We start from the raw sequence: 71,589 nt of genomic DNA, 5'->3' as shown, positions 1-71,589 counted from the left end.
GCTTTTAAATAGAAATATAATGAATATAAAATAATGAAACGCAAGGGGATCCTTTGAAAACTGTGATCACTTTAACAGTCATCAAAGTTATCCTAAGAAGTTCCTTTTAAACCCATGCCGCTGTTTCACAAAACCAGGCACATTTTAATAGTAGCTTAAAAAGGAGTGGAAATTATTCTGGCTGGTTTGCAAACCGCTGCATGTACACATGCAGGCTTGCTGCCAGAGTAGTGTATTTAACAGAGGCAGCGGTGGAGGGTGATATATGACGTAACATTAAACGGAGCTGTAAAGTCTAAAAAAAATACTACTGCTGGATCTGAAATGGTTGCAGCCATGTGGGGCAGGAACTGGCAAGTGTAAGCGTGGCTTGCAACCCTCACTTAAAAGTTAACATAAGAATATGCAATATAATAGCCTGGTTGAACTTTCCTAAATGTTGTGGTATTTATTTTTTTTTAAACCAAAGTTTCCTTGAAGTGAAAGCTGTGGATTCTCAGTGGACGATGACTTTGTGACAACAAATAAGCTTTATTTAGCTTCCCTGATTTCTTTATTTGTTTTAATTACTTTTCTAGAAAAAATAAAGTATTGAGCAGCCTGCCCTTAAAATTATCTCCACGCTGAATTTGCACTGTAAATATTGTACTTTGGGGTTGGAAAAAGAAGAGAGGACTGTCCTGGTTAAATGATGACGAGGACTCAAGACGGAAAGAAATGAACTTTCAGCTGCCTTACCATGGTGTAACCTGAATACAATGGAGGCAAAAAAAAGAAAAGCACAGATGATGTTAGTTTGTTAAACAATGTATGTCAGGTTAGTGATATTTTTGTTTAAAAATGTTTTTACCTGAGTTTACCAGCCAAGTTTCTTTAAGCTGACATATGTAACTGGAACTGAGAAGCGTATCGGTGGGTTACCACCTGTGTTGAGCTGTGCTTTTGCAACAGGAGGGACAGCCTGTGTCGAGACTAGAACAATTAATCATGAGAGTAGTCTGACAAGGTAAAGTAGTCACCAACTATGTCATGCTAAGCTTTGTGCTTAATGATGGCTGCAGGTCAAGTGAAGCATGTGAAGCACGCAGGTCAATTCTGAATCGGACACCAGCTGCTACTGAAAGGGTGTCTTTGCAAGTGTGAACAAGTATTTTGGGGTTTCTTTTCCGAAACATAATCACCCATTGATAATTGCCCCTCCGGAAAACTGATAACTGACACCAAGATTCAGCTTGATACAAAGGCTGCTCAGGAAGGAAAGCGTAACCCACTCCCTGGAGTGTGTTGATAAAGTGCAGAGGCAAAAAAAATCCCCTGTGCATGATAGAAACTAATACCTCTGAAACAGCACTGATGCTGTGGAGTCTATAAACATAGTTTCCTCTGATTCTAGGGGAGAGCAAAAATTTGGTGTTACAGATTTTTTTTTTTTTTTTTTTTTAAACTCATGGGTTAAGTTCTTCCAGAGTGCTTTAGATCTGATATCCATACCAAACTTCACCGGCTCCTTGTCACCTTCATTTGTGATACCACGCGTAGGCAAAGAACAGCCTCTCATAACATAATTCCCTCTGTAACAGTCTCAGTGTTCTGTCTATCTCCAATAAAATTCAGAAGTGCATTTTTCTCATTAAAACCCCCAAATTTCTAGCATGCTTGTCTTTTTTTTATTATTTTCTGATGTCAGTAGAAAGAATAAGGGCAGTTAATGCAAGACATCACAGTCTGTAATTAAGCTAGATCAAGCTTCTTTAATTATTTGAGAAAATAATTTTTGTGCATGCTCACCTAGGTGGTAATTTCATCTAAAACCTGAACTTAAGACTAGGATTGTGAATCATTTTGATCTAAATACTGACCTCGCCTAGCTTAAACTTTTAAGGAATGATTTTTTGAAAGTGCAGCCCTATTGTACAGGCTTTGCAATTCCTCTTCATCCGTTAACAAGTAAGGCAGTCCGACATTCACAGGGCTGGCTACAAGTCTGCATCTTGAAAGATGCTCTCATATTTCATATACTGTCAGGATAAATGCTAGACCATTAATAACGTGATTAGACCACTGTATTTTCATAGACATATTTCAAAGCTCTGTTGTACAAATAAACATCACTGGAAATACACTTCAATTTGATTCTAATTTGCTTGTAAAATGACTATACTTTGAAACAAGAGATTGTTCCAAAACCCCAAATCTGTACTGTGAGTGTATTAGAGAATTAGATGAAATGCATCTTGCACCAAGAGCAAACGGGCCAGCTTGCACCTACTGACCGGGTGCAGGATCCTGACAAGAATAAAATAGTCCTGAGATTCCCTCTGTCTTAAATGGATTTCTCCTCTGATTTCAGATATACACCTTTACCTCAAGGTCAGTGAAGGACACCTTGTAACAGCCTCTGCTTTCATGGCTGTGAACATGAGCCTGCTGAGCTGTATGGTTGGGAAAGGGCAAGTACCAATCATCCCTTTCCCTTCTTCAACCAGAACAAAAATTGTATTTAATTTCTACCACTAAAAATCCATTTTCCAGGGAACTCCATGACACCTGGGCAGCTTCTGTATGATATACGCTGGGAAGACAGAAAGCAGACGCAGTGGCTTTGGTTACACCAGAAGGTTTGCGTTGCATAGAAGGTTAGAGCTTCGGTGTTTCCCAGAGCCTCTTTCCTGGCCCTTGAAAAGACAATTCATATTCCAAATATATGTAACAATTTGACCCACTGGTTTATGGAGAAAGAGGGGTCTAGCATTTAACCTCTGGAAAACCAAAGCTAAAGATTCAGTGATCTCTGTGGCCAGAACAATTATATCTGCATTGTTCAAAAGTCCATTTTTTTGCAACTTTCCATAGAGGCACTTTCAGCTCATTCCAAAATGAAGGTAATTACCAAATAACAGCTTAGAAGACCAGTTTTCCACTGTATTTTTAGACAGAGGAATTGAGAGATCTGTGATTGTGAATACTCGCATTAATGTGGCAGGAAAGACCCCAGTAATGAGGCTGAATCCCATGGTGGTAGGTTTTACATGGGTGGCTCTTCAGCCAAGTAGTCAAACCTGGCAGTGGTGGTAGCACAGAGCAAATGGTTAAATTTGCTTTCTTGACCCAACGGTCAATTATAATTGATGCAAAGCTACGAATGACTTAAAGATGGATTTGACTGAGGTATATTTGCAAACACATGTCCTCTCCTCCTGGAAACAGTGCTGAGATACCTATAAACCAGCAACTGGGGAGCTGGCAGCATTGCCAGTCACACGAAGGGGATGAGCTCACTGCTGAGGCTTCAAATGGAATAAACACAACTCCCTCTTTCAACCCATAGCTGTTCTCCACAATTCCACGTTAGAGGCTAGGCTGCTTATCAAAATAAAAAAATACCTGTAATGCTGAGTAAAATAAAGATTAAGACAAAACTTTGCAGTCTGTACAACTTACGGTTCTTTCACTTAAATTCACAAGCTGCATGTTCTCCTCCTTTCTTTTTTTCCCCCACTTATTGTACCGTTTATCTAACAATTCAGATCTTTAAGAATGCAACCCTAAAAATTTATTTATACAAAACTCCTCTCAGTTCCACTGGAAACATTAACAGCTATACATTTTGTTAAATGAGTAGAAGAAATAGCTAACTATTTTTTGATGTACCCCTATAAATTTGGCTTTTAAAATAAATTACCACTTCAAAACATGTAAATACATCAGCTAAAAGAAGTTCTGGGAATCAGTAATCTACTATCAACTTTATTTTTAGTTTTGCCAGACTTTGAGTTTCATGTCGTTTGGGAAAAAAACAGAAGTTCCTCTCCCTCTCATATACTCAGCGTTACACCGTACAATTTATAGCAACTCCAGATGGAAAAGACTTACCATCATTTGTTTGCTGGCATGAAGATAAATATAGTCCTCATTTCCGGAGAATTAAAAACAACTATTCCTCTAAAGCAATTTAATTTTCTATTCCAATTTATTTTCCCATACGTAGCTGAAAGTAGCAGGAGCTTCTTCTTAAAGAAGGATTAAAATGCTTAGTTTGAACACTTTCAAAATACCCCACAGAATAAAACTGAAAAATTTTATTCAAAAAAACACCGGAAAGTCACACAAAACCATAAAATAATAAGGAAAGTGCAGAAATTATAAGTTACCTGATAAATTTTCGCAAAGTAAAACCAGTATTTTCAGGCCCAATTCTAGACACAGGCTTCACTAATCTGACTTCATGTAGAGTTTTCCTTCTATCAGCATTGGAGGAAGGGAGCCTTTGCTAACATCTGTTTCATTGACAATAAGCATGACCTGTCTCATGGGTAGATCTAACAAGCTGAAATGGTCCCACTGGACATACTGGGGAAAATTATGCAAAGAAGAATTTCCTAAATTAACTCTTACAGAACTTCACATGAGAAACTAGCATATGAAACGTATCATTTGTTTATACTTCGTAAAACAAGGGGCTCTTCGATACTCGTGCCAGCCATCCTTCCTGGTTCAGGAATTCTATCTGCCAACAAAGCACACACATAAATATTCTAACACATCTGGAGATCCAAAGGTGTAAGCGTTATTTTCCACTATTATCAACATTGATACAGACTATCATCACAGGAAATTCAGGCAATTTTACAAATATAATTTTCCATGCAACTGTATGAGGTAAGAGCTTTGCATTACTAAAGATTAGATTTCAGACAACTTCAGTTCAGCTATAGTGAACAAACTAACAGAAACACCAGATTCCACACGGTTTATCAGGATTCCCAGTCTGTATACCAGTTTATTGGAAGAGTCATTCAACTAAATAAATAAGATAATTTCTAATATGAAAAGCAAGTTAGATGTTAAAATATGAGACTTGGAGAGTTGAGTTTATGAATGGACTTGATTACCTTAATATGCAGCCTAATTAAAATAGCTAGATAATTAGGATTTTAAACCCACTGCCTTTAGGTCTCCACTGACATATTCCACAAACACACGCAGAAGGTAATTTCAGACTATAATTACTTAAAGGTTAAAAGCCTTAAAACTGTTATATTTTTGTTTATTTCAAAAAGTAGTGTGCTGTCACGTCTTATGATTAATCCTGAGTTTTGTAACAAATTCTAAACAATTAATCCCCACGTGAAATTATATTGGAGTCAACAGGGCAAGGTGACCCTGCACAGAGGCAATTTCAGAACTAAGGTACAAAGTTATATGTTAAAAAGAATTATTCTATACACTGAATTTGTTTTTAAAAACGGAGAAATTTCTGATAGGAGTAATTATTTTCTAACAAAGAGATCATTTACAGCAGTTTCGGTATTGAAATTTTCCTTCTTCAGCCCCCTCTTCTGGCAGAAGGGAAACAACATTGTCTCAATGAATTAACTGTTAAGAAAAGGTGTTTAGTACTTCCCTCACACTTTCTAGATGTCAATAATATCTTGGGCCTCATATTTTTCAAATTTTTGGATACAAAAGAAGTAGTTGATAGTACTAACACGATTGTACTACATTCTCATGGTAGAAAGTGAAGTAATATGCCAAGCAGACTCTTTGAAGGAAAAAAATGATCCCTTTCATTCTGCAGCTTAGGCAGTGTGAATTATAACCAGTCAAAAAGCAGGCCAGAAAAGGAAAATAAGATTTAGCAGTGCTCCACTATAGAGCAGTAGACTCAGAGCTTAAGCTTCGGCGTCAATGGGATGTGAATTATGTCCTCAGAAAAGCTTTATGCCCATATACAAAATTGACAGCTAAAGAGTTAAAGAACTTTCTACAGAAATTAGGTAAGTTAGAACAGATGAGAAACAGATACACCCAGTATTTAACATACTCTACTGAGAATCTGTTAAATTCTTGTATCACATCGCCAATATAATAAAGACTGTCTCTAGCTGACCCATTCCAGATTTGTAATAGTGTAAGGGAGTACAATTTGACCAGTTTAACTTTTTAGGAAAATCATTAAGCAATTGGTGGATGACCTTTCTGATACTGAGAATTAGGATATTAGTATTTGCTGGTCTTTACCAGTAACTGCAGAGCAGAAAAATAATCAGAACAGCACAGCTGTCCAATTTAAGTGTTTTCAGTTTTTAACAGTCCAAAAGCCTTACAAGAATAAAGCTAAACAATTAGTTATTTTCCCCCTTTCCTCTAGTAACTAACAAGTAGCTACAGCTACCACAAGGTAGCAGGAGCTTCACAGTACCTTGCACTGTTGAGAAATTATATAAATTTGGCTGTCTGCAATTTTTAAAAATGTCTGCTTTATAAATAAAATACATTCCCATATGAGAGAGAAGGTTCTAGTACTGAAACATTTGAAGGCCAGTCAAGCACTTCTGAGGACAATCACATTTGTATGCCATATATGCTGTCCCATTAGCATACCGGCAGAGAGAAGCAGGCCCAAGAGTTGGTGTACGTTAGTCACTTATTTAAACAAAGGCACATATACTGGTTGTTTTAGAAATCATGGCTGGGTCTTATCTTGAGCTGGATATAGTAGGACCCTTCTTAAATGAATTACATGAGCAACAAGTATGGTTTGGTCACACAGCTTAATGGTATTTTTGAGGTATAAAGACCATTTTGCTGAAGAATTCTTCTTACAGAAGAGGTGTAGCTTCAAAGCGTTTCTTGCCTAGAGGAGGTACGCTGTGTCCATCTGCATGTTTATGCTGTTATAAGATACGGATCATATAGAAAATCTAGTCACAAATAAAAGTTCTGCAAAAATTACCCCATACCTACACCCACCTTTTTGATTTCTCTCAGTAGGCGGCTTGCCAAGGTTTTGCTTTGGATAATTTAGCGAAGACACTTTTGGAAGCGTATTCTGGGTACTTTCTTCTCTACCACCATATAAGAAATGAGAGATAATTCCATATAAGAGAGGTCTGCTTAAAAGAAATAACAAAAGCAGTCTATGAAGTCTATGAAATACTGAGCATTAAAAAAATCACCCTTTCCTCAGAACTTCTTAGACCTTCATGTTTACTTCTAGAATATATACAGATGTCTTTAGAGTAATTATTTAAAATACAATATGCCAAGTGTCATTACATAAATAAGCACAGACCTAAACCCACCCTCAACACCAACACTGCCCTAAAAAGCTCACACTAAGACACTAACAACTAAACTCCAGATCCCCTGTAGGTGAAGAACTGTAGCATGCGTAGCACAAGAACACAGATCCACGTTCTCACTCGTGCAGTACAAAGCATCAGACTTTGGCAGGCTATAGCCCAGTCCACCACTGCACATCCCAAACTTGATTCTTCCTAAGCACAAGCTACAGAGAATGCTGAACATGTTTAAACCTGCTTCAGTACCTTAGCTCATTAATGCATTTTATCAGAGCACTGTGAATTTATATCTAATCTCAGGGTACAATAATCTTTTTATTGCTCTACAAAGCAACTCACTGACATGCAAAGAGTATATCTGTTCTCTACTTCTGACTGTAGGGAAGGTGGTTAAGTACTGGTAAAAGACTTCTGTCTGGTGTGCAAGTATACTATCTGGAGAATGCTACAGAGTGGGTGGAATTAAATATTTGAAAATGGCCCCATGTTTGACATTGTGAATTTGAATCCAGCATGTCAGAGCAGGCATGTGATCTAGTCAGATTTCAATTGGTGAGAACATTTGTATGTGACCTAGAGTAACACTAAAGAGAAACATATATGCAGAGCAGAATATACTGTGCATTCCAAAATCGCTCCTTACACTGATTTTCCATTTGCGTCTTCAACTATGTGCAGCTCTTTGGCAAGAAACTGTCTATCCAAGGGCACTTCAGGCTGGCCAGACTCTGGAAAAAGAGATTTCCCCAAAATTCTTAAGACTGGTAAGAAAAACATCACCCATTAACTTTTAAAGACTGCTCAGGAGACTTCAAAAGAGAATGAGAGCATGCACCTCCCTTTTAGACTATTAATATCTAACAGTATATTGTAAATCCAGGGAACTCACTTAAAACATTAGTGCTTCATACTCATCATTTACAATAGCATATTACAGTTTTTATCTTCACTCTAAAGGAATCTAAGAAAAATATTAGAGAAGTCTTACAATATAAAGATAAATTTGTCAGGCAAACCATTCTTTCTCTAAAGAGGTACTGTTATCAAACACATTCCATACATTAACTACTATACAGACTGTCTCCATTCCCTTTTCTTGAGATGAACCTTTGTGACTATAATAGTGAAATTGAAATATACCAAATTATTAAATAGCAAATGTAATTGCTGTGTCTAAGCACAACTACAGAACTTCAAATTTCAAATAGAAGTTAGCAATAGCTGCAAAAATAAGTGAGTGCAGTACAGTATAAATTACATCTACCATTTAGATGTTGTAGTCTAAAATGCTATCAAATATTGGTATTTTAGCACAGCCAGTAAGTAATGCTTAACTGCAGCTGCTAAAAGAAAAGGACCTTCTTTATATTATTTTTTGTTATTTAAGCTGAGGACATCTAACCACATTTCTGATACAGCTTATGTGCACGAACTGCCAGATTTCTGTAATTCAGACTATCAACTACTTCATGTACACATTACTTTCATTTAAATTAGTCCACAAAAAAATTTTGTTCCATTTGCAGGATTTCTATTTTTTCACTTCACCCAAATGCCAATGAGATAAAAATGTGATATATGCTTTAAAAATATTGTTAACCATTTTCCAAAACAAAAGCAGACATTTCAGGAAAGGTATTTTGATTTTGCAGGCTACTAGCAAGTTTTCTTGCTCTTGCATCAACTCCTCTGTCAAAGCACTTACCTCAAGCATAAGGAACAGAGTAAGTTTTCTTGAAAACTAATGATATGACTTGGCTTAATGTTGCAAATAAAGCTGTGGAGACAGTATTTGTGTTTAATTTATTTCCAAGGGAAGACAAGATTGTGCAGCTCAGTACCACTTACTAATTTCACAGTATCAGTGGAAGTACTCAACCAAATGGTGTCTATTAATACAGTGATGACAAGAACAACTCAGTCCCGATACCTGAAGTTAAAACAGATGCTGTGTACTTATATTTGTTATATTCCAGGTATTCACGAATTAGTTCGTTGATTAAGAGATTTTCATGAGACAGTGGTGGCCGTGGTTCACTTTGGTCATCCAGTGCATTAAAAACTTCAGCTCTGATCCTTGCTTTTATTTGTCCAAGAGCACCTCTTTTTTCCAGTGTGTCCTTTAAAACTATTACCATAAAAAGATCTGTTAATATAAAGCCAAACGTATTCAAGCAGCATTTATCATCCACAACACAAACATAATTTCAACATATTCACAGTGAAATAAAGATAAGATATCTGCACCCGTGTATATGCCAGTAGGTAACAGCACTAGGAACGTTACAGATAAAAATTAAGCCTTAAAGATCAATGACAAGGGCCGAGTGCTTGCGTGGAGGCTCAGGGACGTTTCTCCCGCGGTTCCCCAACGGGCGGTGTGAGCAGCCGGCGGCCCCCACGAGTGCCCGGGGCGGCACGAGACCCCGTCGGGCGTACGGGGAAAAGGCAGCTGCCCGTCCTTGCGGGATCCAAGGTGCCTCCGCGCCCCGCCCGCCCGCCCCCCCCCCCCCGGGGGCGCCACACCGACGCGCCAGCAGCCACCCGCACCACCTGCTTTCAGCTCCGCTACCGCCGCCATGGCCCCAACCGCCGCGCCGAGGACCCGGATGCGACAGCCCGGCGGCAGCCGGCGGCCACTGCGCAAGCGCAGCGCTGGGAGGCGAGGGCAGGCGCCTGTCTGCCCCGCCTCTCGGCGCGCGCCAGCCAATCGGGCAGCGCCGGCGGGCGGTGCGTGCAGTTCGAGCGGGGACGGCGCGCTCCCCGCGGCTCGCGGGCGGGGTCGCGCGCTACCTGAGGCGCGGGCGGAGCGCCCCGGCTGAGAGGGCGGACGGGCGGGCGGTGGACCCCGCGTAGGGAGCGGCTCCCCAGCCCGAGGGCGATCCCCCGCGCCGCTAGGATGGCCGCTGGCAAGGTCAAGCCGGGATAAAACAATTCGCACTGCCTACGTGGTGTATATGGAGTAACTGCTCGGTATTCCGCTGGGCCTGCCGTAGTTCAGCCCTGTCAGCTCGGGCAGGGGGGAACGGGCAGCATTTCGGGGTTGCTGCACTTCTCCTCCTCTGTAATTTCAAAGATTGTTAATGTGCGGTGTTTTGGTTTTGTGTTTGTGGGTGGGTTTTTTTGTTTGGTCGGTTTTGGGTTTTTTTTTTTGGCGGTGCGTGTTTTTTTGGTGGGGGGAACACGGAGAATGAGTGAGAGTTTCTCCCTGATGTGTAGAAGAGGAGTTTTGTCCCGAGTCACTGAAAGATGGACTTCTAATCAAATGAATTCACCGAAGATGAGTTTTTAATTAAAAATACTTGCCAAAGTGTGACCGTATACTGGGCGTTTTGCAAGTCTGTGAACATCCCTGGTGTGTCTGGAGGCATGCATGTGTGCTCCGCGTTGCTGGGATGAGTCGACAGTGTTTATTTCGTGAATGATTAAATATTTCCCAAAGGAAATGCAGCCAACATGGATGAGCAAACTGGATTTGTCATGGTCTAAATGGAGCAGCCTGCTTGGGCTTGAAGGAAAATATGAGTCTTAAGCAGTAAACCACTTACGGCCTTGAAGTGTGGGGTGGAGTTTTGTTCTTGTGGGTTGTTTTTTGTTCCCCCTGCTTTTTTACATTTCCTCTCAAAGCAAATATTTATATTCTCAGTTTCCAAAGAATCTCTGGCAGGGGGCAATAAATAAAATTCAGGGAAAAAGACGTCTTTAGAAGTAATGGTGAACTTAATTTCTTCCTTTAACGTGTCAGTAACCTTCAGTGACTCAGCAGCAGCTTACTGTCTCTGTCTATCCTAAGTCTGCTATTCCTGTTGCAACTCCAGTGATGAACAACTAACTGCTTACCTTTAACACGCATGCTGTTTTTCACAGTCAAAACATTTTTCTCTGCATCTTCTCCAAATATCTTACTGCTGTTGTGGGTCACTGTTCTATTACATCAAATTTCCAATTGATAAATTGTTGCTATTTTACACCCTATATTTCCTATCCAGCCTTAATTTGTACCTTACAAAACAAAGTTCAGAGTCCAAAATAGAATTTTGGTGGGTTTTGTTTTTCTTTTGTTTTTTTCCTGATTGCAAGGAAATGCCTTTTTAAATAAGACTGAAGTTTCTATTTTATGTATTAATCTGTGTTTTAAAAGATGCTGTTATAACAATGGTTTGTGAAATCCACATTCAGTGACTGCCTGCTACTGTGAGATCTTGCTTCTGTATCTCTTTGCAGGTTTGCGTTTGTGTCAGTTCTGGTTTTTCACCTCCACAACAAGTATCTTGATTCTGTTACATTTTGCTTCTGGACTCTTCTGCTTCTCTTCACATTTAATTATTAACTCTGCATTTTGCCTGCACTTCGGTTAAAACCCGTGGTGTTGTTGCTTAGAGTTTCTAAGGGAAGGAGATGGAACTAATTGGAAGGGAACTAATTTGAGGTGCAAGTATTTTTATTTGATGAGAAACATTAAACTGGTGCATGACCATTGATACAGGGACAGTTTGAAGTTGAAAAAAACCAGTTGAAGCACTTGGAAAGTTTGAATCCTGAAAGTGTAACTTAAGTTTTGTTAGTCTTTTAGCATACAATAGTATCTGGAGAAAAACATGTATGGGTAAAATTTATTTTTCTTGGCTCTCCTCACTTCGTATTTATTCGCTGCCTTCTTGTTTGGAACAATCCCTGCATATATGATCGCTATATCCTAAATAATTTTCCGCTGTGTCATTTCAACTATAAGTTTATATTCTATTATTGCACATGAAATAGGTGTAAAAGTGTAAGCTCTTAGAGGCTGTATTATCTATCCATTTTTTTTCTGGATTAGTAGCAGTTACTATGTGCTATTAAAAAAGAAGTGCTATTAAAAAAGAAAAGTTTTCCGACTTAACTAGGGGATAGCTTGTATTAATTGCCAGAGCTATTATTATTTATATGTGCTGCAGAGCACCCAGGAGAGAAAAAAAGTATTCCTTGCAGCTGAGGGGCAGTGGAATAACAGATGTTGGAGACTGTGATGTGATTTCTTCAACAGGAGTCACAGTGACCATTGAGGCATTAAAAAACAACCCAGCAAGGTAGTTAGTATGATTTTAAGACAAATGTAGAGAGTAGACAAATCAGGATATAAATATTCTTAATAAAAATAAGGGGAATCAGGCTTCAACATTTAGCTGTTCTCTTCCAATACTGCAAAGATTTTAACATGGTGTGAACTAAGGTATGGGTTAAGCTGACACAAACTTGTATAGCTTCTGATACCCAGTTTGTTTGCTTTAATCTTTGTGATGATTCCACTCAGTTGATCAAGGAATACGTGATCTTGGTGTGTGCTGAACTTCACTGCTGCTGCTCCTCGATCTGACTCCCTGGGAGTGAGAGCGCCAGAGGACAGACCAGAGATGCTGCAGGCAGGCGGGCAGCCTGACCGCAGCTGGTGATGACCTAGCGCAGCTCTGAAACTGCGGTGAAGGCGTGCAGGTGGGTAAAAAGGTGGTACGTGTTTTTGTATGTGCGGTGCTTGCTTTTCATTTATACATCAGACAATGAGACCTCTCTCCTAACAACTTTGTCAGTTACGGTAATTGCTGTGGATGCAAAACAACATTTCAATTTGAGGTTCTTTATGTAACTCATGGGATTAAGGCTTTTGGATATTATTGCAGAGTAGTGTGTAACCACACTGCTCTTCCCTGCAGTGTATGATGTCATTCCTACGTATGTGCCATCCATACTCCAGCTGGTCTATTCTAGGGGGTTAGATAGCCAGCTGAGCACAGATACTGCCTGTGGGTCTAACAAATGCATTTTAAGTGGGATGTGAAGAGTGCCTAGTGGGACACAACCAAACGCAATCATGGGGGCTGTGCAGTAATTTCAATTAGTATGTATTTTGGTGCAAACTTCGTTGTGGATGAAGTCATTTTGGTTGTTTCAGTTTGCACTAGTCAATTTGAACTAGCCCGGGGCTCTGAAACCAGTTTAACCCGATCCACGTTGAAAAGCCAAGTATTTGAAGGTGAGCCGAGGAGACTTTCACTGGGGCCTGCCCCAAGGACGGTGCCCTGGCTCTGTCGCTCGGGGCCCGGGTGCCGGCAGGTCACGGCCGTGCCTCTCCACGGGGGCTGCGTGGGGTGCCTGTGCCCAGGGCCCGGAGCAGCCTCACGGAAGGGGGGATGCCATGATGCTCGCCAGTGGCTCTGGTCGAGCCCGGCGGGCGGGTGCGGTCCGTGGCCGGCGGCGCGGCTGAGAGTGCGGGACCCGGAGGGCCGCGAGGGGCAGCTGACCCGGGCAGGGAGGGGGCCGGGGCGGGGGGGGCAACGCTTCAGCCCGGTTACCCTGACGGGGGCGCGGGGCGTTCGCGTGGAGCGAAGGCGTGGGCCGGGCTCATCTCGCCCGGACGTGGGCGGTGGGCGCCCCGCGGGCCGCCGCCGCCGGGGTGCGCCGGGCCGCCCGCCCCCGCCGGGGCGGGGCTGCGGCGGCGCCGGGTCTCGACATCCCCGTGACCGCGGAGCCAATCAGGGCGCCGTGCAGGCGCTGCTGGCCGTCCCCGCCCGGGCAGGGAGAGGTGCGGAGGGGGAAGCGCCGCGCTGCCGCGGGAGCCCGCGGTCGCCTCGCCGCGCCCCATGGGGGTCGAGAGCTTCTGCAGCGCGGACGCCTCCGAGCCCTTCTGGGTGAGCGGCGGGTGGGGCTGCGGCGGCTGCCGGTGTCGGCGCCGAGGGATGGCGGGGAGCCGGGTGGGACGCGGATGGGTGCGGGCCCTGGCCCCCGGGAGGAGCCCGAGGGGGCCGCGCCTGGCGGCGGGGGAGCGGGAGCCTGACGGCTGCGGCGCGCCCTGGCCGTGCGTGCGGGAGCAGCGGGACGAAGCGGTCGCGGGCGGGGTGGAGGGGCAGGGCCGCGGCCCGGGGCTGGATGGTCTCCGGCTGGGTGCGATGTCCCCGCGCCCGGGTCGCGGAGCGGGAGCTGGTGGGCCTCGTATGCGGGATTTCCCGCAGAGAGACGCTTGGGGAGGGGAACTGGTGAGTGGGTGCTTGCCTGCGGGGCTGCGAACGGGTTCCCGAGTGACCGGAGCGGTTTCTGCCCACCGTGTTTGGCCACTCATCTGCGTTACTCACGGGTGTGCGGGTAATAACAGTAACGGTGACTGCCTGCTGCCGTGCCGAAGAGCGGTGTGCTGTCCTGTGAAGGCGGCCAGAGATCCGCTTTCTGCCGGCTAACAGCTGTATCGCACGTTGGCGTAGCAGTATTTTCGCTCTTAAGAGGGGCGAACACAGCCCGCGGTGGGTGAACCGCAAACCAGCTGTGCAAGGGTGAGTGATGTGGAAACGTTACAGTGTGGGTCGTGCTCAGCCGAGACACAGGGCTCCTCTGCAGAGCCGCGCAGGTGCTGGCAGCAGTGAGGCCCCTGGGAGGCCAGGGGTAGTGAAAATCCTCCGAAGGAGGAAACAGGTTGTATGGAGGAGGAGGTTCTGTGGGGGAAGGGAGGAGAGCTGGAAGTTAGGCGAGGAAAAAAAAAAAGGGGGAGTGAGAGCTTCTGAAGGCCAGTGTAGGGGTAAGAGGAAAACGTAGTTTGTCTTAGACTGTTAAAAGAACTTCCACATATTTATCAGATATTTGCCAAATAGTATTGAGCTAATGAGCAGCCTTACTAGTAAAAAAAAAAAAGTGCATGTCTCAAATACCACTGTACTATTTATCTCAAGAACCATTAAAACATGACTCATGAAATACTAAAATCAAGACTTTAAGACATTTAGCTTTTCCAACTGATCAAAAGTGACTCTGCTAACCTGCTTTTACATTGTTTAAGTTCATATCTCTCTCCAGCTAATTTTCAGGTTTCTTGGAAATGGCTAAATTGTGAGTTGTCATGAAATGTATTTTTCCTCTCTCCTAGAATGAGGCGTTCTATTTGAGGAGCTTTAGCAAATACATGTTTCAGAATTGAGTTTATGGGAAAACTGACTTGAGAGAGTAGTGGTTTTGTTAAAAAGAGCTGCCAGTTCTTTGAACTGTGGAATGGAAACATCAGGTAGAAGCAAAAACTACACTGAGAATGTTGGAAACAGCTGGTTTATATCGGCAGTTTCCTTTAGTACAAAAACACTTCCAATTTTTGTATATACTACAGCCATTTCTGATGTTTGTGGTGTGTCATAATTACTCTGTATGTTATTTTTTTTTCCCCAGTAGTTGCATTGGTTCCCGAGAATATAGATGGTTTTGTGATTTGTCATCCTTCTGCAAATCACATGGAGTCTGCCTTTCATTTCTTCCAGCTAAAGATCCTTTGGGTGTGGTTGGTTGATTTCTGGATTCTTCTAATCTTGCAAAAAAACAATTGTGAATTCCAGTTGGGTAAGATGTGTCTGGAAAAATATTCTTCCTTGCTGAACTTGTCCTCATAAACAACACTCTGTATCCACTTTGTTGTTGCGGTTCCCAGTAGTGGGCAGGGTAGTAATGCTAGTTTTGGTGCTTATGGATACTGGGGTTACTTCATTTTCTGGTATTTCCATTGTTGCTACTATTTGAAGCTGAAATTGTAATGGATTTTCAGAAAATGCTTATGTATATGCAGTGTTTCACTGAGCTTCTAGGTATCCCCTGTGAGTGTGCTGTTGTCTTGTGGACTGCACTCTTCTGCTTCTCAGAGCTGGGCGATAGCTAGATACCTGGTATTACTGCGTTCTTGTGGTGAACTATATGCCTGCATCAGCTGTTTCGGTTGGTGCCAAAGCCTTGCTAGTGGAGCAGTGGGACTTCCTAGCAAACTCAGCTTCAAGGAAGAAACACGTTTTTCTGTCAAGAAAGCCTCGGTGCTGAGTTCGGGGCAACTCAGTTTTAAATTGTGGGGGAGATTTTGCAGGTTGAAAGGACCTAGTGGACCCTTACAGACTGTATGCTAATCTTCTTAAGCTTTGCTGGCCAGGGTTTTTCTTGCTTGCACACCCAAGGAATGTTGTTGTTGAAAGTCCTTGTCTGAGAATTAAACAGATTGGTTTTATTTAATACTTATTCTGAAAGGTCAACAGCCCAAGCAAGTTGCTATCTTCTTCTTCACTCCCCCCTATCTCCCTTTAACCTCTCTCTCTGCCCCCACTCAGCATATTAGCTCCACTACAATCAGATTTGCCTACAGAACGTAATTGTTTCTTGCTTCCGTTGAACCACACTCTGTTTTTGGAAGGGATCTGTCTCTCCCTTGCTTTCTCTAGCAGCACTGAGTATCTCAAGAGTGAGTATCCCATCCATAACATAAAGAAAGGTACAGCTGTGTAAGATAAAGTTACTAATAGCTGTTGATGATGACAAAAGCTTTAAAAAACCCTAGTGGGGTAGGGGTAATGTTTTGCACTACTTGCATTTCAATTCAGTGACATTAAGGGCCTGCTTAAACTGGGAAACTTTCTTGTGACCTGACATGCTGAGGTAGCTTTGTCTAGAGTATCACTAGCGTATGAGTGCAGTCTACCATGCTTCAATACCAGCATGCAAAAAAAGAAAAGTGAAAGTGGGGTGAGGAACTCTTTGTCATTCTAGGCAAGCAGGGTAAGTGTCAAGGCAGATGTAGAACTTACTGTATGCTTTGGCCTGCTGACCTAGCTGTCTGGATACGTGCACACTCGCACAATCGGTGGTCTCAGTTCAGTTACATTATGAAATAGTCTGCTGGTTTTCCTTTTTTTTTTTTTTTTTTTGAATAAAATTTTGGGGTAGTTTCAGTTTTTCAGAGCTTGTAAACTATGCAGTATCACATTTAGAGAAGTCTTTTCATGTCTGAAATTTCTAAAGGAAGAGGTTTAGAGTTTTTGTGACACTTCGAGTTTTCAAGGATAACCCACAATAGGGGCTTTTATGAAAAAGAAGATGTGAAAGAAAAAGTGTGTTCACGCTAAGCAGTTCCTTACAGTCCCTTCCCAGCTGCTCTGCCAGGTTTTACAGAAGGTCTCAGTTATTCATTCATGTAAGTCAAATAGAATCTGAAACTTTTGAGGTTCTTGCTTATACTTAAGGGAGTATGAGAGAAATGGCTTATATTTATATAAGCTCCTGTCATGTCCTGTCTAACCACAATGCCTTTGCCTGTGAAGGAGTTAACTCTAATTCTTCTTTATCTCAGTGGGAACTTAGTGGAAAATTTTCTCCATGTTTTTCTAGTTGGGCTTTTGGTTGTTGAGGAAGGATCGAAAGCAAGTAATTCCATTCACTTCTAGGAGAAAAGCGTTTTTTCATCTCCTCTGTTTTGTTTTCAAAAGTAGAGTCCTGTAGCGATTCGAGCTGTGTCTGCCTGTGTAAATCCAGGCCTGCTTCTTTCCTGTTGGTGCAGAAAGCTTTTGTGGAGCCTCTTGTCTGTCAGTAAAGATACTGCATCCAAACACTGTTCTAGGTTTAGCACTTCTTCATGTGGAACCAACCTACAGGAGATAGAATAGATGAGAAAAGGCAAGGCAGAGCCTTGCACACAAAATACAGGGACCAGCTTGGTGGTATTGGGCTCTGTTTCCCTTGCTGTTGTGTAGAGCTCTGTCTGAGGCTTTCAGGCGTGTTTTCTCCATCTTAATAAATGTATTTTCTTGAGTGTTTGTCCAAAGACATTGTTTTGTGTTTGGGTTGACGTTGTAGCTAGGGGAGATCCACCAGCTTCTCAGCTGGTTGCAGACATGTTGAGATCTTCTAAGACTGTAATGTGGCTTGATAGGATTTTGTTGAGAAAAAAAATTAATATTCTTTAGTTCATTATAATGATTAGCTGACATTTGTGAAGTGATATTGTGTGATGTAAACAGCTGCTATGTTTCTATTGTTTATGAGGACACTGATTTTGATTTTCCTTCAGAAGTCTATTTGAGGAAAACTGACTTTAAATGTAAGGGGTAAATTCATGTTCTCAAGTTCTGTGGCTTATGCTTTTATGCATTAGATAAGCAGTAACTTAGCATGTATCTTGGAACGCTGCAGCTTTTTGCACTGTAAAACGTCTTTCCTGCTTTTTCAGTGTATTTTTAGCAGAGCTAGGGAGGAGTCTGAGGTGCTGTAAGAGTGGTGCTGAATGAGCTTGTTATAACAACAACTCATAACAAACAAATTATGAGTTCAGACTCTTCCTTTAGTTGTGAAGGTATCAAGTTTATGAATACATTTGTGATCAGAGTTTAAAAGAATCTATAGATCAGAAAATTGCTTATTTGCTGTCATAGGAAGGTCACGTGGACAGCATTTGGAACAGAGGAGGAGCAGCAGCAGCAGAGTGTTAAACAGAAAAATCTTTATGCAAGACGGTGCCTTTATTATAATAAACATCTGATCGCCTGATTCTCATAGCTTGGTTGTCATTGGGTTTTTTAGCGATGAAAGCCAGAGGCTTCTTTGTCAGCTTTCTCTCATTTAAACCTGTAAAACATTTTTGTTGGTCGTGTGAACAAGGGTCTAAATTTGCATAGAAATTAAACTTACATTAGAAATTAAATTTATCTTTCTTGATCCAGAATAGATCAGTTTAGGGGAAATACAGAAAGACAAAGCCTGATATTCTGTTGTTGATGGGGGTTTTCTTAACAGATGACCTGTCATTTTACAGCTGTCAAAGTTGCTCAGAAAAGTTAAATGAGGAAAAAAACCCAGCAAAATGCCTGAATAACTTGTGCTGTTCCATGCAGTTACAGTGCGGTTTACATTGAAACACTGTGCTATACTGGGACTAAGTGAAGGTTAACCCGGGTTGCACTGAAGTCATTCTGGGTCACATCTCTAAAAAGCCTACTGCCGAGTACTGACCTTTTGCTTACTTTTAATAGAGTCAGAATTCCGTGCATTACTGTTTTCTCACTGTTTGCATCTGTGGTAGCTTTGGATACAGTTTATCCCAACTTAAGCTGTTATCTTAGTCCCTTTGTAAGATTATTACCCAGGTGTGTTCAAACTTCTCACAGTGATTTGAACTTGATATACAGGCTGTTGCATTATTAAGCACATGTCCTGTTTTTGCTGCAAAAAGGAGATGACAGCAGGAATCTTTTTCCTGTATCCTTTTAAGTAACAGTGATTTCAGTGAATAACTTTACAGAAGGGTAAAACCCATCCTTTTGATTCTGAAACTCCGTAAATATTTTGTTGTCATGTGGCCAAATGTTGTCTCATAGTACTTGCAGAGATGTCAGGGTACAGAAATCTTACCTCTGTAGAAAGAGGCTAAACATTTTAATTTTGCAAGTGCTAATGTAATCTACCATGTTTCCCTGACACAAAAAATAGCCACAGTTCAGTGGCTTTTTGCTTCTTGCATTACAAACATCAGCTCTGTTAAATTCCACCGCTGCAGGTGCTCCTTTCTCTAGCAACTTGTTAGCACCAGCTTCTTATTTTAGGCTAAAGGGAAACAAAGGCAAAACATGTTTTTTTTAGTCATTTTACACACAGTTTCAGCTGGTGCAGTGCTGTCTATGACAAAGGATTTAAACTCTTTGTAACCATTAGGAAATACCCATATTTGGGTTTTGGGTGAGGAGGTGCAGACACCTGATTTAAATTCAGGACCAGGTACTGGAAGGTAGAAGCTTTTTCTTGGCTGTGTTAACAAGTCAAATCTGCATTATGCAAGTCATTACTGTTAAGACCTTAGTCTTGCTAAAACAATTACTAGTAGACAACATTATGAGAAATTAAGGGTATTTCCCTTTCACTAGAAATACTTACTGATATTTTTCCACATAAATCTTCTTTATATAAATGATTTAAAAATTTTAGGACCCCTGTTTATTATGTGATTTATTTTTTTTTTAAACATTCCCCCTCTTGCTCTAACGATCTCGTCTTGTGATAACGTTGAGAGACTATAAGAATAAAGCTTAGATTTCACAATGACTTTGAAACAAAGGAAGAAGGGGCATGGTCTCTTCCCCCATCTGAGGCCTCAATCTGAACATGGTATTTTGGGAAGCTGGCTAGAAGGCTTGCTTGTGAATGATTTAAGGCTTTTTATTCAGACAAAAGACTTACATGTCAAAATTGTAATTGGAGACCTGTATTTTTTGAACTTTTGCTAAACTAGCAAGTTCCTTGCTTCCATGACTACTACTGGCATTTTAACCAACGAACTTCTGATTTAATAGCAGTAGTTTTGTTCCATTCATGGTTTTATGAGGAGAAATGTTTTGTGTTCTCACTGTTCGGTGGACACCCCCCACCCCAACCAAGACTCTAGTATCAAGTGAGAGAAGATCCTCAATTGCATGGTAGGTTTAGTTCTCCTGTAGTAATTGGGGACACACACACCCCGCAAAGCCAAAAATATGTTTATTCTGTGGGTGAATGTGATCTCCATGAATGTTGGAGTTTTGAATCTAATTCTTACATCCCAGTGTGGTCATTACCATTAGTGTTTCTTATCTCACCGTTGTGGCAGTAGAAGAACAAAAAGGCAGAAACTTATCCATCTATTTTGGGCTGTTATTGGCTTGAAGAAATGTCTGAGAACTTATGTGGGCATATGAGCACCTATCCTCAGATGTGACCATGAAGGAAAGTCCTGAAGTCTCTTCCCAAATCATCAGTCTGGCACACTCTATGTTCATTTGTTCCACTGCTTGTGGAAGTAGTATAGTTCTGTGCGGGAGCATAATTCCATCATTTTTCCTTGCAGAAGCAGTTTTTAGAGTCTGTGGAGGTATGGGAATGAGGTCAAGTATTTGGTTGTGTGGCTCTTACTTTTTAGTAGAATCCTGGTTTTGTGTTCTAAAAATAGAGAGTCATTCCTGGCTGTTTTCATTAAGTATAGGAAATAGTTGTTGGAACGATACTACTGTAAAATCTGTGTGAGTATTTTCAATTTTTCTTCTTCCTATTTGCAGAGTACACCCTTAGGTGATACAATAAACCAGTAAACCATTTATTTTGTGTAGTTAGTATATGTCTTCAAAGGAATTGACAGTGTGTTGAAAGCTTTTTATTTTAAATGCGGCATGAGCTCACTTTGCATCACAGTGAAAGTACCGTTTTACTTGTACATTCTGCACCAACTTTAATTGCAAGAAGAACTACTACCTTGTGTCACAGGAGAGATCCATGCGTTTTGGGTAGCTTCCTGTTTATTAACAAAAAAAGCTAGAGGAAATATATATCAGCTAAAGTGGACAGGTGTGTTTGTTCTTTTATACTATGCTACTTCATCTGGAATAGATTCTAGAGCCGTTTGATCCTTTCATGCAAGTAGCACTTTTCCCAAGATACTTTCAATATAATATGCGTAGTATTTTTAAAGGACTGAAAAATGTATAAACAGGAAGTTTGTGATGGTTGCTTGTACTAGCTTCATATACCTCATTTAGTGCCTTGTTTGCCACTGTTAGGGATGTTGTTACTGTCTTTGCTGCTTGTTTCTGTGAATATTGCTGAGCAGACAGGAGAGCTGCCAAGTGTGGGTATTTCTGCTGCTTTTTGTGGGAGTTCCGGGGTATTTTTTTTGTACCAATATCTATTGCTTGTTTTATCAGCCTGTCACCTCTTGTGATCTAGCCTGAACAGTAAGCACAGCAGGGCAAGTGTTCTGCTGGTGAAGATTGCGTATGGATGGACTTGTTGTAGGCTCTACTCTATAAATATGCTCTTAGAAATAGTGAGCTTCAGCATGTTTTCATGATCTGACTCCACCGTGCGAATGACAGAATGAAGACACTGTGTTTACAGTGTTTTGAGAACATAATTTCAGTCTTGTCTTCAAAATTTCTAAATCTAGACGGAGTAAAACTTGGCAAGCTGAATTAACTTTGGAGAGGTCTCTTAAGTTCATCACTTGAAAACAGACCTCCTTCTAACCTGTTGCAAAATCTGGGTCACTGTAGTTAATTGTTTTCCTTAATTCTTAGCATGGTCAACAGTGTCACTGTTTCTGCTATTGGTTTTGATGGAGAACTGGGGTGTAGGGACTCTTAATGAAGTAAGGTCAGAGTTCCTTTAAAGCAGCCTTAAAGGCACAGAGGTCCTTTTCTTGTGTGTGCACACCCCCGATCCCCTGTTGTCCGCTGATGCTAGTAGCTCTTCTGAGGCTGGAGGCTCAGCCAGATCTGGCAAATCTATCTGGAGGGAGGCAGGCAGGAAATTTGCTGTCCTAGATGGTGTCGGCCTTTAGCCTGCACTCTCGGGGCATCTGAGGGAGAATGGTTGAGTCAGCTCATGGGTTTGTAGGTGCTGCACTGGGGAATTTTTTAATATGCTCTCTAGAGCTGCCAGATTGTGAGACTTCGTATTTCAATGAAAAAGTGGTGATACTATTATAATGAAAGTTGTCAGCTGCCATTACAGTGTTAGAGCCTGAGGGAACTAATTACTTGTGTTCTACTAAATGTAAGCATTGCATTAAGCAAAAAATGTGTTTTATTGCTAGGAAAATAATAATGAGAAACCGTATCTTGGTGTTACAAAGGAGATGGTGGTTCTGTGGGCGATATCGAAGTAGTGGGTACACACTGATGTTAGTGTCAAACTCCATTTGAAGGAGTAAGCATGGACCGTGATACTAAGATTCCGGTGTGGTTTTGTAATTTCACTTTTTATGTAGGTGTGTGGTAATGTTTAAGTCATTTGTCAGTCACAGCTGGTTCATGCAGGTGGATTTAACAGTGTGGTTGGCAGTCTGCATCTCTAGCACACTGGTGCACAGCAGGTGTGAAACTGAGCAATTTTGGCCTCTCCGTTTCTGCCAGTGAGAATTTTAAAATGTGCTATGGGTCAAGTAGGATTATTGATGTGAGAACAGGCGGCTGCTGGCTGCACACTTAACAGCCTTTCCTGGCGGCCAGGAGAGGGGCAGTCAGCCACAAGGTCCTGCCCAGTGTCAAATACTGTTATTCCTCAGATTAGGCACACTGGAGGCATACAGCTTGCCCGTAGTCTTCCTTCTCTCGGCAGAATAACTAATCTTCTGTGTTGCAACTTTGTCTTGCAGTCCTGCTGTCAATGTTTTTATCTTGCCTGTTCCTGGAATTTTAAACAGGAATTAATATAGTTCTTTATTCTCATAGGGTTTATGCACTGTTAAATAAATGGTTTGCCTGTGAATAGATCCGTCCAATTCTGGAGAATGCCAAGCGTCTCTTGTGCTCTTCCTTGGAGATAGAGGGTTTCACTTCAAATGTGATAGGAAGCCTTTTTGTGCCAAAAGAGAAAACATACTATTGGGCACAAAAACTGTGGACTGGTGTCTTTTTCAGTAACAGTGCTAGTGATGTAAATGAAAACTGAGAAATAGGTCAGGTAAGTTTAAAAATACCCATTTGCTATTCTGGGAAACTTTAAAATTGTCCAGTGATTTTTAAAAGGAAAAAAAAATCCCAGCCTGAAACTATTTAACATCTGAGATGTGGTTTTTCTAGACTAGACTAAAACAGTCAACAGCAGATGTCTTCTCTCTCAAGATCTACCAAGAAAGGAACAAGGATTAGACTGATACTTCCCCTGTGGGTTCCTGCAGTCATAGCTTAAATTAAAGGTTGCTTCCAGATTATACAATCCAATAGCAAGAGCCCTAACCCCTTTTTTTCTTTCTCCTCGCTCATGGCAGGAGGCTGCTAGTTTGTGTAGGCTTTCAATGGATACTTGGATCTCTGTCATTTGATGTGCTCTTGCAAAGTAGAAGGGTTATCTGATTAGTCAGAGTGAAACTTGAATGTTTCTGCATTGATCCATAAGAGAATTTTGGTGTGCTGGAAAAAAATAAAACTCTGAAACTGGGTTTATCTGAAGCAAAACAGAAGCCTGTACTTTAAACTGACAGAACTAGTCTAGACTTGTGTAGATGAACATTGTGATTTGAATATGGATACATACTGGTTTCACGATGAGAGGGACATGTTTTCCAGCCACAGCTGAACCTCATAAAACTGTGGTATCCTCCATGCAGAACTTAGGGTATGCCTTCCTTTGTAATGGATTGAGTTCCACTTGCCTTTGCCCACTGAGGGCACTAACATCTCAGTTCAGACCACAAGCCTGCTTCTGGTGTGATCTCCTGACAGTCCCCTGTCCTGTATGTTGGCTCCTTTGGGAGTGGCCCGCGTGCCTTTCGGACAGGTCTTAACTGGAAAAAGTGCTCCAGATGGACAGTCTGGTTGGTCTGCAGGGGAGCCTGCAACTCGTCTCGTGTGAACCTGAGTGAAAGACATCTTGTGTGGGTGTCTGCTGCTCAGAAGCAAGTACTTGATCTACTTGCTCTTCTTGTCTGTGCTACTGCCTTGTGTATACATAGCCTGAGAGACTTGCACCTAGGGAATCAGCAGGAAAAAATACCACCATGTCTCTCTCTTCATGGATTCATTCCTCACCTTTTGTCACCTGACATGAATGTAAAATGGAAGGGGCTTCTGCACCTCACCTGTGTGTAGCCATTTCTCTCTTACAGAGAAGAATAGTGTATTTAAGCTAAGCAAATTCCTAATTGATATCAACAGCCTCTGGATCAAATCCTGGAAAAATATGAAAGAAGAAACGCTGATGTTGCTGTAGATGTTAAATTCTAGCAGTAATCTTGCCCCAAACTGCCCATATGTTCCAACTTTCTGTTCTTAAACCTGAAGTACCGTTACATTGCACCCTCTTGCCTTTAGTGTAGACACACCTTCAGATAATTTGCAAATATGAAAGTCAAATGAAAGATTGCACATATTTTTAGAATATCCTCCAGTTAATAGGCATAGCAGTCATGCATACAGCACTTCTTTCTTTTATTTAGAGATGTGGCCGTGACGTTCATTACTCGCTCTGTCCTTTCTGGTAATTGCCTGATTCATTTTACAGCAACTTCCTTAAGCAGTGTGTAGATCGTGAAAAATTTAATCAGTAAAATGATGTCAGTGCTCTTGTTGTTTGCGTGTAAAGCTGATTACATCCTGTAATTTACTTGTGTAAAGTTATTAACTGTCTTAATTTGTGAATTGTAAACTGTTCTGCAGAGTCATGAGACTTTTTCTTGGCTGTTGTGCTGGAGTGGAGCAGCTGGGACTTAGAAAGCCAAAAACATTTGTGTGGTGGCTAAATGTAAGGATGACTCAGCTGAAATTTCTGATGATGTTATGCAGTTAGGGAACTCAATAAGCATGTGGCTCGCTCACAGCGTCTCACAGTCGCTGCCTTGTCACGGACAACTTGCGTGCCCCTGTGCAGATACACTAAAACATCATTGGGCATTTTTATGCTCTGCCAGTGTTAATTTCCTTGAATTGGCTGTATTAAGTTTGGAGGGTTTTTTTAACTGATAAAAATGATATGAAGTGAGAAGAATTTTTAGAATGCTGTGGAATTAGAGGAGAAAAAGAACAGCTGTGTGTCCTGTGCATACTGTCTTGTATCTAACAGAGCAAGAAGTCCTAGATTGTAACAGAAATTGAGGGGGAAGTGGGGAAGGAAAATATTTTTGTTTCTACATTTTCAGAAGAAGTTATTAAAAAAAAAAAAAAACAAACAACAAAGCATCTTAGTATAGAATGGTCAAATTTAAGGGGAAGCCTGCTCTTACAATAAAATATAGGTCTGGCTAGCCTCAAGTTGAAAATTTTGCAAGTTATGTCTTCTGTTTCTCTTTAGATCTATTTTCCTCTCTCTGTAATTGTGTTTGAAACTGTTTGATCCTTATTTGTCCTCATCTTCCACTGATTAAAGTGTGGCGATTTTGATCAGTGGGATCTGTTTCCAGCTTTGATGTTGGAACAGAGGGTGCAGGCACTACAGCTCCTTTTGGTTTTGTTTCCTCACCTATAAAATGTGGATAATGGCACTTACTTCTGTGACCAGCTCAGGCTTTTCTAGAGAAGAAGGATTACTGAGTGCTGTTATGTCCCAGCAGCGCTACTGGTATTCTGCGCAATTGTAAGCTGTGCAACTGTCTGAAAAAATGCTTTGCAACTGAAAATGACGCTACAGTTAACAAGCATTTGGGCATGGGACTGCTACTCTTGGCTGTGTGGCTTTTAAACAGAAGCCTGCGTGCTATGCTTCGGCTGTTGAATACTGCAGTCCATGTGCAGCAGTGATCTCTCTGTATTGCGTCAGTCTGTTGGAGAGTCAGAAATCCTACAGCACTTGAGAGGAAATGTCCCTTGTGGTAATTGTACAGCAGCGTCAGTTATTTTAAGGTAGAATTTCCTGCAAGAGATTTCCCTAACTCAAACCAATCATAAGTATGGTATGAAAGTTCATTTTACTAAATAGCCTGCCATTGTAAATAGTCCCTTTACCAGTAGTGGCAACGGTGATCACGTTTTTATTACTGTGTCAGTTTTGGTTTGATTGTATGGTGATTTATCTTGGTTTTGAGAATTGTGTTGAGAGAAGTAGGAAAACGTTGAATTATATTGTTTTACGTTTTCCTCTTGTTGAGTGGGAAACGGGCTGCAAGGGCAAGCCTTTTACTTAGTTCTATGCCCTGTTGTTACGAATTACCAGAAAGTCTCAACGGGGTTTGCTGCAGACAGCTGGGGAGCTGTGAGACGACCTTACAGATAGTGAAGTCATGTTGTCTTGTGCTGTTCACTTTTACTGTGTGCCAGATAATGTTTCCACACTGAAATTTGGGAATGCAGTGTACCTGAGTATTGATACAGACATGCACAATGGTTATAATAGGAGATAGTTAGCACTGTTGTGTTATTTTCTGCAATGATAATGTGAAAATCCTTGATTAATACTGTTAAAGATTCCAGTATTACATTGGAGTGAGTTATGTGCTATGGTAGCTATCTATAACCAACAAAAGTGATGCTAATGTCATTTTGTGAAGGTTTAAAACTTCTGAGCTACAAAAAGTACAACAAAATGAGATACACTATAGAATGGAGCCAGTTTAATACAAGTAGAAATAAATATACAATAAGAGATACAGAATAAGGCAGATAGTGGCTATTTTTTTTTTTAAATACTGAAGTTCTGTGTTTGATTTTTCTTTAACTTGATCCATTTTACCTCCCCAGGATTGGAATTTGACATGGCACACAGAAAATCCAGACTTCACACAATGTTTTCAGAACACAGTCCTGGTCTGGATTCCTTGCATTTACCTGTGGGTCTGCTTCCCAGTGTACTTCCTATACCTTCGTTGTCATGACAGGGGATACATACAAATGTCAAACCTCAACAAAGCCAAAACGGTATGTGACTTTTTAAAATCAGAACTTACTAAGCTTATCTGGAAGTTTGAATCTATTTTCAGCTATGTTTTAGCACACTATTTTTGTTCAGCATCAATCTTGGCCTGTGAGCACACTTCAGCTGCAACTGACTTCTGTTTGATTTCCAAGCCTTATGTTTCTCCGTTGCCCTTTTATCAGTAGGCTTTCTGAAATTTACTCTGATGTAGGAAAAAAAGCATGCAAATCCTTTGTAAAATGAGTTGGATAAGACTATTTTAAGGCAACTCAATCTTGAGGCCTTTATTTCAATTAAAAAAAAAATTATTATCCTGTCAGCTTCTTAAGTTACACAGCATAGATTTCTAGAGCTGCTGCAGGTGTTCTATTCCACTTCTATTGTGAAATCCATACTTAATGTTTTCTTACCTTCCCTCCGCCCCGTAGAATAAGTGAAAAGTGTTAAGAATGACTATAATAGCATGGTGTATTGGAGAGTGTGTGTCTCTGCGATCTGTTATTCAGGAGTGAGATTCCCCAGCTTTCTGCTTCATAATACACTGAATTATATGGTACTAAAAATTAGTAAATGTTTTTCTTTTAGTGAGGATCCAGTAGGTAAAGCCAAATTACTGTTCTTTTATGCATGTTGTAGAATTGCCCAAAAGAGATGATCTGATCATAGAATGGTTTGAGTTGGAAGGCACCTTAAAGATCATCTAGTCCAACCCCGTTGTCATGGGCAGGGACAGCTTCCACTAGACTAGGTTGCTCAAAGCCCTGTCCAACCTGGCCTTGAACACTTCCAAAGATGGGGCATCCACAACTTCTCTGGGCAACCTGTCCCAGTGCCTCACCACCCTCATAGTGAAGAAAATTATGACTCCTCTTGTACTGACACATAACATCTGATGTTCATGTCTATATTGCACTGCCTAATCTGTGTGAACTGGTGTATGAAATACACTTTTGTATTGCAGGCTTTGGGCTTAATACTGTGGATAGTCTGCTGGGCAGACCTTTTCTACTCTTTTCTGGGAAATACTTTTCGAGCCCCATTTTTTCTTGTTAGGCCTACAGTATTGGGTATAACAATGGTAAGTTCTTCTGTTACGGTCTTTGTTCATGCAAAACCTTAAGCAATACCATGCATCTTGGTAGTATTCAGTGTTGTAATTCTTTGAGATACAGTCTTTACGTACAGACTTAATCTGCAGTTGAACTGTGAAATACTGCGAAATGTCTGCTTCTAATAAAATTCTAATTCTAATTTCTAATAAAATTCTTCTAATAAAAAAATTAGAACACGTCCGCAACCCAGCTATGTTCAGTGCATTGCATATCAGCACACAAGCCAGAGCTAGTTGTCTTGCCTTTTATTTTGGTGGGCTTGAGCTACCGTTCATTGTATAGCTTGACTTGAGCATGGCGTGGAGGAGTCAAGTTGAGAGGACTGATTAACCCTAGGTAATGCAAATCACACTGAACTTGGTAAAAGGCTGTTGAAGGCATTGCATTATTAACTATCTTAGTACAAACTCGCCTGCATGTAACATTCTTCAGTGCATGTTTTCTGTTACGTTTGGCATGGTGGAAAGTCTTAAATGCCACATGAGGCACATAGGTGTCCCCGGCTAATTCCTTCTACCAAGATGTGCAAGTATCATCTACTTTCACACCAGCATCTCTGCAGCCACCATTTCAAGGAAAACACCTTGCTATTCATTTATTGTCAGTTGCCTTACATTGATCACAGACTTGGAATGGTAGTGATTAAACATGATACTCAAGGCGGGGATGGGGTGTGATGGGACACAACCACCTCAACAGTAATAACAACAACAAAAAAAACCAAACCAAAAAGACTGAACAGCCCTGAAACATACTGACAGGTGCAAGAGCTGTTAAATAGCTTGTGGTCATTTAATAATGCAATTGTCAAGCTTTTGTCAGGCTGACTGAAAATGCATATTGTAGCAGGCAAGTAAGATTACTAAATTGTACCAGCTTCCTAAAGGACTCTGAAAACACACAAAATACAGAAATAGAGTAATATTTGGTCAGTGGTGTTTGGCGTTGTGGCTTGTATGGAAAGAAATATTTTTATTTTAAAAAGAATTAGTCAGGAAATACTTGGAAAGGATATACTGTTACAATAATTGCATGTTGATTTGTGATGCCAAGCCAGAAATGTAAAGAAATAAAGACTGGCAGCTTTTGACAGTACTTTTGTGTATGTGATCATTTACTTCTATGTAATACATACTCCTTTTGCCTTTTTTGTCCACTTTCCTGTTTAAAAGTATTTTTTAATTACAGTTAAAATCTCTGGGAGATACTGGATTTGAAATGTTAAATAAGCACACTTTAACATAGTACCTTGTGTATGTGTATAACGTGTTGTAAAACTTGAAGCTTGTGAATATACTTTTATCTTATTTGTTCACAGTTGCTTGCCACATTTTTAATACAATATGAAAGAATAAAAGGAGTCCAGTCTTCAGGTGTAATGACGATTTTCTGGCTCATCTCATTGTTATGTGCCACAGTGGTTTTTAGATCCAAAATAATACATGCCTTAAATATGGTAAGTGGTTGCTAGCCTCATTGAGTTAAAAATAATCCCAATTGCTGCAGTAATAGAGTAGTTGGTTGTTAATGATGCCAGTCAGGTCAGTTAATGATCCATCCAGTGTACCTTCATTCCTTGGCTTATAAAAGCAGAACAGGCAAGACTTTAATGGCTTTTGTTTTGAAATGATAGTGAAATTCATAGTGATCTTAACTGTAGCAACAGTTGGTAAGAAAATTGTGCTAGCTGTTCCAGAAAGGGGATGTGTCTGCTTGAGTACAATAAAAGTGTATAATCTTCGATATGAAACTGTTCTGGGAGTTTACGTTGCCTTCCTGTTGATTATACAGTGGATTTCCTGAAACGCTTGGTTTGATAGTAATGTAGTCTCATCTGCTGAGGCAAAATGAAAGTGTACAAGTGAAATATTTTTACGTCAATCTGCTTTATAGTAAGGCCACCTCAAATACCAGAGTAATTGTGGAGCTGCCTGACGATGGCATATCACATTTATTTCTTGAAACCTTTAAGCCATGCTGGGAATTTTGAGAACTTTCAGGCAACTTTTGTCTTCAGCTGTTGGAAGTGGGATTTTTACTGATGGGTGTGTGGGGGTGTGTGTCCATCTGTCCGTGTGCTTTGATTTCTGTGGATTAAGCTTTATGTATCAGTCCCAGTGTAAAAAATGGAAGAACCTCTGGAATTTGAGCGCAACGCAACAAACTGTAATCTAAATTCTGCTCCTTTAATTCTTATTTTCTGTGTGCATGCTAATCAACAAATTTGCTTTGAAAACTCCCTACTAGCCACTGCATAAATGCCTTGCTCCTATAAAGAATACCTTGACTTCAAATTGGGGCATGTTGTGTTGGTACAAACTGTGTCTTAAGGTGAACTTCTGTACAGAAGGAGTTCCTGCTTGTATTTTTATGGCTGTGATTGATTAAAAATAAATGGTATATTTTATCTCCTCCCCCTTCTCTTTACCTTCCCTTTACCAAAATAGACATTGACTTTAATTTGCATTGGGGTAGGTAGTGTAATGTTTATGTAATTTGCAGAATTTACAGTAAGGAGCTGTTTTATATTTAATACTAACATGTTGCTTTAAAGAAATTCCTCAAGCCTTCTGATTGGAATATTACCTTCCTTTGTAGGGTGCTGAAGTGGATGCATTTCGTTATGTCACCTTCTGCATCTACTTCATCCTGTTATTTGTACAGCTCCTCCTGTGCTGTATTCCGGAACGACCACCTTTGTTTTCTGAAACAGTAAACGATCCTGTAAGTGTTCACTCTATACTGCATGCTGAGTATCTTATGTACAATATTCTGTACAATGAATTATAGGGCCATAGTCTTCCAGCTGCCAACTGATTCAAATCTTGTTGACTTGTTTGCCATAGGGTGTTCTTTCTGCTTTTTAGTTGGTGACGCAGAAGATTAAGACCATAACATGCAAAGCAGGGTGGGCTATATTTAGGAGAAACAACAAAAATACCATTTCAGTCATTCCTGAATAGCGTTCCTGAAGGTTAAGTCATATGTATTCAGTAGTGCTTCTGGCAACCAGTGGGAAATACTGATTTGAACTGCTATCCTCTACTCATCTGATACCATTCAGTAGGCAGTAACTCATTGTCCTGGTTTCAGCCAGGGTAGAGTTAATTTTCTTCATAGAAGCTAGCGTGAGGCTGTGTGTTGGATTTGGGATGAGAAAATGTTGATAAGGTGCTGATGTTTTGAGTTGTTGCTAAGTAGTCAAGGATAGTCCAGCTTCTCATGCTGGCCTGCAGCGAGCAGGCTGGGGGTGCACGGGAAGCTGGGAGGGGACACAGCTGGGACAGCTGACCCAGACTGGCCAAAGAGATATTCCATACCATATAACGTCATGCTCAGTATATAAAGCTGGGACAAAGAAGAAGGAAGGTGTGGAGGGACGTTGGGAGTTACGGTGTCTGTCTTCCCAAGAAACCATTACGAGTGACGGATCCCTGCTTCCCTGGAGATGGCTGAACCCCTGCCTGCCCATGGGGAGTAGTGAATGAATTCTTTGTCTTGCTTTGCTTGCGTGCGCGGCTTTTGCTTTACCTATTAAACTGTCTTTATCTCAAACCATGAGTTTCCTCACTTTTATTCTTCCGATTCTCTCCCCCGTCCCACCGTGGGGGAGTGAGTGAGCCGCTGCGTGGGGCTTAGTTGCTGGCTGGGGCTAAACCACGACACTCATAAGGATGTGTATTCCCTTCCTATTGAAGGTGGGGAAGAATCTACACCTGGAAAACTTGTGAATCTGGATAGATGTGTTTGATTTGCATATTTGCCTCTTTTTGTGCCAAGCAAAAATTTAACCAGCTCAGCTGCAAGATCAGTTAACGTTAGAGGGTGGTCTGGATGTAGAAACTTAATTTTTTGTAGACATGATCATTTTGCATGTGTTCTTCATTATATGTGCTAGCTATGTGGCATGGATCTAAATGACCTAAGGGATGCTGGATCATTATACTGCTTGCTTAGCCCCAGGTTAGACCTTCTGAGTCATGGTGGAGTGACACGTGTCACTGCCTGGAGTTTAGATGTGCCAAGTTTAGAAACCTCAGTTCTATATTTTTTTTATAGGGTGTAATTCTGGTTTTATGGATGTTAGGTGGCACTGACTGATGAAGGAAGGTGTGAAATGTGTGAGGGGAGAAATAAATGCTGCCTTTCTTACTGTGGAAGAGGTCCGTAACCAGTTGCACTTACTGAATTCCACAAGTTAGCTTCTCCGTCAGTATCCAGTGTGCCAGGGCTGCTCTGCATTACCACTGGCAGACAGTCTGCATGTATATGCCTGGAGGGAAGAGCATACTGCTGAGTTTTTGGATCCTCTTCGTCTTTGGGTTCTTTTCATCTCATTCAGGAGTGAAGCGTATTTGACAGGATACTGTAGATTTATGGAAAACTTCTTTTCTGCTTTGATCGTGGTTACAATAATTACAAGGTGCTTCCAGACCACAGTGGTTTGTTTCTGTGTTCCGAGTATTTCTAGGAGTGTCTCTAGGAAACCGAGCAGACTTCAAATTTTAACCTTTTTTTTAAATGAGTGGTGTGTTTCTTGAATATTATGGTGGGGAAAAGAACAAAGCAAGTCATGTTAGTCAGTGTTAAATTCTGCTTTATTCCCTTCTGCCAAGCATTTCCAAACCAGAAATGTTTGTAAATCTTGAGTAAAATCTTACTGTATGTTTATTTAAGCCAAAAAACTGCAGTGAAATTTCTGAGATGCTGATGTATATATAAGTCAAGCAATATGTTTTGTCTCTTGTTTTTGCTTACATTGCACAAGTCCAGACTTGTTGCAACTTGTCTTCATTTGATCTGGCATGAATGTCAGTAGAATTAATAGTTCTTTGTGTGATAACTATTTAATTTTATTAAAAATAGTATTATTTTAACAGTAATCCAATATGTTTTAATGCTTTGTGCAAATTAAGTCCAGGTTTTGGTAGTACAAGATCTAGTTGACTCTCATTTCCACCTGCAAGTAAAAGTATAAAGGAAAAACTAATATACAGCATTTTATGCAAAGTTGAGAATATTTTGAAATTTTGTTGAAGTTGAAAGTATTCCCTGTGTTTGCTGAAGTAGAAGTTGTGAAATTCTTCCAGCCTTCCTTGCTGCTGTTTTAATCCAACCAGATTAGGAGAGGATGTTAACCAGAAGAGTAGGTAAAACAGGCAGCTACTGCGCTGGATGTAGCACACGGGCTAGCTGTGTACCTTTATGGATGCTAAGTTTCCTTAGCTTATTGATGAATAAGATGCAGGGTTTTTAAGGGCTGTTTTGGGATGCTTTTATGTAGTTTACCAATTTTTTTCCATTTGTGCATGTTTGGGTTTTTTCCGTAGAGAACTGAATTAGTTTATGACTAACTCTACCCAATCAACATATTTGTGCTCTCATATAGTAGCATACCTTGCATTATATATAGGTAGGCACTGATCATGACATTTTGAGAGATTGTCTGGCCTGCACTGTCTTATAAAATTCCCTCAACTATTTGATGCGTTGCTGATACGGAGCATTGCTATTAGTGTGTCCCAGTGGGCTGGTCTGCTGACAGCCCTGAAGCTGTGCCTGTGTTTTCTGAACAAGCTCTCAACAGCATAAATTACAAGTTTAGCAATGTGAAAAAAAATACTATAAACAAAAGGAATTTCAAAAGCATCTGTTCTGCTTGATTTATTTCTTTTGGCCCTGTATCAGTCACTTCGTGTGTGGATTGATTTCTTTTTCTCTCCTTTAGAATCCATGTCCAGAGTTCAGTGCTTCTTTCCTCTCCAGAATCACATTCTGGTGGATCACTGGGTAAGATCAAGATGATGCATAAACACCAGTTAAAGTTAGATGGCATTTTAGAATCCTGCTTTCAGAGTTAATTAGCAATAATCATGCAATAATAACTTTGGTTGTTTTGGTCGCTTGTTTTGTAGATTAACTTGATCCCCCCCCCCTTTAATTAATCTTTTTTACTTCCTTTGTAGGGTCTTTGTAATTTTAAATTTTGCCAGTATATGTTTAGTATGTTTGCTGAAAGAAGATAACTAACTATTAGCTCTTTTTGTCCAACAGGTTATTTTTTTTCATTAACTTAGCTTTAGTTATGCTGTATAATTTGATCACAACACATGTTCTTGTGAGTTAAAACACAGAAACATGTGAAATAATATTGGTGTATAGTTGTGGTTGGTACTTAGCCAGAGTTCCAACAGAAAGCTAGATGAAAGGAATTGCTTTGTAAAATTAAAGGCTAATAAAGAGGCATGGGAATATTAATTGCCTGTCTGATTTTCAAATGAGATCACTTCACCCTTTCTTTTATTTTACCTGAAATTTGAATTCAGTGGCATATCCTGGATCCTTAGATGTTTTGGTGTCTAATTCTCACAGTAAAGGCAGAAGGGGGGGGTGTGTACACACACACACATATCTCTAGTGTTCTTAAATATATAGTGCTGATTCTTTCTAATACAGGTTGATGGTTCAGGGTTATCGGAGACCTTTGGAAGCCAAGGATTTGTGGTCATTAAATAAAGAGGACAAATCAGAGGAGATAGTGCCAGGTTTGGCTCGAAACTGGGCAAAAGAGTGGGCAAAGACCAAGAGGTAAGTTCAGTTACCCCGGCTGTCAGTTCTTCCAAGATGTGGAGGTTCAAAAGCTCAAGTTACTCAGCCTCTACTTAGAGGTGTTCGTCATATGTTACCAAGACTGCTTTTGTAAGGCCTAGGTGGCAGCTCTGTATCTGTCCTTAAGTGCATGCAAAACAGGAACCAGGTAGGCTGTTGCATGTTGTCTTTATGAAGAGCTGCATCAAGTTGCCCTTAGTCTTTCATGATCCAAAGCTGGTTATTGTTACATTTGATGTGTGGTTTTTCCCTGTGGAGGAAATATTTTCACACAGTCAAACTTTAGTCAAGAAATTTAGGAGCTTGGGCTTGCTCTGTAGTTAGTGAAGCCTCAGATGGGCAGTTCAGAGTGTAGAAGAGAGAAGTTTATTTCGTTCCTTTGACTATATAGGGATCCTGGGCACCTAAGCCAGGTGACTCATTACAAAGACTGTATGCCTGCAGTTTCCATCCTACTTTCATCATCCTTTACTGCAGCAGATAGAACTACCTTTTCATTGAAGGAAAATTGCTTGCTTGCTTATGCAGTGTATTTTTACATAGAACTTGTCCTCAGAAGTTGGGAAGTATGTAGTTTGGCATAAGCCAGATGTATGAAATGAATCTGTTCAGTCCGTTGGGAACGATTTGGCATAAATCTGACTGCAGTCTTTTAACACCAGTGGTACAGTGAGGCCTTGATTTTGATGAAAGTTCAGCATACTGGGTTCTAGGATAATGATGTCCTTTGCTCTTTAAGTTTAACACAGGTTATGGCCCTATTCCTCATTACCCAGGGCAGACTTATAGGAGAGATTCAACGGGAATGTTGCCTGTCCCTACAAAAATGACCATTTCTGAATGGCCAGTTCATTTAGCTAGGGTTGTATGATTAAAAAGATGTTTGACAGTAAAATCCAGTTAAACTACTAAGGGCAATAAAGAGCTCATAGACATATCATTTGTATACTGTGCATTTTTTCCAGTTGGCTTTATGCTTGAATAAAGACTACATTATATACCTACTCTTATTTCAGGCAGCCATTAAACATGTTATATTCGCCCAAAAAGCAGCAAAAATCAAGCGACTCAAATGGTGATGTGACAGAAGAGGCTGAAGCTTTGATTCTAAAACCATCTCAGAAGAGCTCTGAAGCGTCTTTATTCAAGGTGTTATATAAAACCTTTGGACCCTATTTTCTCATGAGCTTCCTGTTCAAAGCTGCACATGATCTCTTGATGTTTGCAGGCCCAGAAATTCTGAAGTAAGACCTATATACTTTATTATTGTATTAAAAATATGTGGACAGAATTTAAAACACACCGGTATTTCCCTCACCAAGCTGCTTTGCCTTCAGCTGGTTTAGTGGGGAAGAGTTGTCATGCAAATTAGAGACCATGCGCACAGGTGATTTTGGTCCACTGGTTTTCAAATTGTAACATCATGCATTAATCGTTTGACTTTTTATGTTTCTTTCCAACACTAGGAAGGCCAGGCAGGAACATAATTCAACAATAGCAAGAGAGTTTATTTAATTCTAACCTGTAGTGATTGTGGGACTACAAGTCACAGTATGTGAAGCAACAGAGAGATAAGGGGGTAGGAGGAGTCGTATTGCTTTAAGGTGAGAAGTAAAACAACTGTAAGCGGTTGTATTTTAGCTGGAGGGAATACGAGACTTTTTAGTGTAGCTCCAAGAGAATGCTGTACATGCAAGGTATGTGATACTTTTGTTTTGAAGTAGTACACTGTTAGTAGGAGGGAGTAATGTGTGCTAGTATAAAATGATCTCCAGTTTCTAAGAAGTTTGCTTAGATAAAACACTTAAGTTTGGTACCTTGGGTGCTTGCACGACTCATATAATGTCTAGAATAATCTAAGGTTGTAACCTTGATGTTTCATTTTTATTTGCATATATCAAGAGAACCAATTCCTCTCTCCACAGATTGCTGATCAACTTTGTAAATAACAAAGCTGCCCCAAACTGGCAAGGCTACTTTTACACAGGGCTGCTGTTTGTTTGTGCCTGTCTTCAGACACTGATTCTTCACCAGTATTTTCATATTTGCTTTGTGACTGGAATGAGGCTCAAAACAGCTATTGTTGGTGTAATTTATCGAAAGGTAGGTGTTTCTTTAAATATATGACAAAACTTCTCAGCGGCTGTGTAAATACATTGCTTGAGTCTGAATAGTTAAAGTAGTTAGGGGACTCTGGTAGGCTGATTCCTACCTCTTAATAGAAATAAGAGAGTATCTAATTTATAAACAACAGCCTTTTAACATAGAGCAATTTTCTAATTTGCTAGTTAAAGTTCAGGCACGTTCTTCCCACTGCCAAACAAGAAACCTTGTCTTGTTTAGACTTTTGAAACTGCTGGGTTTGAAACTGCTTCAGTTTGTGCAGAAATTAAGATGCATCTACATTTACAGCTTCATTTGGGACTTAGCAGCACTACCACCTCATCTTGGAATAAACTGGAACATTTTAAAGCTGCAGACTGATTACTCTGTGTGAGAAGAATGTGTGACCAGAAGTGGAGATTCCACTTCTTACACTAAAAAACAAAACAACAAAAGAGCAATACCCCCCCCAAGCAATAAAAGCACCAACCAACCCTAAACCCAAAGACTGCTTGTTGTCTTTAATTCTCTAATAGTTTAAACCCAACTCCTTGCTTCAAACTGTACAATTTGTATTTTTTAAGGTGTGCAGGGTAAACAGAATATGAAGCAGGGAGAGGATTGCTTGTAGTTTTAAAAATGAAGCTCTGTGAAGCAATTGAATTCTGTGGAGAAAATACAGATCAGTTAGTCTTCCTTCATGTTGCCTTAATTGTTTTTTATTTTTAATCTGAACCTAGGCACTTGTTATCACAAATTCTGCTAGAAAGACTTCTACTGTGGGTGAGATTGTAAATCTAATGTCTGTGGATGCTCAGAGATTCATGGACTTGGCTACCTATATAAACATGATTTGGTCTGCACCTCTCCAGGTGATATTAGCACTATACTTACTGTGGCAGGTGAGTATTGTCTGTTGTTTCCTGTTTTGACTTTGGAAATGTGCTGCTTCCTATGGTCATGACTATAGACAGCTGTTGTTCAGACCACTGGAGGGTTTACAGCAGTGTGGAGAAAATGCTGTTTGTTTAGAAGCCATTCAGAGCTGCTTTTGTCACTGTCAAGAAGGAAGGCAGGAGGTGCTTAATTTGCACATCTGTGCCTGTGGGGAGGATACAGATGGGAGCTGCTATCCTTTAGGGGATAGCAGCACCTACAGTATCTCATTTGTCACTTGATTTAAAGAAGAGTGTTGTTGGTGCTGCACTCTAAGAGTCACCATATGAGGTGTTTGCTATTTCTAGTCCAGACAGTCACCAGTGTGACTCTTCCTGGTTCTTGCTGTCAATCAGAAAGGTAATGAAATTCCCCAAGAAGTCTGTTACTCCCTGTGTGGGTGTCTACTTCAGAAGAACAGACAAACCAGCAAAAACTGGAAAACATTAAAAGATCTCTGTGTGTATAGAGATAGATAGATGTGTGTGTATATATATACACCTCTCTATATGGGGGCTATATATATATGTATGTTTGTTTAAAAAATCAAAGCACATAAATATCAACCCAAGCCCCTACTTGATCCTCCTCTTCTTCCCCCAAGCTGTTCTTGAAAAGAGAAGATGATGTTGAAAACCTATTTCGGAATGCTTTTCTGTAGCATACGCAGTGGTTTGACCCAAGATTTTAAAAAACGAATTTGAATAATTTTTATATATATATTATGTAATGTTTATAATCAAGTACTTTTCAGAATTTAGGTCCTTCAGTGCTGGCAGGTGTGGCTGTCATGATCCTTCTGGTTCCGATAAATGCTGTGATGGCAATGAAGACAAAAACCTATCAGGTTAGAACCTCTATGTATGTGAGAGAGTGCTTTTAAGAAATGTGTTCTGTTCTTTGACTTGTTCCTGAGGTTTGTCCTTCTAAATTTTTCTCCCCCCTTCTATTTATCCCTTAAAAAAGGAAAGGGAAAGAAAGATCAGAGGTGTTGTGTATGCAGAATAAACAAACTCATGTATTTTTCAGCCTTACAGTATATCTGTACATAGTGGTCTAAAAATTTTGCAGTAGTTAAGACCAAGGTAGCAGGTTAGCCAGCTTTATGAAATGCCTGATGATTGGATTGGAATTAGTTTAGTTTTTAACTTGCCTAAGAACTAAAGTGCAAATGTAAACTACTGTCTGTCTAATGAACCTTAATGAGTGAAATACTTTTCCAGGATGGTGGTTCCAGTGATTGGGGGTGAGGGGGTATGTGGTTTGTTCTTGGTGGGGGGGAAGGTTGGTTGTGTGTGGGGTTTTTTTTTCTTTTTTTTCTGGAAGGGTGAGGAGGAAGAAGCCTTAGTTGTTGGCTGTTCTTGATCCTTAGTTGACTTTAAATAAAGGGGATCAGTTTGTTACAGAGAGTGCACATACATAAATGTCGACTCAAACTTGCATGTTTTCTCTTGCAAAAACTACTTCCACCAGCCTCACCATGTGCTTGCTGGTACGGACTTTGCTACTAACTGAATTTGCCAAATGTCAGAGGAGGTTGATTTATTTAAATAAATAAAGGTTTCATTTAAATGAAACCTTTCAGCTCTCAGACGTTCATCAAAATATACCACAGCATTTGGTTCCTACATGGGGGAAGTAGGGATATATAGCCTGTCACAGCCACACTGCCACTGGTAACAGCTGTCTGGGATAGGTGTCCTGGTGTAGTCTACTAACTCTGCCTAGTGCCGAGTCAGAACTTAGCTTTGCATTGCCCTCATTAAAATATTTTATGAAGACGGAAACTTCTGAAGAATGGACTTTCTTCTTATGGCTGAACAGAAAGCTTTTTGCCTTAGTGCACCATCAGAAAGCCATTGATAGTGATGAAAACGAAGCAAAACCAAATTTGATCTCAGGTTAGGTGCAAACTACCCATCACTGAAGCTTGACTATAGTGGCTTATTGTACGTAGGAGGAACCAGGGCTCCCTGATGCAGGGTTAATCCCACTTAAACCAGTGCCACGGTTGTTTTGATCTTGGTTTGGATTTTTACTTGTATGAAGCATTCTTTTAATTGGTTTAAAACATCTTAATTCTGCATATTTGTTTGTTCAGATAGCATCTCAGATTTCCTGCTTGGGAAGCTAGTAAGCTTTTGATGATAATGAGGTAAATTTTGCCATTGCAAAATACAAAGCTCAGAACTTTGTGGGTCTGCCAAGTATTGTGCTCTGCTAATTATTTTTTTGCAATGTTGTTTTTAGGTGGCTCAAATGAAGAGCAAAGACAACAGAATTAAGCTGATGAATGAAATTCTCAATGGGATTAAAGTTCTGAAACTTTATGCTTGGGAATTAGCCTTCAGAGAGAAGGTATTAGAGATCAGACAGAAAGAACTCAAAGTCCTAAAAAAATCTGCTTACCTTGCTGCAATGGCAACCTTCACTTGGGTTTGTGCTCCTTTTTTGGTAAGTGAAACAAATCTAGAAGTCTGCTCTCCGCTTTGGGACCATGTTTTTCTAAGCAACACTTGAGAACTTGTTTTGGGTTTTTTTGAGTGGAAGAGTCAGAATGCTCTCCACAGTGGTGGGAAATTGAACATTTATGTCTCTACTTCTCTATGAAAAGGCACTACTGTTTTGTTTGAAACTTAGTGATGTACAAGTTTAGACGTATTCTAGAAGTTAATGGCCAAATTACTTAAAAACCTCCTCTGTGTTCATCTCTATTTTTGGTAGTGTACTCAAGGAGCGTAAGATTAAATGTACTGTCAGAGAGTTTACTAATGTGCACAAGTACCCTCTGGGTGCTAGCTGTGGCTGACACAATAAAAATTTCCTTATTTCAGCATCTTTCTGAGAGCAGCAGGTTCTTGGATAAGAGTCCTTGGTCGAATGGGATACTGTGCACCAGGTGTACCTCTGGCCTGGGTTCTCACAGAATCTGTTTAAGGAACAATGTGGAGAGGTAAAGCCATTGCGTACCCTGGGATTGCTTTAAATTCCTATTTAAAAAAAATTTTTTTTTTTGGATATATGAAACATCCCCACTGTGTTTGTGGTTAGCTTACATTTAAACTAATAAAAGGGAGAGAAAGGTGAGATCACATCAAAATTGCTTCAGACCCTATTAGAATAAGGGGCCATTGCTCTTCTCTGCAGAAGCAAATAAAAGCCACGACTACATTAGGATAAAATATGTGCTGTTCCAGTTGAAGGTGTTAAAGTGTACTTTCCAGTCTCAGATTCCTGCCCCACAAACATTTTTAGTGTTTACATTATGTTTTGGGCATGATGAAAGGCAGAAGCAGCAGTGCCCTGGGTAGGAAACATCAACTGCATTCTTAAGCGAATACTTTTCTAAAAGAAGTCTGAGATTTGGTTTTAATATAAATACATTATTAAATTAAGCTTCTAAATAAAACTCTGCAGGTGGACTCCTTAATGCTGTTCTGTGGAGTCTGAGAAGACAAATTCCCCTAAGCAGTAGCTGTGTTTCAGCGTATGTTGTGAATGTGTGGCAATGGTCCTGCACCTCAGGGCGTTTGCCACCGGCTGTACCGATTCTGCCTCGAAGTGCAAGGCTGCTGTTTAATATCCCGTTTCTTGGATTTTTGTTCTTCTGAACTTCTGATAAAAGAATTATTGCAAGTGCTTACTTGAAAGCACTTTTGACATGCAAAATTCTATTTCCTCTACTCTTTATTCTGTTTCCATGGCCAGGGCTCTTTAAAACATTGTTTAATAATGGTGTCAGGAAACTATTCATTTTGCAGTACCTCCCCTACTGCTATGTGTGCTGATAAGGGCGTATTTCAGACTAATTGCTGGTAACACAAGAGTGCAGACATGCTGCTTGTGAGGTTATTCTTTGGACCCTGTCTTGTTTTTGATCTCTGTGGGAGGGCTTTCTCCCTGGGATATGGTTGTCCAAACTAAGGATTGTACAAACAAGCCACTGTACCAGGCACAGCTGAGTCAGCTGCTGTATGAAGAACAATCCCATCTGTACAGCAGTCAGATTTTTTTAACAGAAGTACTGATGTCTTCAATAGATGCTGTGCTTAGATGAGACTGTTCCTTAGGCATTTGAGCTAATTGTTTCAAGTCTTGTGGGAGGGGGAATGCCAAAGGTTAGCCTACCTTGATTTCTTGTTTTAAGTGATAGTCTGTGGGAAAGAGTTGCTGGATCTTGTGATATATTGAGGTATGAGCGTTGTTACCATGGAAGAAAACACTGAAGGGAAGCAATCTGAAAGTGAACATTTGGTTTTACTTAGTTTACTTTAATTTTGCTATAACATAATCAACACATTTAAAAAAATGTAGACAAGTATATGGATTTTTAAATTTTTTATACCTTATGATTTATGAGAACAATGGTTCACTGTCACTTTTCATGCTCAGTATGGATCTTTAAGATTTTCTGTTGTGAACTGTTTAGGTACTGTAAGGCTTCATCTTTGTAATGCAGTAACATTTCAAGTTTCTTGCAAAACAATCTGTCCATGATAAAGTGGGCTGTACTTGGAAATCTAGGGTTGTGGTAGTCTCTACAAAATATACAGTGGGATAACATTGGCGTATTTCTAACTTTTCTGTCTATATATGTTACCAATCCAGTGTCTGGTACTGTGTGCGCAATGTCTTAAAACTGAGAAAGAGCGGCAAGAAACACTAGTGATCATTTATCTCCTTCGCTTTTCCTGCTGTGTGACCACAAATAAGCCTGGGACATTTGTGCTTTCGCTCTTGCTATGTGAAAAAAGTAAGCACTTGACAGCTTTCCGAGAGGAGCCATCAACTTCTTTTTACAACAATGGATTTAAATCAAATGTTTGCTTTGCAAAAAGCTTACCAGGAACAAGGAAGCTACCAGCACGTTGCTCTTGCATTTGTAGACCTCTGATTACAGTTGTCAGACTCCTGAGTTAATGGCTTTTAAAAATGCTACCCTAACTGTAACCGTTACACTTTGTTTCAGGTTGCCTTGTCGACGTTTGCTGTGTACGTCACAATAGACAAGAACAACATCTTGGATGCTCAGAAGGCATTTGTTTCCCTAGCGTTGTTCAACATCCTCAGGTTCCCATTGAACATGCTTCCTATGGTTATCAGCAGCATAGTAGAAGTAAGACTTCAGTCATTAACAGGTGTTTCTGTGTACAAGTAGCCCCTGGGTGGAAAGATTACGTTCCTGTGCTTAGAGAATGTCCACTGGTGAAATTCAGCCACCCCAGAAAGGGAGCTTTGCATTTCCTGAGCGTTAAGTGCTATGCAAGCAAAATTACCAATCCCAGTTAATGGTGGATGGGTGTTCCTGGAATACCCATATTTCTAGTGGTTTGGGAAGTGTGAGTTTGATGAATATCCAAGAAACTATGCAATGGGTTTAAGGAGGGATTAGGAGTGCATCATAATGATGTAATGTACATGTGATGCAAAACAACAAGCTCTTAAATATAATGAGCAGACTATAAGATAGTTTTGCATCCCTTTTCCATGCAGGCCAGTGTCTCCTTGAAGCGCCTTAGGGTGTTCCTGTCTCATGAAGAGTTAGATCCAGACAGCATAATCAGGGGTCCCATCACAGAGGGTGAGTTTCTTTTCCTGTTGAAAATCAGTGCATCCAGGTTTTGGGTGGCTTTGCAGCGTCTCTTTTGCTTTATGTAACAAATCTACTGCATTTTGGTGGATTTCAGTGATAAATTTTAGCCAGAAAGTAGAGAAAGGGAGTTTGTAAAATGGAAATGTAAATAAAGTTTCTACTACCATCTCCGGTAATTTCATTCCTCCCCTGAGCTCCCGTGTCCAAACCACAGAATGGCTGCATCCAGGCACAGATGGTCATTTTGAAAAGTACTTGTTAGACTGTTGCAAGTGTAGCCATTTGAAATTTGTAGACAGTTAACAATGATTAATGTTGTGCCAAACCCCAGCATTTTGGAGAAGAACAATCATGTAATACTTCAGCACCCTTGAAGGAGAACGGATAAGTCCCAGTTCTGGCAAATGCCTGTACTTTCTCTTTTGTGCAAAGAGCACTAGTCCCAGCGTCACTCACATTGTATCCAGTGTTGCTGGTCCGCTTATATAGAGCTGTTTAGGAGATAGATAAGCATGAAGGCAGATTACTGAAAAACTAATGCCCTTTTTCTTGCAAAACAAAACTTGACTTTAACTACGTCAGTCATTTGTAAATGAATTTTCTTACTTCCTTTTTACAAAGATAGTAAAATCCCCATCGCTCCCTGTCATGTGGTTAGCTGAGCTCTGTATCATTTTAGTCACTTGGCTTTCCGGTAAGCAGTCATCTGCAGTATTTCTAATTTTTTTTTTCTCTCAATCTTCCTTTTGACAATATCTTCCCCTATTTCTCAGCTGATAACCATGAATACATTGCTCACATCTTTAGTGTGGGGTTTTTTTGTGTATTTTTTTTTCTTGTCCGTAATGGGTTGTACTTGCATACTAACGTAAATATTTACCTAGGCTAAGTATTTATTGCATACTTGGTTGAACTGGAGTGGCTGTAAAAATCTACAGATGCCGGTACCATGCGGCATTTCACTGAACAGTATTTTTGGTCCGAGTTATTTTATGTGTGTGTTAGTAGACTTATTTTCCCCTATCGTTCTTGTAGTAACTTGGCTTCGCACACGGAATTGTCAGTTTAGCTGATGCTTCCACTGAAGCACAAGTCAGATTGAAGCTGCTAGTTTCTTGAACTGACTTTGAAGTGCGGTAGTGGAGTTTCTGGATAAAGGAGGATGCAACTGAGTAAGTCAGGATCTTTGTATAGTTGACAGTAACCTGGTTACTGAGTAAGTGAAACCTCAGAATCTCTGCTGTCTTGATAATTCAGTAAAAGCAGAACAGAAACTTTTGGTAAGCAGTGGGGGGTTTGTTCTGCTGGAAAAGTAGCTGTATATCTCTGCCTGTGTGTGCTTAGATTGACTTCTGTGGCAAGATCCAGAGCATACAATTTAGCTGCTTGCATTGGCGCTTTTATAAATATGAATTTTCTATTTGTCAGCTGAAGGAAGCATTGTTGTAAAGAATGCAACGTTCAGCTGGTCCAAAAATGATCCTCCTTCACTGAGCAGGTAAGAATTGGTAGCCTTCGTTCTGCTCCATAAACTTGCTGCATCATACATGACTTGTATTTGAATTATAAAACCTATATGCAGAAGAGTTTGTTGCCTTAAAGGAACAGGAGAACAAATAACATTTGTTCTGTATCTTTTTTTTTTTTTAAACCACGGACTTAATGAACTAGAGGAATTCACGAATTATGTTGTGTGTATGGAATGCATAAAGGGGAGTGTAACAGGGGGAGAGAAAGCCTCAGAGATGGCAAGCTCTTGCTATGTCCTGCAGATGGGATGAGCTCCATCTAGAGGATGCAGCTAGAATAGCCCCTTGTAATTATCCCTGTCCCTCGTGTTTTCACTATGTCCTCAGGGTTTTCCTTTTAAAATCTTATTTTTGATAAACTGTAGCCATCCTTGATTCCCATGCTGGAGAAAATAAGTGAAGAATCTTGCACATGGTATGACTAACAAAGTAACTGGGGTGATGCAGCTACAAGCAGCGTCTTCCCTGTGCCCTGTCCCCTTAATTTTGGCTGCTCTTTCTTGGGCCTTAAATTGCATAGTCTTTGGGACCGGGATGCTGTTTGGGAGGCATCCATTGATATTTACATTTGTGCTCACAGAACATTTGAGAGAAATACTGGACAGGTTGTGTCACAGTGTGGTTTTTTTTCCTTTCCCTTTTGACTAATTGCATTTTAAGATGCTATGTCCTAAGTATAAGAAGAGCTGGATGCTTTCTGCATGAGAGGTTTGCATTTTCAAACAGTTAAAGCTTCTGTGCTATGTCACCATTTGCAGTGGGTGTTCACATAGCATCTAGTTTTATATGGGCTGTGTAACTACTGGGATGGGCCAGCGAGCAAGGCTGAATTATGTGCACTTTATTTCAGCATTAATTTCACTGTTCCTGAAGGCTCCTTGGTAGCTGTTGTTGGTCAAGTTGGCTGTGGAAAATCTTCATTGCTGTCTGCATTACTGGGGGAGATGGACAAAAAGGAAGGCTACGTGGTTGTCAAGGTGTGATGTGTCTCAAGAATTGTTCAGCTATTTGTGGGTATTGCCAGAGGGATTCTAGATTTCCAAGTGATGTGAAGAGGGGAAGAGACAGCCTTTCAAATGAATGCGTTTTTTAGCCTCGTTTCCTGGCAAGCCACGTGTATGCCTTAGCCTGTACTCTGTGTAACTGCCTCTTAAGCCTCGACACAACAACTTCTAAATTTGTTGGTTTCAGATTTACCCAAATATACAGAATGACGGAGGTCTCAAAGATAAGTGTTCTGGTGAGTCTTGTTGGCAGCCAGGTATGAGGTGGGGAGACCCTATTATACATATTCCAGCCTGAGGAAGGGCGGTATTGGTTTGTACCTTCTTAGACATCAGAAAATTGCAAGGAGAGAGATACCCAAACATGGGAAAAGCTGCTGCTGTATTTTGTACTTTCTTAGACGTCAGAGTTGCATAGAACTTGCAGAGGAAAAATGACCTTGGAAGTACGTAAATAACTAAGTAAAAAGTCCTTGTTTTGGATTTTGCTGCTGCTGTAATGTATGGAAAGAGAATTATTTTAAGAGCAAAACAAATTACGTTGCATTTAAAAGAATGCACATTTGGTCACCTCTAAAACTATTCTGGAAAAATAAAGTAGGTGAGATCCGAGTCACTGGTGATTTGTGCAGAAAGAGAAGGCAGGCTAATCTTCAAAGTAAAATACTTTGCAGTAGCTCAGTCTCTTCCTTTGAAGTGGGTTTTATATAATAACTGCTTCCCCTGCTTTCTGCAGAAATCTCTTGGCAGGGATGCATTTGTTAAAGACTTGCATTCCAGATTAAATTGTTGTATGCAGAACATAATTTCTAACTATATGAAAGAACTAATGATTTTTGACACTCAATAATTGTGCAAACATATTCTCTAAACAAATGTTTACTTCAAGTTTACATTGGAGAATCATATTTTATTTGCAGTCCTTTATTTCAGGACATGGTTTAGGGAGCATGGTGGTGCTGGATTAATGGTTGGACTTGATGATCTTGAAGGTCCTTTCCAACCTAGTGATTCTGTGATTCTGTGATTTTGTGATTTTCCACCAACACACTTTGTTACATTCACTTGTAAAGAGGATTGTAAAAATAACGTTTTGGAGGAGGCAGTAGCCTAAGAACTACTTTGTGTAGTTTTGACATGACCATAGGCAATTTGTGAGGTGATTAGCACTGCCTGCCTCACAAAGCACAGCAGGGCTTTGACTTTGTGTTCAGACTTTCAGTCTAAAGTACTGAATAAGGAACTTTTATTTTTCTACAGGGCTCAGTAGCATACGTTCCTCAGCAAGCCTGGGTCCAAAACGCAACTCTGGAAGATAATATTATCTTTGGAAGGGAGATGAATGAGAGTCGGTACAAGTGTGTGATTGAGGCTTGTGCACTGCTACCTGATATAGAGATTCTTCCTACGGGTGACAAAACAGAAATAGGAGAAAAGGTATTTAAATACTCACTCGATCATAACAGTGCTATTGCTTGACGTCATACGGCCTTCTATTCTACTTTATCTTAAAGTTGTATTGAATTTAAAACATTCAGAGTAGAGATCCTCTAGAATAAGAGGCAAATTTGAACAGTAGGTGTTCCTTGTCTTTAAGCCTCAAAGGGGAGGAAACCTGTCCTCAATTACAAATGCAAAAGCATCTTTGCAATGACAGTTTTTAATTGTCTCTACATTGCCGTGGTCATAGAGCAGAAAAATGTATGGAGACAGGAAGAGAAGAATCTTCTGAACACTTCGGTTTCATTTAAAACAAGCAAACGCCCCCCCCAGCCCTCCCCAACCCCCGAAAATAAACTACAAAAACAACCACCACCCCAAAACTGGCCCTTGGTCGCAAAGGTGCGTGTGGTGTAGGATTTAGAAACTTGCATAGATGTTGCAGTGCTTTGCTATGGAAGCAGCAGTGGGTGGCCAGCAGGGTATGTGTATATAGCCTGCTTGGTGTTCTGCTAAGCCGATGCTCTCCAGAAGGCAGGGTTACGTGCTCTGCCTGCTGGCTAGTTCTAGGCGGGGTATAGCTGCCAGCCCCAGGTTCAGTGAAGGGTGTAGCTTTATCTTCCTTCCTGGTCAGCAGGCCAACCAAATTGTAGAGTGTGAACAGAATTTGTTTATTAAACCAGGGGTAGCACTGCAGACATACAGCTCAGAAGAAAAGTAGCCTCTGAATGTACAGTTAGGTAGGTCAGTCTGGCTTAATTGTTTTACCAGACTAGCAAACACTTTTTTTTTTGACTAGCCCCTCACTGACAGCAAGAACTTAATAGACATGCTTTCTTCTAAGAGGATTTTGACTGTGATTGCTTATGCTGTTGTGGTAGCGAAATTATTTGTGATGGAGATCTGTTTCATACAATGCTGAAATTTCTCTAGTTTGTATAAACCACCTATGACTTGTATCTTTCACAAAATGTAGAAAGACATTTTTTTCAGCTGTAAATAAAGGATCATATTTTCTTGTTTCCCCAGGGTGTGAATTTGTCTGGAGGACAGAAGCAGCGAGTCAGTCTTGCTCGGGCAGTTTACTGTAATGCAGATGTCTATTTATTTGACGATCCTTTATCAGCTGTTGATGCCCATGTTGGGAAGCATATTTTTGAAAAAGTTATTGGACCAAAAGGAATCCTGAAAAATAAAGTATGTCATAAGATACTTGTCTCTGGAGAATGATTTGTTTTTCTTTGCTGAGTTAAAATGATTCCAAGTTTTTCAAGTTGCATATTCAGACTTTTGTTTCAAACATCTGAAAAATTCTGAGATTTTTAGAAGACTTTTATAAAACACTGAGTTTTTATAATGAAATGTGCTTTGGTTTCTGTAATTCAAAATTTTGATGGAAAAGTCAAGACAAGGACAGTATTTTTTCTCAAAAATGCTGCGTGCCTGTCTATAGCTATTACTGTATTATAGACACAATTCAAGAAGCAAGAGCAGTAGTTAAACCATTGTATTTACTAACTTGAGATGTTAGAAAAACTTTTTTTTTTTCTTTTGCTATTTAGACAAGGGTTTTGGTAACCCATGCAATCAACTATCTGCCTCAAATGGATACAATTCTGGTAATGACTGATGGAGAAATCTCTGAGATGGGCTCCTATCAGGAGCTGCTGAAGCAAGATGGGGCTTTTGCTGAATTTCTTCGTACATATGCTAATGCTGAACAAAGTGTGGAGAAGAGCGGTAAGCTTACAAATAAATTCTCTTGGGATAAGCTGATGTGTGGCATGTTAAGGGAGCCACGTTAAAAGAAAAATAGTAGTAGTGGAAGGAAAGTTAAAATAGATTACTATGTCTTGTGATACACCTATAGGTAGAGGTGCTTATTTCTTGAGGGCATTCAAGGTTGTGAGGTTAAACACACTTCTTTATTAAAATTTAGGAAAATGTGGAGATCTGTAGTAAAATTCCTCTCACTTAAAGCAAAATTCAGGTGGTTGTGAGATCAAGTAAAAGCCAGCTGAAGTTTATACAGCCTTCCTGTGCTTATTAGGATGTCGTCTTTATGCAGATAATTCCTTTGGGGATGGGGAGGAGGAAGAAGCAGATAATTTTTCTAGCTGATTGTGACTCCAGCCTCTGCTTTACAAAACAGCTGTAGTGCTGCACTGATACAGGAATATGCTTTGGAGATTGGTTCCCCCCCCCCACCCCCAACCTGCAGAAGGTTGCTGTGCTGGATCTTAATAAGGGAACTTAGTCTTTTGCCTCCAGACTGTTTTCATCAGTGGCTTGCCTGTGGTGATTTCCTGCCATTCCTCCATATGCTCATGCCGAAAAGTATGAGAGGTTCTTGCACTGTGCTGACTTGGGTCAAGTTGTTGGCATGTGCTTGAGGCCTTTTTGGTAGCAAATGCCTGCTGCAGAGCAGGCTCTCCAGGACAAGGAAGGGATTGAGCCTGCTTTTCCCTTCATCTTCCATTTGGAAAACCCTCAGTTCCCCACCCATTCCTAGAGGCAAAGCAGAGACCTTTTTTAGGCTACTCCTCATATGCCTGTCACTGGCAAAACCGAGAAATAGTGCCACATTCAGTTGCCCTGATGAAGCGTTAAAGAGGTATTGAATGGCTGCCTTTGGCAACTGGGTGCTTCTGATGGCTCATCTACAAGTTCCTTGTGAGGGCTGTGATGGTCTGCCTTATTCTCTGAAGCTGTCCTCTTCTGTCCAGGCTGGCAACACAAACTGCCCTTGGAACAAGCAGAGTTTTGTCTCCTGGACGTGCAAGGTGGCATCTTCTCCTGGCTCTCATATGCATGTAGCTGTCTCTGCTGGGGAGTTGGATTTGGGGGGGGGGGGGGGGTGATGTGTTGAGCTGAGGCTCAAGGTCAGGATGCCCTGCTGTAGGCAGCTCTCCTCTCTTAATATGTCTCAGTTGTCGCTCTGCAGACTGGGATGCTGGTTTGGGTGGTCACTCTGTAAACAGTGAGTGCTGTATGGGTGGGGTCTCCCACTGTGAAAAGCACTGAGATTTTATGGATGCAGAATCAGGCTAACTTCTATGTATTTTCTGTAGGTGCTCCTAATAGCTACTTTTGGCACAGTCAGACTTGTTGCAGTCTTCAGTGAACGAGACTTCTGGAGACAAATTAACTTTTTCTGTGCTTCCCTAGCAAGTTGACTTGTACAAAGATTTGCTGCCTTTAATAGCCTTGTTCTTTTAGCCTTTGTCTCCTCCCCTATCCAAGTGCATGGTAGGTTTTGAAGTCCTTTACATTAAACTAAGTTACTTTACTTCGCCATCTAAATAATGAATCTTGTTTTGGAAAGTGAGCCAGTGCTTTATCTTTTGCCATGCTTCTCTGCAGTTGTCTAATAAAAGGCACTTTTAACTTCAGTATGACCCTGGTGATTCGCAGAGGATTGCTCTATTACAGGGTTGGCCTATTTACAGCATATTTGTTTCTCGGTTTTGGTTGAGTGATCTTCTGCCAATGGTAAAGGGTGAAAAATAGGGACATTGTTTGTCTGGTTCACAGGGATAATATTAATATTTATCAGATGTGTAAAACATCACTAAATATTCTTGCGTAAACACAGAGTAATCTGTGATGAGAGTCAGGCTGAGCTAGCTGGAGAGGTTCTGCACACCCACTTTAAAAGGGAGGCTCCCTTATGTCTGAAGCTACATGTTGGCAGCCTGAAAACGCTTAAGCTGGAGCAAAACAGAAAACTCTGGTTTGGTGCTTTCTGGCTATATCCTGCTTTTGCGAGGGTGGGATAGCCTCTCCTCCTACCCCGCCTCTGAGACTTGGCTGCCAGTGCTCCTCCCAGCCCTTTTCTCCCATTGGGATTCCTGAGGGTTACTTGCTGTTTGTGTGCGGTACTACTGCCTTTCCCATCCTCAGCCTCTTGGTGTTTCTTCTGTGCATGGGAAAGCTCCCCATCCAGAAAGCTGTCCTCGCGTGAGTCTTCAGGATGGCTCAGGGGGAAGGTGAGCTCCCCCTTCTCCAGCGTCCTACTTGATGCCCGTGGCAGCAGTAAGGGTGGCAGCAGTAAGGGTGGCAGCAGTAAGGGTGGCAGCAGTAAGGGTGGCAGCAGTAAGGGTGGCAGCAGTAGCTGCTCAGCTGCAGGGAGTGCCATGTGCAGCGCTGCTGCTTTCAGCTGTGAATGCATGAAATGGATGCCTTACTAGTGTCTACAGTGTGTAATCTTCTCCAACTGGAACTACATGTAAAATTTACCTACCAGGTTGTACAAAAAGCATCCAAATTCTTCTTGCTTTTAGCAGTTGTTCCGTTACCTGGTATTTAGTGTGGCTGATTTGCTGATGCCAGTACTACTCCTGCCTGTGCAGATTGGTCTGGAGTCATAGATGTGCCCTTAGCTCCCATGAGTGTTCTGGTGTCTCACTTTCCCCCTTCCTTCAGACTTGTAGCTGTTGCTGCAATACCTTTTGCTGTACAGATAGCAAACAGTTACTTTAAGATTACCTTTCTTATGACTGTTTTCCCTCATCTCCCATACAAACTAATGCAGCAGATGCTAGGTTTTGGGGAGGGGGAGGTGTTGCTGTTTTTTCCACATGGCTTCAGCATAAACTTTGGTGTTTCCTTGAAAAGCCTGGAGCTATTTTTAGTATTTGCGTGGAGTAAATGCAACTGCACCATAATGTTGAAGTATTTTTAACTGTCTGGTTCATCTTCTTGACTGCAGTGCCTGAAAGATAGACATGTAAAGCACAATTGGTAATTCTAAATGTGGTTTACATTGTGTGAGCTGTGCTTCAGATGGCTGTCCTTCCCAGTGTTTGGCTCTGTGACTTTGCAGTAAAGTAAAAAGCTGAAAGACCTTTCAATGGCTGCTCAGCTCATTTTTTGTATAAGAATTGTCAGCACGGCAGGTTGCTTAGTTTTGTTTTTGAGGGGAAGGGGGCTAAAAGTACTCTTGAGAGCTGCTGAGGGTCTGGGCTGTAGAGTTTAGTTCAATAATCTGCCTATCTTGCGTATCTTGAAGGGGAGTTTCTTGATCTGTCACAGCTATTCAATTTGAATGTCTTTGAGTTTCTTCTCAAAATTTTTCGACTTAATTCCCCAAATTTCAGCTGTTGTCTTACACAACGTAGGAATCTCCTTTCTGGAAAAGACAGTATGGTACAGGAGTAAAATTTGCAGGGCCTTGCTTGGCCTCTGTATAAAATGCTTCCATTGCAGCAGTGAGAAAAAAAAAAAAGGTTTTTTTGAAGTATTGAATTTGAAAGGAAGATAGTTTCCTTGCTGAATTGTTTTGTATTGTACACCAGGTAGTAGTGTGTATTTTATAATAAAAATTAATTCTGCATTATGGGCTGGGGTTTCATATCTGCAAGGAAAAGCATTGTGCTTTCACAATCAACACTCTCTCCAGTAAAGCCCAGCACACCTGTATTCAGTGGCTGTGCTACTTTCTAACAGCATGAGGCTGAGTTAAGCTTAATAGCAGTGTTGGATAGTTAAACTAGCTTGTATGATGCCTGTAGGGATAGTTGGGTGCTCCTCTCCTTTCTGATTCCTTGGAAGGCAAGAGTTACAATATTGAGATGTATTGGCTTTGTTCCAAATGTTGTTGTGGAGTCTGGACCTGAGTAGTAATCCAGGAAACACCTGTGTGCATCAAGAAATAATCTGACTTTCTCCTAAATTCATTTTAGTTATCTTCTAGCAAAATTGAATTCTTTCCTTTCTCTCTCTTAGAGTAAAAGCTATTTGTAGCCTCTGCCCCAAAAGCAGAAGCAAATACTGATTCCAGATGAGTGCTGTTAGGGTATCAAGATGCTTGGAAGCATGAAGTATCTCACTGTTTCTTATTAATGTGTCCCTGCAGGATGATGACCAGGGACTACAGAGTATATGGGACTAAGTAAAGCTGTGCTTTTAGGAGAGGAGAGCTGTGGGAGGAGAGGCGTAGTCATGTGGACAAAAGTTAGCACTCTGAAAACATAACGCTTTGTGTCTTTAAGGTTGAGGTCTGGGAGTCTCTTAAGATTCTTGATTGAAGTCTCTTCCCCACTACTGGGGAAAATGCATATGCTAGTTCCCTGTACACTATGAGGTTTTTCTGTTGTCAATACGAGGCTACTTTAGAGGTACTTTTTTGATTCTCTCTTCATTAGTACATATCTTGAAAGAATGGAAGTTTCTTGATGTGTCACTTCTAGCCATCTGATTTGGATTTTTTTTTTTTCCCCTCAAGGTTGTCTTTTCTGACTGTGTATGAGGCATGGGATTAAAAAGAGGTTCATTTGGGCAAATTTGAGTCTGCCCTGGGCATTTATGGTTTTGTGGTTTAGGTTGAGCTACTTGGATGCATTTGTATTTGTAAAGATTGAAAATGATTGAGTGTGTTCTGGAAAGAGTTAATTATATATACTTTTAGACTCAGATCCTTCGTTAGAAGGAACGATTCAACCTCTGGAAACAGGTAACTGCTTTTTTGCCACGTGGCTTTATAGTAGTGCTTGTGTTGGAGTAATATGAGTAGCTGCAGTTCATTTACAAGAGATTGAGTCATTATTTGGAGAATTTTGTCTGCACAATAGAAGGTATCAGCTTGGTTTGCATGTTACTTGTTTGTGTGATGCTACAACAGTTGGCGTGTCAGCTTGTAGATAACTCAGCAGTAGCAATTCTATATCTCGAACACTTCCATGTGGAAGCTTTGAATAAACTTTAAAGATGTACCCTGGACTCAAGAGTGTAGTGAGTGTAACCAGAGAGGCATCGTTCAGGACTGACCCCCAAAGGTCCTTTTTGCTCTTGTATGTGTGTTCAGTACTTCACAGCTGTTCCGTTTTACCATTTCTGGACACGTTTTTCAACTTAGACTCTAGGTTCATAGAGCTTAGACTGTAGGTGCACATGCCAGATTTACTATGGCAACCTTGAACATTTTTCGTTCTCAAGAGATAAATGCAATATAAGCAGGAAAACTTTGTAACCTACAACACAAACTCAAATTTAAGAGCTGTTAGGGCAGGATGGTGTATTTGCAGTTTTGTTTTTTTTTTTTACGTGAGTTTAGAACTTCAGTGATGCTCTGAAGCTATATGACACTGGTATGCCTGCCAGTTTTCATATAGGAGCCTTTCAAAAGAAATACTGTCAAGTGCTTAAAATAACCAGCAGTCCCATATTGGCTTGCTGTCATTCGTATAAAAATAAGAACTAAATCATTGAACTCTTCACTTTTTCACGTTGTCTGCTTTTTTTTCTCCTTTGGACTATACTGAGCAGTTTATCTTTGGGTTTTTAAAGTAATGAACCAATGTTCAGTTTGCAGACAGAGGAGGGAACAACTTTATGTTCAAGCAGGCCACACTTAATGTATTGATAACTGTTTTATGCATATATTTAGCTTTAGTATAAAAACATGAAAACTTCAGACTCTAGAGCTACACAAATTCTCTTGTATATCTTTTCAAAAGAAGCAGGTAGGCTTTTTTGTTTGCATAAATCCTTTAAAATGCAGAATTATTTTTTTGTTACAAATTCTGAATTAACTTTCATACTTGAAAATAGAGTTCCATTTAATTGACAGTTAATTTTTTAGGAGTCAGTCATTTGATTTGTATTAGGAAAATGATGACATTACTTGAACCTAGAAGTTTTACTCATGGCACATTACACTGAATTAAGTCGCTCAGAGAAAGCTTAGTATTTCAAGCTGACAGGTTTTGTGAAGTGTTTTAGGCAATTGTCTTGTGTGTGCTGCATCTTGTTACATATGGGATGATGTGGGATAACAAAACTTTTTTTGAGAAGTGACATTCATAGATCTCTTGCTTAAACTAATCCGATTCCTATGGTTTCTTAAAAACGCCAGGCTTTTGCATGTTGCTTCCTGCTTAATTTTGCAGGAAGGCTCAAAATTAATAGCACATGCCTTCTGTTCTTACAGCTTCACTCCATCATTTATTAGAGTGTCTTCTCATTGCATTCTAAAATGGAAATAACTTACAGTTAACTCTAAAAGATGTGGTTTAAAAAGGAGTGGTTGGATTGTTTGGTGGTTTTTTCACAGTGAGTCATAGTGTGACTTGATATTGCATGCTTTAACATCAAATATGTCCTCATAATTATATTATTATTACTGACCTACACTTTGTAGCAAAATAAATGTTCACTGTCTTGGCAACTAGTCGGGTTGCGAGTGGAACTAAACTGATTAGTTCACCTGGTCAGTAATTCGTTAGTATATGTGAATACTTACTTGTGTTGCCTGTTCGTTTGCACATTAGGACTGCACCTGGCATTTGCGATTTAAATGAAACCTCTGTATCTTTTTGTTTACCATTTTCATGTTTACTTTTTTCACACACCTCTAGATACAAATAGTCCATCTGGAAAGGAGGGAAAGCCTATAGAAAATGGAGCCCTTGTGAGTGAAGCCACTGGAAAGGTGATTCATAGGTGTGTAGTCTTGCTTTTTCTCTTCATCCCTGCCCCCCCCCCCCCCCCCCCCGCTACTGACTCGTGGACAAACAGTAATTTGGTGTTTATGGTATTTGTCGGAGGAAAATGTATCATGCTGGATCCATCAGCCTGAGAGGCGAGGCTGCTGCTGCTCCATGGCTCGAGGTCCAACAGTAGCAAGGCTGAAGATGTGCGCCCAGCACGCACATAGAGCGTACATACACACCACATGTATACCTGGCTGGCCGTACAGATCACAGACACTTAGAGCACCCACACAAACACAGCACCAGGTGGCCTCATCCTGTTCCCATCTCTGGCTGAGCAGGATGGAGATTCACTAGTGAGAATATAATATACATACATGTACAAGGTGGATCCCTCCACTCGTTGGGCTCAGACGCTCAGTCTGCGCAATAGCCGCCCCTGGTTCCCAGTCTCCCCAGTTGCTAGCACCGGGGCATGAAAGCCTCTGAGGCTGCAGCCCTGCTCCAGCTACTGGTACAGACTGTTGCATGTGCATGTCTGTGCACACGGAGCTCTTGTGCTCCTCTTCCTTCCATGTGAGGAAACGATTGTGTTGTAGCGAGATACCGTCTGTTTGGCTCACATAAAAGGGAGAGTATAGTTTTGGCTAGTACAGCTTTCACATGCTTTCCCAAGGCTGCCGCATTTCACTGCTGTCAGGTGGGAGGACATGCTAAGTGGACCTTTAGTCTGACCTAATACAGCTGCTGTTATGCTTGAGAGGTGAAGGGCAGTCACTGTGATTTTGGGAAGGTTTAATCAATCTCGTAGTCTATGCCTTATTCTTACAGTGCTCTAGAGATAGTGTCTTTCTGGAAACTAATGAGTGCCTGGGAGTACACTTGCCCATTTTGATGCTGGTACGGGTCCCCTTTTTACACTTCAGCAGCTGCACGGTGTATGGTGATAGGGTTTGTAAAGGCTGATGTTGATCATCACCAAGCATTTTTCTTTTGGGAGTTTGATTGCTCAACCAAGGCTTCAACCAAGACTTGACTGGCTAGCGTGTTACTTCTATCTGGAGATGGACACTTGAGAACTGAATGCCGTCAGGGAGGATTAGGAGTGCGCTGTGAGGGGAGGAGGGAAGCACTATAGCCACTGGCCTGATGATTACTGTTTAGGAGGTTGCTTATCGCCAGAATAATGTAAGGCACTGGCTTGGAGCTGTGGACTGTTCAAGTCTATTAAGTAAACACTTGGCCTGTATCATGCTAAGGCTGAAAAATAAATGTCTTCAAACAGGCAACTCAGTAACTCTTCAACGTACAGCAGAGACACTGGGAAGTCACAGCACCAGAGCAGCACATCAGAGCTGCAGAAGCCACTTGCTGAAAAGAATTCCTGGAAACTGACGGAGGCCGACACAGCGAAGACAGGCAGGGTAAGGTCTCCTGTTCCTGCTTCTTGCACTCTTGCAGTTTCAGAAAAATCCACAGGGTCAAACCTGGAGCTCAACTTGGGGAGCAGAGGGCTCAGCAACACTTCCATGAAGTACTACGCAGCAAGCAGCAAGTCCAAGAATCCACTCAGCAGGTTTGCGTGCAGAAAGAGTGCCAACACCAAAACTTTTAAGATTCACTCAGGTGAACTTAAGCCAGGTTTCTACTGTAGACATAAGTATCTAATCCCAGGATAGCCAGGGCTTTCTGAGAAACCTGAGGGTGAGGTTCCTGGGAAAATGGCAGTTACACCTCTTCAGTGTTGCTTGAATTCTCTGGTTAAAGATAGATCATAGGATACAAGCCATGCGGAGCAAGGATTTAATTAAAGGCTATATAATCTTGTGGTAAAAAGAGAGCACCAAAAACTTTTAACTCTCAGTGAAGTTTTTGGCTCTGCCACTGATGCTCTGTTACTTCAGGCAGCTCTCTTCCTATCCTTCCCTTCCCTTGGAAGGCAAGGGAAAGTTGATGTGTGCCTGCCCTGGAGGGATGTTGGATTTGGCATGTCTCCATAGAACAATTTGCAGCTTCTGTTCCCAAGCAGTGGCTCTCTAGGGTGCAACTGCTGTGTTTTTATGGCCTGCTGCAGGGATATTGACTTTAAATAGGGGTTGAAGAAGGAGGAATTTCTGGTTTTGAAACTTAATCTGCAAAATTTTTTTTTTTTTTCCCCTCCCCCCTTCTGTCTTCAGGTAAAGGCAACAGTGTACTGGGACTACATGAAAGCAATTGGACTCTTTATCTCTTTCTTGAGCATTTTCCTCTTTATGTGTAATCATATAGCCTCCCTGGCTTCCAACTACTGGCTAAGTCTATGGACAGATGATCCTGTTATCAATGGGACACAGCAGTACACAAATGTCAGACTGGGAGTGTATGGAGCATTGGGAATTTCTCAAGGTTTGCTTGGTCTTACCTATTTTAAGATTAGCTGGTTCAGAATGTTTCTAATGCTCTTGGTGACCTTGTATCCCCAGAACTACAGCAGCAGTTTGCTAAAGGTTTGAGTGTGTTTTTTTCTTTATCCTTTGTAGAAAGATGAAAAACTCGAGTGAATAAAAAAAAAAGACAAGCAAACCAACCTATAAAATTATTCCATTAGTGAACATGGTTTTCTTTCATTTGTACAAAACAAAAAAGAAGGTGGTTTGCAGGGGCTGGTGAGCCAGCAGTTGGTGGCAAAATGTCTGACCCAGGAAATGGCTCCTTGGCCTATAAACAAACTGTGCTAGCCTGGCTCTCGGGGACAGTCTGTCACAGGAGGCTATGGCTGCACTGCCTCCCTCGCAGACACGGCCTGGCTGAGCTGTGTGGGCTCGTGTTTCCTCTGACTGTTGGAGGATCCTTCCAAGGCACGACAGGGAGGCCAGCTCAGCGGCTTTTTATGTGTCCTCTTTGTGGTCAGAGTTTGTTTGCCGTGAAACCTAACAGCGAAGTACCCCATTTCAGAAGTGCCATAAAAATCCTGCAATAAAAACTAAATGCCACCTTAAAATTCAGTGGTCTTTACACAAGGAAGTTTTGTAATGGAGAAGCAACTTCTTCCATGAGAGAAATGTGGTGGTTTCACTGATATTTTTTTTTTTTTAAGTTACTTGGAGTAATTGCTGAGTCTACTTATAGTGAACCCCAGTTCTCAGGTTTATTGTATTAGTGACATGCTAATGCTAAGTGATGACAAAATGAAGGAAAATGTTTTGTATGAGAGGCGGAAGCAGTTAAAAACAAGTCTTCTTTTCTAGGTATTGCTGTGTTTGGCTACTCGATGGTTGTGTCAATAGGGGGAATATTTGCTTCACGACATCTGCACCTTAACCTGCTGCACAATGTCCTCAGGTCTCCAATGAGTTTCTTTGAACGTACACCCAGTGGAAATCTGGTGAACCGTTTCTCTAAGGAGATAGATACCATTGACTCCACCATTCCACCGATCATCAAGATGTTCATGGGCTCGACATTTAATGTGATTGGGGCTTGTATCATCATTCTGCTGGCCACACCGATAGCTGCTGTCATTATTCCACCTCTGGGACTTGTCTACTTGTTTGTGCAGGTAAGGGGTGTTGGGTGCACTGGGACCAGCAGTCACTCATCCTCTGTTATTTAAAACAGTTCTTTTCTGACTCTGCACTGGGATGGATTTTAATGTGTTTGTCTTGACTCATGCTTGACTGAGTGTGCTTTGCATGGTTTGTTGATTAGCTGACATTAGCAGAGCATTTCCTTCTGTTGTCAAGTGTAGAATGACTTCTGTGCAGAAGGTAATCCTTTAATACCTAAGCAGATTTTACAACAATGTCATTAGATTTTGAGGCAAATTTTGTATAGCTTGTAGCTCAGAGCCCAAATATGGAAAAAGTATGGGCTTTTCTAAAACTTGCTTCTAAACAAAAGAGTAGCCTTTGGAGAGGTATGGGTGCATTGCTGATGTGCCTGTTTCATCAGAACATTGTTTGCAGAGCAAGAGAAACAATGGCAGCCTTTCATTCCTGTCTTGTGAGGCAGGGTGTGCTTGCTTCACTCTTGCTTTACTCTTAGAAATCTGGTAGAGCCAGTACAGATTGGAGAGAAGCTGGATTTTGACTTTGGCTCTTTAATTAGTGAATCTATCAGGCTCCATTAGTAAACGTTAAAGGCAGTCATGTGTGCGTTTTGCACTGGTGAACTAAGCTTGCAGAAAAGAGAGCAGATTATGGCTATTGCATGAGATGTTTTGATTTGGGGTTGTTTAAAGACAGCAGAGTGTATGTCGTAGGCTTTTTAGGCCTAAAAGTGTTGGAGAGGGCATGCATTTCCACGTGTAAGCTGAATCTCTGTAACTAAAAGCCCAAATGGCAGGGAACTCTCTTATGATGCCCTTTGTCTTTTCAGACGCAGTCTGGATGTAACTATAATTCTCATACTCTGATTTGCAGAGATTTTATGTGTCCACTTCTCGCCAACTCAAACGCCTTGAGTCTGTCAGTCGTTCTCCTGTATATTCTCACTTCAATGAGACCCTCCTGGGAGTCAGTGTCATTCGAGCCTTTGAGGAGCAGAAACGTTTCATAAAGCAGAATGACATGAAAGTGGATGAAAATCAGAAAGCATATTATCCAAGTATTGTTGCGAACAGGTAACAGTGGGGTTGAAATATTGAAAGGCAGTTATATAGGGGACATGGTTCTGCTGCCTGTGCTCCTCATCAATTACAGCTTTCAGCATACTTGTCTAAGGGTAGGGAAGCCTCTGTGGATATATCTGTTTCACAGATGTTTTGCTTAAACTCTGTGATGGAATGAAGATTACTTCTGAATTTTTTTCTTTTTGAGAGTTCCTGCCTTACTTCTGGGTAATATTTTTTTTAAAAGTTTTGGTTCATTGATCCCAATGTTAACCACAACTGCGTTCTGAACTAAGACAGGAATTTATGCACCTGAAATGTTTATTAATTTTGGATGCCTCTAGGTTTGCATGCTGCTGGAGCAGAACCTCAAATATCTTGCAGTTCCTGTGGCACTGGCAGTACACAGATGCCATATTACTAATCTTTTCAAAAACAAGATGTGTGACAGAGCATTGGTTGGCCACATTCCTAGTTCTCTGTGGGTGAATTACCAGAAAGATCATTACATTTTTCCGACTTGCAGATGGCTGGCTGTCCGTCTGGAGTACGTGGGGAACTGTATTGTCCTCTTCGCAGCATTGTTTGCAGTGATTGCACGCAACAAGCTCAGTGCAGGGCTGGTTGGCCTCTCAGTGTCCTACTCACTGCAGGTAATTTTGCCTTTTTTACAAAAAAGCTCTGAATTGTAAGACTGCATCAGAAAGTCAGAACCTTGTTATGGCTTTGGAGGGAGAATAAGGAACATAGGAAGACAATAGTAACTACAAATAGCACCCGGAAAGATGCTGTTCGTTCTGTGCCTGAAGGAAAGAAAGTTCCTTCTGTGCCTCGCCTGTGTGAGGTGATGTGGCGAAGATGACTTATCCCCTGCATGTTAAAGGCATCTGGACTTTTCTCCTGTCCAGCACTGATTAGCCAAGATCTTTTCTGTGTTTATGCATCCCATGAACTTGCAGTGCTTTGGTTGTTTTGTGGTTTTTATTTATTGCAGGTAACATGTTTAGTGTAAACTGCTTCTAGACTTCTTTTCTTGCAGATTACAGCATACTTGAACTGGCTAGTTCGCATGTCATCTGAGCTGGAAACCAACATTGTTGCTGTTGAAAGAGTCAAAGAATATGCTGAAATGGAGAAGGAGGTACATTGAGTTGTCCACCACACCTGTAGAAGTCAGTGCCCTGTTCTGAGGTCTTGCCCACAGCCTGGCTGCACAGGTTGGGGAGTGCAGCTGGGCATGTCCTCTGAGCTGAGGGATGGGATAGAGCTTAGTGCTGCCAGTGCCCTCCCTCTAGGGACAGGCTGTTTCTTAGTGGGTAGTTCCCGTGAGTGCTTTTGAGGTGTATTCACTGAGCTGTACAAATGTTCTGGTTTAAGTGCTTAAACATGATTTTTTTTTTAAATTTGTGTTTCTTTTTTTTTCCTCTCAGTGTGGGAAGTGAAGAGGCTTTACTTTTTTTGTTTTGATTCAAATCACCGAATAACTCACTGCATCTGCAGTTGTACCCCTTTTGGCTACAGAACAGAGTTTCCTGTGGCTTCTCTGTGCCACGCCTATCACTTGAACCTGACTTAAGTCACTATTTTTGCAGCTTCAACCTTATGAGGACCCCTCCTAGAATTTTTTCTCAGATTCTGATAGCAGACCAGTGTTTATACAGTTAAAAGCCTTTTGGTTTGGCACCAGTGGTGAATGCAGTGGGGTACGTTCTCTTCTTGTGCACCTCTCTGGGAGACTGAGGCAGCAGCAGTTTATTTTACCAGCTTGTTAATCTTTTGGTGCTTATGTCTCAGACACGCAACTGGAAGTGTTTTGGCTTCCCCATTGTTTCCTTACTGTGGTGAGGGTGTACAAGCAGATTATCTGAATACGTGCTGCCTGTATGACTCTGCCATTTATAAGAGGAGGTGGGACTCCAGCAAGTGGTACTGGTGATAGCAAAGCCCTTGGCTGCGTATACGATTTCATCTGCCTTGGGGCTGCTCTTTCCCTCTCTTCCCATCATCATCACAGTTCCAGACTAACAAGGATTTTTCTTAATTGCTTTCCCTGAGTCTTCTGAGCCCATGTCCGGTTGAAGGAGGAACTAATCAGATATGTTTGTGTGGTTCTTTCAGGCTGAATGGAGTATTGAACAAACTGCCCCAGCGAGTACCTGGCCTGAGGAAGGGAAGGTTGAGTTCCGAGGCTATGGCTTACGTTACCGGGAAGACTTGGATTTGGTTCTGAAAAACATAAATGTTACCATAAATGGGGGTGAGAAGGTAACAAATCTGAATTTATAGTAAAGTGTTACTGTTTGTAAGGCCGCATGCATAAGCCAAAGAGAGGTCTAACCCTGTTCTGTAGTGTGTCTTGGGTCCCTAGGAACTAGAAGAGCTTCTTGTAGAATCAATCTTACTGTAACTGGCAGATATAGTGGGCTCTTAACCATTTCAAGGGATGTTCTGCATTATGGGATAAAGATACACTATTATTGTGTGCTTGTGAGATTAAGTCAATTATAGTCTCAAGAAAATGAGCTACTAAATAGCGGGGCGGGGGGAGCAGTGATCTAGTGAGGCAGAAATTGCAAGGTGAGACTCTCTGCAGGAAGAAATTGGACTTCAGAGTAGATTCTCTGGATCTGGCCAAACTGATGATGTGTGTCTCCTACTGCTTCCTCACACTCATCCCACCCCAGTCCTGTGTGGATTCTCTGTTGTCTAATAATAGCATGATCTTGCATGGCAGCATAAAAGGTAGCTGCAAGACAGATCTACTGTCTGGCTTCCTTGTTTGTGGTATCCAATGAGACATTTACTTTTTTCCTGAATGCATGCATTCTACCTACAAATATGGACAGAATACTATCTCAAGAGTGGTTAGAAAGCACAGATGGCAAGAGAGAGATCAATCAACCAACTATACCAACAATATAACAAACTATATTTGTTTTTAAAAAAGAAAAGAATTGGTGAAGACTTCAGTCTAAACTGGGAGCAAAACATACAGTATGAAACTGAGTGCTTTTGGTGTACTTTTGCTATAAATTCAAACAACATAAACGTCAAGTCAGCAATTACAACTGTGAAGCAGGAACCAAACAAAGGACTAGGGAAACCTTGACTTGCTCTACCCAATTCCATCCGCCCTTCTAGAAAAATGGAAAACTCCTGTGATTGGATTGCAAATTTTGACTGCTTTTTGTTCTAATTTATTTATATCCAGTGATTTTTTTGTTTTGTTTCCCTTTGATCACCACCAATTTGTTATGCTGTTTGCGGGTGTTGATAGCCCAGCAAATATGACAAGCTTCTGAAAATGCATCAGTTCAAGGTAGATGCTTGGAAATGCTTTAACTCTTTTCCCTGGGAGTAAGTTGTTCCCATATTTCTTCCCAACAGATTGGAATAGTTGGGAGAACGGGAGCTGGAAAATCCTCCCTTACTTTAGGTTTGTTTCGGATTAATGAAGCAGCTGAAGGAGAAATTATTATTGATGGAATTAATATTGCAAAGATAGGGCTCCATGACTTGAGGTTCAAGATCACCATCATTCCTCAGGTACGTGTGAAATTCTGCCATTACCAAAACTTGTTTTGTAACAATGCTGTTTCTGTAATGTACTGTGGAAAATATATTTATTCCTTTTCTGATCTGTAGCTATGACATTGAGTCATTTCAGCATGCTCTTTCATGGACTTGAGACCAAGCTTTTTTCCAAGACTGGCTTCAATTTGCATGTGTTGGGTGGCAAGTAGGAGCTTGTCTATGGCTGAGTTGTGATGTGGAAGCAAAACCTTCGCCTTTGGACTCATGAGCTTTGTTGCCAGCACCCCACACTGGTCATTTAAATGCTACAGACAGCTTAGCCTGAGTGGGGAGGTGTGATCCCAGCTGTTTGGGGTCCCTTCGTTAACTGGGACCACTGCTCTTTTGGCCGGTAGAGGGGAAGTAAAGTCGTGAGTATTTCTACTTGCGGGGAGCCCTCAGGGGAGTTTTTCTGGAGATTGCTTTCCACTTTCATTTTAGGTAGTTCCATTCTTTTTAGAAACGGAATGAAGGTACTGTGTGGTCTAGTTGTGAGGGATCGGGATTTTGCGTTGCTATTTCAGGCTTGATATGTACCCTTTGAGCCTTTGTACAAAGCATTCTGACTTTGGCAGGCCCTCGTGAGCGAGATAGGCAGTACTGTTCACACACAGAAATCTGTATATAACCATCCCAGTCTAGCCCAGCAGTTGTGGGCTTGATAGTCCAAAACGTTTGGATATATGGCTTTATAAGTGCTGGACTCACAGTCTCAAGTCATCTTGTTTTTACTGTGTAGCCTTTATGGCCTGCCTGTTCTGATTCAAAGTAAGACCATAAAATGTGGTTATATAAATCACTGTTGCAGCACGCTGGCAAAAACAAGCGAGCACAGTGTAAATGGTTTTCTGTACCACTTCTTCTGGAAATCTGGGGGGGACTTTGCTTTCTCCTTTTGATAACTTTACATCAACCTGACCACTACTGGGTCAAAAGTATTTCCAAAGTAGTATTTCTCCATGTCCAAGAAAAAAATGCACTCATTAACACTCCTGCTGAAGACTTTTGAAGTATTTACAGATGGTGTAATTCCCTAAGAAATGGAAAGTTGACATAGCAGTCCCTGCTGACAGAAGGTCGGGCAGGCAGTGCCTGTTGTTGAACTTAACTTGGTAGCCTGGTTAAAAGAAAGTTGACTTTTCCTTTGTTTGTTTTTTCTTTCCTGGATTCATGAGTTACTGACAGGGCAGCGGTCAGATCCCCAAGAGGCATATGGAATAAGGGTGAGGAGAATAACTTGCTGTTGGAAACAGTGAGGTCTCACTCCTAAATTCAGTAGATTAGCTTGCTTGCAACTGCATCTGGATGTGTTATTTCCCTTTCACTATCTAAGAAATATTTTTGAAGTAAAGAAATATTTTTGAAGTTCTTGCCATATTCTGTGTACATTGTCAATTACCTTTTCCTATGACTAGGATCCAATATTGTTTTCTGGCTCTCTGCGTATGAATCTTGATCCTTTTGACCAACACTCTGATGAAGACATTTGGAGGTCTTTGGAATTGGCTCACCTGAAAAACTTCGTGTCGTCCCTTCCTGATAAACTTAATCATGAGTGTGCTGAAGGGGGTGAGAACCTCAGGTATGTCAAAGAACTGTGCTTGTGAAAATTGCCTTAAGAACTAAGTGAGAACTGAGAGGGTGTGTGCCCTCCTATCTGCAACTAGACTTTCCATTTCCAGAAACCATACAGCTCACCTGGGACAGTATGTAGCTAGACCCTAGCAGTAACAATGCAGTGTGGGGCTCCCCCCACCCTGGATGAGAATTTGGGGAGGGAGTTGGGGAATTCTTAATGCATGAGCAGGCAACCAACCAACTAGATTTTATTCAACATGTTTTAAACTCTCAAGTTTGGGAATTCAAAGTAATACAAGAAATATTCAGAATGCTGTGAGGTTTGACAGCCTGGGCAGTCTTGGGAAGGATTTTGGTAGCAGCAGCCTGCTATTTTTAGTGGATGCTCTGAACTTACCAAGGCTCTTGTTTGACAGATGCAGTTTTTCTAAGGGAGTTGTTAGCTTGCTTTTTGCACCATAACGGGTATATGTCCAGTCTGTAGAAGCCATTTAAAGTCCAGTCCTCAACACTGCATCATTGATTCAGCGAATAAGCCTGATGCAGTTACGCTGAAACCATTTGTCATGTATTCTCTTACTATGCTGCCAGGAATTCATTGTGAGGGGGATGTAGTTTCAGATGCTGTTAAATATTCTGCAGTGAAGTAGTAAGACCGATCTTATCTATTTTGCTGGGTTCTTGGCACCTATACTTGAGAAGGAGGAATTGCTGGGCTTCAAAATGAATACTGCAAACTTGATCTGACTTTTTTCCCCACCCTCCTGTCCAATCTGCATAGTGTGGGACAGCGCCAGCTGGTGTGCCTGGCACGAGCTCTGCTCAGGAAGTCCAAAATCCTGGTTCTGGATGAAGCCACAGCTGCTGTTGATCTTGAAACAGATAAGCTTATACAATCAACAATAAAGTCTCAATTTGAAGAATGTACTGTATTAACTATAGCACATCGTCTGAACACAATCATGGACTACACAAGGTAAAGTAATACCACTTTTATCTTGAATGGTGTGTGTGACCTGCATTGTGCCCTACTTAAATGAGCATCTTTGTTCGCTAAATGTTTACCAGTGCATTTTTAGCCACCTCTCTGCAGAGCTGCTGGAATCCCTGTTTTGATGGGTGGCATGTCTGTGTGTTTCTGTGTGTGTGTTCTAGCTTGCTGTGGCTGTGCTTGGCCTGGGGAGCTCCTCTTGATTCCCTCTGTTGCACTGCTGTTCCTTCCCGGGCAAACTAGAAGGGGAGGGAGGTGAGCATTGGAGTCTATTCCTGGGTCTTGCCCTAATTTAGGCACAGCTGGAAGATGCATCAGAGCTTTAGGGAGCTCATACCGTAAACTAGGCACAGACAGTGTAAGGATTCAAAGGGGCAGGTCCCGCAACTTCTCTGAAGTTTACTCAGCGTTTCTTTCTATCACTTTTTTGGTTGTAGTTCATACAGCATCCCTCATTCTCAGCTGCCTTACTTACACTTATATATATAAGTACATATATAATTTCAGTTCTAAGCTCTCTTGTCCTTTTTATCAGAGAATGGCAGAGCACAAAGTGATCAGTGATAAGGTTTTAGTGTACTTTTGTAGACCTCTGTCTGTCAGTAGCGAAAGATAAGAGGCAGGAGCATTGCCTGTGCTAGACCCAGCACCAGCAGTACTGTCGCCAGAGGAACACCCAGCTCGGTCGCGGCAGCGGGAAGCACCGTGCGGCAGCACCTGCTGAGGGCTTAGCGAGCATCTCTGCAGCGCCTGCCCAATTAGTGGAGGTAGCTGAAGGCAATGTTTTCACTGTGAGCTGACTTCACTGACTGTGGAAACTTGCTTTGTAAACTTCCTAATTCCAGTTGTGTGTTTGTTTTGCGTAAGTTATGCCTGTGTGTTTTGTCAGCAGAGTGGTGTAACAGCAGTTGCTGTAATGCAGTATTATGGGCAGGTTATCCCAGGTCTTGCAAGGTCTTGGGGCCTGTCACTCACCTTGACAAGAAGTGCTTGCCATCTAGTTTCTGGCACAGTCAGCAGTCTCATGGCTGCCTGCACGTGATGGGTAAACATGTGTTACATGAAAAAATAGACCAGACAGGCCATCTGCAATGAGGTCAGGAGGGACAGAGTTGAGAACCTGTGTTCATTTGTACAGTCTGGGCTGTCTTTGCTTGCATGTAATGGCTATGCTACACTCAGTTTTCTGTCTGTACATATACATGTGTTCATTGGCTTTCTGGATCTTCTTGTAACTGTTGGGTGTTTTTTTGTGTGTGGTTTGTTTTTTTGTTGTTGTTTTTTTGTTTGTTTGTTTTTGTTTTGTTTTACAGAGTTCTAGTCCTGGACAGAGGAGAAGTGGTGGAGTGTGGTAGCCCAGACCACCTACTTCAGGAAAAAGGCATTTTCTATAGCATGGCCAAAGATTCAGGCTTGGTGTGTAGCATTTGAACTTGGTTAGTCCGTGTGGGGAAGAGGGAGGGGGATACATTCAAAGAACTGTAACTTTCCCTGAGCTGATGTGAACTGTACAGTTCAGTTTCAGACCTAGTGAAGTGAGCCAGAGCATGGTGATGAAAGTAACAGAAAAATGCAATTTTTTTTCTTTTATCCTCCTTAGTATTGATTTTAGCCAGCCTTAGGAGAAGCACGTATACTGTGCAAAACACTTCAGAGATTTTTAATTTTTGCCTGAAATCTGTCATTATGTTCTCAAATGTAAGGCAGAGTGATTCATCAGAGAAGTTCAGAGAAGCTTTTTCTTTTCATCTGCTTTTATGTTCTGAAGCCCTCTTTTTTTTGTTTAAAACATTTTTGCAAATGCTAGTTATTTGCTTGTTTGCTGATTCCTCATTTGATGAGCCATCTATTGTGGGATGCACTTGGAACATTTTGTGGCATATAATACTATAGTCCAAAGATTTTTCTTCTTGTGAAATAACATGTGTGCCAGACTTTCTCATTATGGCATTTACTGTACATGGGTAATGCTTTTATGCATTCTCCTAAAGGGGTTTCATGTGTTTACAGTGTGTAGCAGCGAGTTCACTGTAGTGTGTCAGTAGTGCTGATGTGAAAAAGCACAGTCAACTTCAAAGCAGTATTTAAGCATGTCTAGAACCAACAGTCACTCCAAAAGCAAATTCGTGCAGCCGTTGGTGTTATGCAGTACCTGATCTTGCACCCGCTTCACTCGGGAGTTCCTACTCGGGTGGCGAATCCTGGTTACGCCTGTGGGGACTAGGCTGAGAAGTGAGGATTTGCTGGAGTGGAGGCTGCAGGCTCAGCGTGACATTGATTGTAATACCCTTGGCTTTGGCAGTTCTGTGCTTTAATAGAAGTTCTGCCACATCAAGGACCATTAGCCTTATACCGAAGAAACATGCCCTTCATGCTGCTGCTGTTGACTCTTAAATTTTGTGGGAAACTGTTCTGTTACAGTTGTTTAAAAAGAAAAAAAAAAAAAGCTTTACTGTTTTTAAAATTCTGTGTCAGAGGGGTCTCACAATTCAATTAGCAATGAAGTCTGGTTTTCAAGATCTATGTTGAATGTTCAGTTTTCTGTGGGAAGAAAAAAAGTTACTTTTCCCATGTTCTGATTAGTCTTACTTTAAAGGAAAATGCTGGAAGGAGGCAAACTAAGTCAGACGGACCCAAATACTCAGCACTCTGAGAATGTGGACTTCTGTGAATGATATTGCTGACCTTAATACTAGACAATTCTCTTCTTTAGAGTAAAACTATTTATTTTTTTGTAAATTATGACTCTCTGAAATTGAATAGACTGAAATTTTCTTTGGTATTTTTTTGTAATGACTATGCAAATATTTGCAAAGAACTTGCAGTAAAAAAACTGTTTGAAAGATAACACGATGTGTCATTTCTTGCTTTGTATTTGACAAACGGTTAGCTTCGTCAGTTCAGGTTTTTGCCTTGAAAATAGAAATTATTGGTACTGCTTAGACTAGCCAGGCTGCTAGGCCTGATGGAGGAGGGGGGTGGCATGTTAGTGTTGGTGAGAAACCCAAAGTGGAAATACCCTTGTGCTGTGGTAGGGCTGGATCACATCTCATGGTTTCACCTGTAATTTGAGTACCACAGTTTGTTGAGCAGCCCCAGGTAATAACGATGGATCAGTAGAGCAGGATTCAGCGGTGCTGTGGGCCTTTGTCATACTCATGGTGTCCATGGCCTATGTCTGCTGCATTTCCTGGGCTGTTTGGTGTTAACTTCCCCTGTGGAAATGGAAAATGTTTGCAGTGGAGTTGTCTATGTAGCAATGACTTAAACTGCGTTTGCAATATCAAACTGGGTACACTGGAAAGTGTCACTAGAAGTTCTCTGTCTATTCATGGGCTGTTTGTCATCAGTTGGGGAACTGTGTGTCCAAAATGCTGTATTTTGCAGGATAACCTTCTAAATAGTGCAAGGCATCAGAAGACAGCTCTTTGTGTGTGCTTCAGTCTTGTTCTTTTTCAATAATGTAGTTATTAACATGAATCACTGTGTTTGCCCAGTTTTATGTATTTATATGCTTGCTAGCACAAACTGGTCTGCCCCAGCTCTGGACTAGATACTCTTTTTCTCTTTGCCCTAAATACCTGTCAGGGCTTTGTGCTGTTTGTGCATTGATTCCTGATCCTGATTCCCGAAGTCTTTCCTCGTAAAAATCATGAATATCTTATCTGGATGTAACTTGAACAAAACTGTATTATGCATGATGAGGATCAGTCTGAACTAATCTTTACTGCACACAGAGCAGCTTTCTTCCCCCAGAACTGATGTGTAGGAACAGTGCCATATAGGTACTTTAGGGTACCTTGAGGTAGGAGCAGTATAGCTGTGAGATCCTGCTTCAGCTAGGAAAGAGAGGCCATGCACTGATCCCTGCGTGCCATGTTACTGCGACCAACTGCAGAAAATGATACAACTTGCTGCAAGATGAGGTATTAAAATCTGGCTTTAAAACCAGTAGATTTTCCTTACTTAATCTGTGTTCTTTTTTGTGCGTGTGTTTGGACCTAATGATTATTTAGTACTTGGGACACTTTTGGCACTTCTGGGTAAGTGAAATCCAGCCTGATGGCATGTGACCTCCAATACAAGAGTGGTGCCATCCGGCAGGGCTCAGTGATGCTGCAGCCTGGGGTGATGAGCTGTCCCTCCGGCTGTTTGGGGGAGCACTAGTAAATGCAGGGCTGTGAGACTGAATTCCAGCAGCTGATCTCAGAGTCACATAGCAGAGACCTATTTTCTTTGAATGCCTTGATGTCACACATTTTCCTTTATGCAGCAGAGCTAATGCCGGCTCTGAAAGACAGCATCTGGGACAGGAGGTGGGAAATGTAGCGGGAGTGTGTACTGCAGTGAGCAGCTGAGTCCTCGGGAAGGAGATGAGCTGGGCACCTTCATCCAGCTGCTGCAGAGCGGGGTTTCCCTGAAGTGTATTGCTGTGGCATGGCCTGAGTTCATCCTGTTCTCGTCTTCCAGGTCCCCTCCTGGTGAAGAGATAATTTGCCCACTGGCAGGTTCTTCATAGCAGGTAGTCTTGTGCTTCTGTAGGTGGGAAGGTGCTCACTTCCTACAGAGCATGTAGAAGCCTAGCTTTGTGGTTTTCGTCTTGTCTTTTTTTTTGTTCTTTTTTGGATAAACATGGTACAACTTCATTTAGATGAGCAGAAAAAATGGAAACCTTATTTAGCTACATTGCTGGCTGTTTGTGTGTTTTGTGAAAAATTTGCCAAATACCTGTTAGGCCCAAAAGCACGTGGCTAGACTTTGCATTCTTGCTCTTACCTAGAGAAAGGCTGTGCCTCTGCAGTTCATTCTGTGCTCTTTGCTCTGTGGACCATTTCTTCTAGTCTTTGACAAGACCCTTAACCTTGCAAAGCAAAGCTCTGCTCTTTCTTTCA

General features: G+C 41.2%; 2 protein-coding genes across 3 annotated transcripts; one reads left to right on the top strand and one right to left on the bottom strand.

Moving 5' to 3' along the window:
* Positions 1-4,430: 4,430 nt before the first annotated feature.
* On the bottom strand, positions 4,431-9,666 carry CEP20 (centrosomal protein 20; the record flags this gene model as incomplete). Its single annotated transcript, XM_082006777.1, has 5 exons — positions 4,431-4,507; positions 6,754-6,893; positions 7,729-7,813; positions 9,016-9,213; positions 9,639-9,666. 5 exons carry the CDS (start codon positions 9,664-9,666, stop codon positions 4,431-4,433), a joined length of 528 nt encoding a protein of 175 aa, XP_081862903.1.
* A 4,036-nt stretch (positions 9,667-13,702) lies between these two features.
* On the top strand, positions 13,703-68,495 carry LOC309410235 (multidrug resistance-associated protein 1; the record flags this gene model as incomplete). 2 transcript variants are annotated; one of them, XM_082006599.1, is made up of 32 exons in its annotated part: positions 13,703-13,750; positions 27,035-27,211; positions 28,171-28,287; positions 29,640-29,777; positions 30,920-31,045; positions 34,050-34,111; positions 34,778-34,909; positions 35,947-36,174; positions 36,856-37,033; positions 37,774-37,935; positions 38,724-38,816; positions 40,220-40,423; positions 42,939-43,085; positions 43,463-43,550; positions 44,991-45,060; positions 45,942-46,068; positions 47,356-47,532; positions 48,565-48,732; positions 49,098-49,275; positions 53,945-53,989; positions 55,893-55,977; positions 57,253-57,391; positions 58,145-58,352; positions 59,195-59,505; positions 60,368-60,567; positions 61,082-61,208; positions 61,595-61,696; positions 62,674-62,820; positions 63,943-64,101; positions 65,544-65,710; positions 66,488-66,682; positions 68,011-68,495. In XM_082006599.1, 32 exons carry the CDS (start codon positions 13,703-13,705, stop codon positions 68,126-68,128), a joined length of 4,623 nt encoding a protein of 1,540 aa, XP_081862725.1. In that variant the 3' UTR covers positions 68,129-68,495. The 2 variants fall into 2 exon arrangements, with proteins under 2 accessions (XP_081862725.1, XP_081862726.1); XM_082006600.1 differs by lacking the exon at positions 53,945-53,989.
* Between the last annotated feature and the right edge of the window lie 3,094 nt (positions 68,496-71,589).

The sequence above is a fragment of the Phaethon aethereus genome (assembly GCF_964289735.1).
Source record: "Phaethon aethereus genome assembly, chromosome: 15".
NCBI classification, from domain to species: domain Eukaryota; kingdom Metazoa; phylum Chordata; class Aves; order Phaethontiformes; family Phaethontidae; genus Phaethon; species Phaethon aethereus.
This window is presented reverse-complemented; position numbering and strand designations above follow the sequence as displayed.